General features: G+C 42.9%; 1 protein-coding gene across 1 annotated transcript; it reads right to left on the reverse strand.

Moving 5' to 3' along the window:
* Positions 1–11,882: 11,882 nt before the first annotated feature.
* On the reverse strand, positions 11,883–39,884 carry LOC106601038 (C1q-related factor). Its single transcript, XM_014192909.2, has 2 exons — positions 38,774–39,884; positions 11,883–13,750 (listed from the first exon to the last, which is right to left on the reverse strand). The coding sequence occupies exons 1-2, from the start codon at positions 39,374–39,376 to the stop codon at positions 13,571–13,573; spliced, it is 783 nt and encodes a 260-aa protein (XP_014048384.1). The 5' UTR covers positions 39,377–39,884; the 3' UTR covers positions 11,883–13,570.
* Positions 39,885–72,089: the final 32,205 nt, after the last annotated feature.

Here is a 72,089-nt window from a genome sequence, read left to right on the forward strand (position 1 = left end):
TCAGAAAGTGTTCACACCCCTTGACTTTTTCCACATTTTGTTGTGTTACAAAGTGGGATTCAAATTGATTTAATTGTCATTTTTTGTCAACGATCTACACAAAATACTATCAAACTGTGAAAGAAAAATTTGAACATTTGTGATAAAATGTATGAAAAATAAAAAACACCAAATATCTTGATTAGATAAGTATTCAACCCCATGAGTCAATAGATGTTAGAGACACCTTTGGCAGTTATTACAGCAGTGAGTCGTTCTGGGTAAGTTTCTAAGAGTTTCCACACCTGGATTGTGCAGCATTTGCCCATTATTCTTTTCAAAATTGTTCAAGCTCTGTCAAATTGGTTGTTGACCATTGCTAGACAACCATTTTCAGGTTTTGCCATATATTTTAAGTAGATTTAAGTCAAAACTGTAAATAGCCACTCAGAAACATTCACTGTCTTGGTAAGCAACTCCAGTGTAGATTTGGCATTATGTTTTAGGTTATTGTCCTGCTGAAAGGTTAATTCATTTCCCAGTGTTGGTGGAAAGCAGACAATACCAGGATTTCCTCTATGCTTTTTCCTGTGCTTAGCTCCATTCCATTTATTTTTTATCCTGGAAATACTCTCCAGTCCTTAACGATTACAAGCATACCCATAACACGATGCAGCCACCACTATGATCAAACATAAAAGTATTCAGGACAAAAAGTTAAATGCTTTTCCACATTTTTTGCAGTATTACTTTTGTGCCTTGTTGAAAACAGGATGCATGTTTTGCAGTGGCGACCCGTCATTAAGGGCAGGTGGGGCAAAATAAAAAATAAAAAGTGTATATATACATTAACATTCAAAAGTTTGGGGTCACTTAGAAATGTCCTTGTTTTTGAAAGAAAATCACTTTTTTATCCATTAAAATAACATCAAATATATCAGAAATACAGTGTAGACATTGTTAATGTTGTAAATGTCTACTGTAGCTGAAAACGGCAGATTTTTGTTATGGAATATCTACATAGGTGTACAGAGGCCCTTTATCAGCAACCATAACTCCTGTGTTCCAATGGCACATTGTGTTAGCTAATCCAAGTTGATTATTTTAAAAGGCTAATTGATCATTAGAAAACCATTTTGCAATTATGTTAGCACAGCTGAAAACTGTTGTTCTGATTAAATAAGCAATAAAACTGGCCTTCTTTAGACTAGTTGAGTATCTGGAGCATCAGCATTTGTGGGTTCAATTACAGGCTCAAAATGGCTAGAAGCAAAGAACTTCCTTCTGAAACTCGTCAGTCTATTCTTGTTCTGAGAAATGAAGATCTCATACAACGCTGTGTACTACTCCCTTCACAGAACAGCGCAAATTGGCTCTAACCAGAATAGAAAGAGGAGTAGGATGCCCCGGTGCACAACTGAGCAAGAGGACAAGTACATTAGAGTGTCTAGTTTGAGAAACAGACACCTCACAAGTCCCTAACTGGCAGCTTCATTAAAGTACCCGCAAAACACCAGTCTCAACGTCAACAATGAAGAGACGACTCCGGGATGCTGACCACAAGCATTGCAACTGGGAAGTCAGACTGGGAAAATACGTTTTCAACTTGATATTGTAAATATTTTTCTTTGATGACAGAATTTTCCAACCAAGGACCACCATGCACAACAAGGTGAGTCCAGAAATGTCTTGTATGCTGCTGCATAAATGATGTAATATGCCAGGGAGATATGGTCAGTTTATCAACTATGTTTTTTAAAAAGGCAGGAAATGAGGCTGAATGAATTGTTTCGCTGCCAGACAAGTGTAGCCAGGTGTATCAGTGGTAAGGATTCACTCCAATTTGCTGGAAAGAAAGCTTTGCTGTTGGGACAGCTTTATGTAAGCCCTAACAGTTTGTCAGCACCTGTCACGAGTGCTATCTTCAAATTCCCTGTCATAGATCAGCCAAGGCGCAGCGTGCCGGTAGTTCCACATCTTTATTTAGAGAACCTGAACAAAAACAAGAAACAGGTGAAAACTGAAACAAACGTGACGTTCTGGGGCTGCACACACACAGCTGCACAAAAACAAGATCCCATGAAAACAAAGGGAAAAACAGGCTGCCTAAGTATGGCTTCCAATCAGAGACAAGGATAGACAGCTGCCTCTGATTGGAAACCATTCCCGGCTAAAACATAGAAAACAAAACATAGAACGCCCACCCACCTATCACACCCTGACCTAACTAAACACAGCTCTCCTAGGTCAGAGCATGACTGTACCCCCCCCCCCCCCCAAAGGTGCGGACTCCCGGTCGCAAACCTGAACCTATTGGGGAGGGACTGGGTGGGCATCTATAATTGGCGGTGGCTCTGGTTCTGGGCGTAGCACCCCCCCCCGCCCACTGATCCCCCCGCTCCTGTGTGTCCGGAGGAACCAGACCGTGGATCATCGCCGGAGGCTCTGGAACGGCAACCGCCGCTAAAGACTCTGGGCTGAAGGCCGCCGCTGAAGACTCTGGGCTGCAGACCGCCGCTGAAGACTCTGGGCTGCAGACCGCCGTTGAAGACTCTGGGCTGCAGACCGCCATTGAAGACTCTGGGCTGCAGACCGCCATTGAAGACTCTGGGCTGCAGACCGCCGTTGAAGACTCTGGGGTGCAGACCGTCGCTGAAGACTCGGGGCTGCAGACCGTCGCTGGAGGCTCCGGACTGGGGAGCGTCGCTGGAGGCTCCGGACTGGGGAGCGTCGCTGGAGGCTCCGGACTGGGGAGCGTCGAGCGTCGCTGGAGGCTCCGGACTGGGGAGTGTCGCTGGAGGCTCCGGACTGGAGAGAGTCGCTGGAGGCTCCGGGCTGAGGAGCGTCGCTGGAGGTTGCGGGCTGAGGAGTGTCACTGGAGTCTGCGGGCTGAGGAGCGTCGCTGGAGTCTGCGGGCTGAGGAGCGTCGCTGGAGTCTGCGGGCTGAGGAGCGTCGCTGGAGTCTGCGGGCTGAGGAGCGTCGCTGGAGGCTGCGGGCTGAGGAGCGTCGCCGGAGGCTCCGGACTGGAGAGCGTTGTTGTAGGTTCCGGACTAGGGACCGTTGTTGCAGGCTCCATGCCTTGGATCTTCAATACAGGTTCCGTGCCCTGGATTATCACTGGAGGCTTCGTGCCATGGATCATCTCTACAGGTGCCGGGCCATGGATTATCCCTACAGGCTTCTTGCCATGGATTATCTCTACAGGCTCCGGGCCATGGATTACCTCTGGAGGTTTCGTGCCATGGAACATTCCTACAGGCTCCGGGCCATGGATCATCTCTACAGGCTTCGGACCATAGATTATCACTGGAGGCTTTATTCGTGGAGCTGGAACAGGTTTCACCGGACTGGGGAGACGCACTGAGGACCGAGTGGTCAAAGCAGGCACCGGCCATACTGGGCTATGGAGGCGTACTGGAAGAAGAGTGCGAGGAGCAGGCACAGGACGTACTGGGCTATGGTGGCGCACTGGAGGGAGAGTGCGTGGAGCAGGCACAGGATGTACTGGGCTATGGAGGCGCACTGGAGGAAGAGTGCGAGGAGCAGGCACAGGATGTACTGGGCTATGGTGGCGCACTGGAGGGAGAGTGCGCGGAGCAGGCACAGGACGTACTGGGCTCTGGAGGCGCACTGAAGGGCAGGAATGCTGAGCGGGCATAGTCCAAGCTGGCTGAGTGCCAACCTTAGCACGACAGCAGTGAGGAGCTTGCACCGAGCGCACCGGGCTGTAAGTGCGCATGGGCAACACCGTGTGCACCACCGCATAACACGGTGCTTGTACAGTCACTCGCTCCCCACGGTAAGCACGGGGAGTTGGCTCAGGTCTTAAACACACCTCAGCCAATCTACCCGTGTGCCCCCCCAAAACATTTTTTGCCGCTGCCTCTCAGGCTCCTGTAGCTCTCCTAGCCGTCCTTCCCAGTATCGCGGTTCCGCCTTCGCTGCCTCTATCTCCTCCGGCGGGCGGCGATATTCTCCCGGCCTTGTCCAAGGTCGTGCCCCATCCAGGATCTCTTCCCAGGTCCAGTCCGCTGATCCACACTGCTTGGTCCCGCTTGGTCCCGCTTGGCTTTCCTGTTATGCAGGGGGGGGTTCCCACCAAGATTTACATGCTAAAATCACCACTGGTGTTTTGGAATAATTGCATTCTCTAAAGGCTTCCTTCTTTTCACTCTGTCGATTAGGTTAGTATTGTAGAGTAACTACAATGTTGCTGATCCATCCTCCATTTTCTCCTATCACAGCCATTAAACTCTGTAACTGTTTTAAAGTCACCATTGGCCTCATTGTGAAATCCCTGAGTGGTTTCCTTCCTCTCCGGCAACTGAGTTAGGAAGGACGCCTGTATTTTAGTAGAAACTGAGTGTATTGATACACAATCCAAAGTGTAATTAACAACTTCACCATACTCAAATGGATATTCAATGTCTGCTTTTTTTTTGTTTTACCGAACTACTAATAGGTGCCCTTCCATTTCCAATGCAAGGCATTGGAAAACCTCTCTGGTCTTTGTGGTTCAGTCTGTGTTTGAATGTCAGTGCTCGACTGAGGGACCTTACAAATGTGTGGGTACAGAGATGAGGTAGTCTTTCAAAAATCATGTTAAAAATAATTATTGTACACATGTCCATGCAACTTATTATGTGAATTGTTAATTTTACTCCTAAACTTATTTCAGGTTACCATATCAAAGGGGTTGAATACTTATTGACTCAAGACATTTCAGCTTTTAATTTTTTATTAATTTGTAGTTGTTTTGAAAAACATTATGGGGTATTGTGTGTAGGCCAGTGCCAAAAAAAATCTACATTTAATACATTTTTAATTCCGTCTGTAACACAACAAATGTAAAAAAAAGTCAAGGGGTGTGAATACTTTCTGAAGGCACTGTACCAAAGTCTATTCTATTATTTTCAGCTTCAAAGCTAAACAGATCTGAGAGAATGCTCTGTGTGTGTTGACATGTCTACCCAAACGTTAGTGTAATCGCAATATTAGGACAGATAGCTTGATCTCTGTTTAAAGTGTGTCATTGTTTTTCTGAGGGGCTTGTGCATAACACTAGGGGAAACTAAGCTTTGAAAGGTCACAGACACATTCAGCTTGCTGAAAGGGAAAAAAGGAATGTCGGATGTTTGTTTGTTTGTCTTTTTATGTTGGTTCTCAGTAAGTTCTCTGGAGACATGGTGGTAGCTATGTGAGAATACTGTAGTTTGTTCACTCAAAGGGAGATAAAAACTCTGCGACGCCGTGCACCATGACCTTCTGTGATCTGCGCTGCGTATCTCAGGCTGCAGCCATAAAGGAGCATTATGAATGTGACAATGCATTTACCAAGAGGAAGGTGTCTGTAGGAAAAGAAAGGGATAGTTAGTGAAGAATAGGTCTGCAATATAAAGGCTAGAGTGATCGTGAATAAGGTTCTGAGAAAGCAGAGACAGAGAAATGGAACAACAAGGCAGGGTAGAAACCTTGGCCCTGGAGTCCGCAACCTGCTAGCTCTCTGTCACGACTTCCGCCGAAGTCGGCCCCTCTCCTTGTTCGGGCGGCTTACGATCTATGTTTCTTGTTTTGTGGTTGTTGGAGGTGTTTCTCCCAACCATGTATTATTGCTGTGGGAGAAGTTTTATTATGGTTTTGAGTAAACACGTTTTTGTTTGCACTCATCCCTGTGTCCTGCGCCTGACTCCGCTACTTCTCTAAACGAAATCATTACAGAATCACGGACCATTATAATGGAGTCAGCAGGAGCAGCCAGCCGTCCTCTCTCAGTAGAGGAGCGCGTCCAGCAGCACACGAATATGTTACATAGTCTCGGGACAGCCATGGATCGCATACTGCAGACTATGGAGAGATTTGAGAGAAGAGGATTTGCCTTCGACCCAGCCATTCCACCGCCACCCGCACCTCTACATACACCCATGCCCACCCATCCGTCGTCAGTATCCAGTGGGATTCGGCTCTCGCTCCCGGGAGCGTATGACGGAACAGCTGCCGGGTGCCAGGGATTCCTACTCCAGCTGGAGCTCTACCTGGCGGCTGTCCAGCCGGCACCTTCGGGATGCGAGAGTGAGTGCCCTCATCTCCTGTCTGACTGGTAAAGCCCTGGAGTGGGCCAACACCATCTGGGGAAGGGAAGGCCTGACTCTGGATAACTACGAGAACTTCTCCTGCCGCTTTCGGGCAGTATTTGATCATCCACCGGAAGGGAGAGCGGCGGGGGAGAGCGGCGGGGGAGCGCTTGTTTAATTTAAGACAGGGGATGAGGAGCGCTCAGGAGTTTGCGCAGGACTTTAGAACTCTGCCGGCGGGCACGGGATGGAATGAGCGGGCCCTGATCGACCACTACAGGTGTAGTTTGCGAGAGGACGTTCGTAGGGATCTAGCCTGCAGGGACACCACCCTCAACCTGGACCAGCTGGTGGACTTATCTATCCGGCTGGATAACCTGTTGGCCTCCCGCGGACGTCCGGATCGGGGTCCGTTGGTTCCATCCCCCGGCCCCTTAGACCCAACACCTATGGAGTTGGGAGGGGCTGCAACGAGGGAGACCGGAGGGGGGACCATTCCATGCACTAGCGGTGGCCGCAGAGGGCACACTGCTGGTCGGTGCTGGGGAGGTTCTCCAGGAAGTCGAGGTGGTAGGCGGAACACTGGTGGTTCATCTCAGGTGAGTAGGCACACGACTCACCCAGACCCCCCTGTTGCTCACATGTGGTGGTCTATAGGATTTCCGGGGGTTTCCCCGCATTCCCAGCATAAGGCGCTAGTAGATTCAGGCGCAGCTGGGAACTTTATTGATCGGTCCTTGGCCTATAGATTAGGGATTCCTATTGTTCCCGTTGATGTTCCCTTCCCTGTACATGCCCTAGATAGTCGTCCTTTGGGGTCGGGGCTAATTAGGGAGGTCACAGCTCCCATTGTTATGGTAACGCAGGGGAGTCATGAGGAGAGAATTAGTCTCTTTCTGATCGACTCTCCTGCGTTTCCCGTTGTGTTGTGTCTTCCCTGGTTGGCTTCTCATGATCCTACTATTTTGTGGCAACAGAGGGCTCTCAAGGGATGGTCCTGTCAGTGTTCAGGGAGGTGTGTAGGTGTTTCCTTAGGTGCCACTACGGTGGAAAGTCCAAACCAGGTTTCCACCATGCACATTCCCCCCGAATATGCCGATTTGGCAATCGCCTTCTGTAAAAAGAAGGCGACTCAATTACCACCCCATCGACCGGGGGATTGTGCGATAAATCTCCGGGTGGGCGCTGCACTTCCCAGGAGTCACGTGTATCCTCTGTCACAGGAGGAGACGGCGGCTATGGAGACATATATCACCGAATCTCTGAGACAGGGATACATTCGGCCCTCCACTTCACCTGTGTCCTCGAGTTTCTTTTTTGTGAAGAAGGATGGAGGTTTACGCCCGTGCATTGACTATCGAGGTTTGAACCAGATTACTGTAAAATACAGTTACCTGCTGCCTCTCATCGCTAGTATGACAGAGTCATTACACAGTGCGTGCTTCTTCACAAAATTGGACCTCAGGAGCGCGTACAACCTGGTGCGTATCCGGGGAGGGTATGAGTGGAAGACGGCATTTAGCACCACTTCTGGGCACTATGAGTACATCTGTCTTCCAATCCTTTGTGGATGAGATCTTCAGGGACCTGCACGGGTGGGGTGTAGTGGTGTATATAGATGACATTCTAATATACTCCACTACCCACGCTGAGCATGTGTCCCTTGTACGCATGGTGCTTGGTCGACTGTTGGAGCATGACCTTTACGTCAAGGCGGAGAAATGTCTGTTCTTTCAACAATCCGTCTTCTTCCTAGGGTACCGTTTGTCCGCATCAGGGGTGGAGATGGAGACTGACCGCATTTCAGCCGTGTGTAATTGGCCGACTCCAACCACGGTAAAGGAGGTGCAGCGGTTTTTAGGGTTTGCCAACTACTACCGGAGGTTTATCCGGGGTTTTGGCCAGGTGGCGGCTCCCATTACCTCCTTGCTGAAGGGGGGACCGGTGCGACTGTGGTGGTCGGCTGAGGCGGACAGGGCTTTTGGTAACCTGAAGGATCTGTTTACCACGGCTCCAGTGCTGGCGCATCCTGATCCCTATTTAGCGTTCATAGTTGAGGTGGACGCGTCCGAGGCTGGAATAGGGGCTGTGCTATCTCAGCGCTCAGGTAAGCCACCAAAGCTCCGCCCCTGTGCTTTCTTTTCAAAGAAGCTCAGCCCAGAGGAGCGAAACTATGATGTGGGGGATAGGGAGTTGTTGGCTGTTGTCGGGGCTCTGAAGGCGTGGAGACATTGGCTTGAGGGGGCTAGACACCCTTTCCTCATTTGGACTGACCACTAAAATCTGGAGTACATTCGGGCAGCGAGGAGACTGAACCCTCGCCAGGCAAGGTGGGCCATGTTTTTCACACGCTTTGTTTTCACCCTTTCCTACAAACCAGGTTCCCAGAACGTGAAGGCAGACTCACTGTCCCGGCTGTATGATACAGAGGAGCGGTCCACGGAGCCCACTCCCATAATTCCAGCTTCTTGCCTGGTGGCACCGGTGGTATGGGAGGTGGACGCGAACATCGAACGGGCGTCATGTGCAGAACCCACTCCCCCCCAGTGTCCTGTTGGGCACATGTACATTCAGTTTGATGTTCGCGATCGTTTGATCTGTTGGGCCCACACATCACCCTCCTCTGGCCATCCTGGTATCGGTCGGACGGTGCGCTGTCTTGTGGGGAAGTACTGGTGGCCCACGTTAGCTAAGGACGTGAGGGTTTATGTCTCTTCCTGTTCAGTATGCGCACAGTGCAAGGCACCTAGACATCTGCCCAGAGGCAACGACCGTGGTCACACCTATCGGTGGATTTCGTGACGGATCTTCCCCCGTCACGGGGTAACACCACGATCCTGGTCGTTGTGGATCGGTTTTCTAAGTCCTGCCGTCTCCTTCCTTTGTCTCTCTACGGCTCTACAGACTGCGGAGGCTCTGTTCACCCATGTATTCCGGCACTACGGGGTGCCTGAGGACATAGTGTCTGATCGGGGTCCCCAATTTACGTCTAGAGTCTGGAGGGTGTTTATGGAACGCCTGGGGGTCTCGGTCAGCCTTACCTCGGGTTTCCACCCCGAGAGTAACGGGCAGGTGGAAAGAGTCAACCAAGAGGTGGGTAGGTTTCTGCGGTCCTATTGCCAGGACCGGCCGGGGGAGTGGGCGTCGTTTATCCCCTGGGCGGAGATGGCCCAAAATTCCCTACGCCACTCGTCTACTAATCTTACCCCTTTTCAGTGTGTGCTAGGTTATCCGCCGGTCCTGGCACCATGGCATCAGAGCCAGATCGAGGTTCCTGCGGTGGATGAATGGTTTCGGCACTCGGAGGAGACATGGAACGCTGCCCATGTAAGATTACAACGAGCCATCAGGCGGCAAAAGGCGAGTGCCGACAGCCACCGCAGTGAGGCCCCGGTTTATGCACCGGGGGATCGGGTCTGGCTCTCGACCCGAAACCTGCCCCTTCACCTGCCCTGCCGGAAGCTGGGTCCGCGGTTTGTGGGGCCATTCAAAGTCCTGAGGAGACTGAACGAGGTTTGTTATAGGTTACAACTCCCCCCTGATTATCATATTAACCCCTCGTTCCATGTGTGTCTCCTCAGGCCGGTGGTGGCTGGTCCGCTCCAGCAGTCTGAGGTGCGGGAGGTTCCTCCGCCCCCTCTGGACATCGAGGGGGCCTCGGCATATACAGTACGAGCCATTATGGACTCCAGACGTTGGGCGAGGGGCCTTCAGTACCTCATGGAGTGGGAGGGGTACGGTCTGGAGGAGCGAAGCTGGGTACCGGCGGATGACATCCTGGACCCATCGTTAATCTAGGAGTTTCACCGCTTCCATCCGGATCGCCCTGCTCCCCGTCCTCCGGGTCGTCCCCGAGGCCAGTGTCGGCGCGCTGCTGGAGCCGCGCATCAAGGGGGGGGCACTGTCACGGCCCCTCTCCTTGTTCGGGCGGCGTTCGGCGGTCGACGTCACCGGCTTACTAGTCACCACCGATCTATGTTTCCTGTTTTGTGGTTGTTGGAGGTGTTTCTCCCAACCATGTTTTATTGCTGTGGGAGAAGTTTTATTATGGTTTTGAGTAAACACGTTTTTGTTTGCACTCATCCCTGTGTCCTGTGCCTGACTCCGCTACTTCCCTAAATGAAATCATTACACACTCATTTCTCTCTCTCTCTTTCTCACTATTGCGTATTCTGTTTCTTTCTTTCTTTCTCCTACTCTCTTTCTCTTTCTCTCTCTCTTTCTCACCCTTGCGCATTCTCTCTCTTTCTTTCTTTTTCTCTCCTACTCTCTCTCTCTCTCTCTCTCTCTCTCTCTCTCTCTCTCACGTATAAAGGGGACTGACTGGATAGTACACCTGTGTTGGCGGCCTCAGCCCATCCAGGGAAAACTGGAAAAGGCTTCTTTGTCGGCTGTGGCCTAAAGTGACGGTCCACCCCTTCCACCCCTTCCACTCTACCCCTAAAAGCAATCCACTTCCCTCTCTCTGTACAGACCCAATCTATATTAGTCCCCCCATCCCTATCCTTCTGTCTAGTCCTCTCTTTATCTCTCTCCCTCCCATCCTCGTTCCCCTTTTCATGTCTTCCTCATCCCCCTCTGCCTTTTCTCTCTATCTCTCCGTCATTCATTCTTCCACCCTCCTCTACATTTGTCTCTGTCACAGCACCTTCTGCTCCTATTCTATCTCCCTCTGTCTCTCCATCATCTTCTCTCTCTCTCTGTCTTTCCATCCTCTTCTCTCCCCCTCTCAGTCTCTCCATCCTCTTCTCTCTCTATCTCTCTCTCTCTCTCTGTCTCCCCCTCTAACCTTCTTCGGTGGATAAATGGTTCCGCTGTTGATGAGTATCTGTGAGTATAGGCTGAGATCTCAGACTGTGGTGTTCCTTCAGGAGTCATTCGCTTTTTAACTGAGCATTATATTTAGTAGATTTATTCCACTGCTGCGCTGGCGGACTTCGCTGGAGTCAGATGGACTTTATCTTGCAGCCCACCTTTTCAGATCCATAGCATCTCCACAGGAGAGGAGAGGAGTGGAGGATATTAGGAGGGGTGCACCCTTCCTACCCCCCTGCTTGCCGCCCTGATACCTATCATCCCAAATAACCTCTGGTTAGACTGATATGAAGGGGAGAGAGAGGAGAAGGCATTTATAACAGGATCTGTTTCACGTTTGCTTAAACAGACAATTGGTTCTCTGGTGCTTGGTTGGTAGAGCATGGTGCTTGGCATTGGCCAATATTGTGGGTTCGATTCCCCGGGGCCACCTATATGTAAAATGTATGCATGGATTATTATAGAATTTTTTGAAAAAGTTTAAACGATACTGAACAAAAATATAAACGCAACATGTAAAGTGTTGGTCCCATGTTTCATGAGCTGAAATAAAAGATCCCTGAAATGTTCCGTTCACATAAAAAGCTTATTTCTCTCAAATGTTGTGCACAAATTTGTTTACATCCCTGTTAGTGAGCATTTCTCCTTTGCCAAGATAATCCATCCATCTGACAGGTGTGGCATATCAAGAAGCTGATTAAACAGCATGATCATTACACAGGTGCACCTTGTGCAGATGACCTTAAAACGCTAAAATGTTCAGTTTTGTCTCAGAACACAATGCTACAGATGTCTCAAGTTTTGAGGGAGCGTGCAATTGGAATGCTGACTGCAGGAATGTCCACCAGAGCTGTTGCCAGATCATTTCATGTTAATTTCTCTACCATAAGCCGCCTCCAACGTTGTTTTAGAGAATTTGGCACTACATCCATCCGGCCTCACAACCATGCTGTCTGCACTCTAAATAGTTCAACACAATAAGAGTATTTGGGAAAAAAGAGTTATCTTGAGACAAGTGACTCTGAAAATCCCATTTATTATTTAAATGTATTCAACAATTCAAAAAGATAAAATTAGATAGACAAACATATCATAGATTTCATTTACAAGCTGTTTGTTCTTATCATCATCTCTACAGAGGCTCCCCTCCCTACGCAATGCAATCTCATTGTCTGCTGAGTAAAATATCTGTCATTGGCTGTAGCACAGAATAACAGAAAAACAACAATGTAGCAATGGCACGGCGCATGCTCTGATGCAAACACTCAAATACACCAACACACACATTCACCCACACACACGCACACACACACACATGCACACACACCCACACACACTCAAACACACACACACATACACACAATGCTAAGAAGCCAAGTCACTCACACACTCACCCAATCAATGTCATTCTAAAGCAAGCTGTCAGCCCGCCATGTTGAGTAAATATTACCATAATGCTTGTATGTATCAGTGAATATGCAGCTAATGAACGGATGACATCCAGTAAAGCCTCAGACACTGAAACAGAAAATCTGCCTCGCCATAAAAACTTCCCACCTCTCTCTCTCTCTCTCTCTCTCTCTCTCTCTCTCTCTCTCTCTCTCTCTCTCTCCCTCCTTGCTCTCCCTCCTTGCTCTGCTTGATATGTTTTACTTCACCACAGCAGAGTGCTCGAGGACGAAGCTGAAGTAATGGACACTGTTTTTTATAAAATAGGTTGCTTCAGAATCCGAATATGTGGCTTCATTGATGGTGGAGGATATCTACTTAACTAGAACGTCTAATATACATTTGAGTCTATTTTCAACCCACTTTGGCCCTGTATAGACAAATAGGATCGGGGTACAGAGACGGGACAAGGGGCAAGGATAGAGACTGTAGATATGTTGGATGGGACAAGGGAAAATGTAATGTTGTATCTGTATAACATGCTTTGCATGAATAACATTCAGCCACATACCAGGTCTGTGTTCCCACAGCATCACACATAAACAAACACCATGTGATAGCCAGCTGTCAAATGCAAGAAATCATATATCGTTAGAAACCATAATGACAACTTTCATTTCCATTTCTCAACTAAAAGCTTCTGAATCACAATCAACATCTCACAAAACCATTCTCTCAAAATCAAGTTTTTTTTCCTCACAAGGGACAAACATATTTTTAATATCCTCTTTTGTGTAAATATACGATGTAGTAGTATCTTTTACAAAAGTAAAATACTGACATTCTAAGGAAAAGCACACAACGACAAGATAGGACAATTTCAGTCAACAGAGTCCATACAGCCAACTGTTATGGAGAGGAGATGATGAGGCCGGATCCACTTGGCGTTAGTTGGTTTAGTTTCCAGTTTGAGGAAAAGGAAAGCGAGGAGCAGCTGACAGGTTAGAATTCTGATGAGGAGGGCACCGCTCTCTACCAAGCTTCACCCCCCACTACTCCCTCCCCTATCATCGTGTTCTCCCTCCCTCCCTCCCTCCATCACAGCAAGGCAGACAGGCAGGCAGGCCGAGCTGAGCTGGAGAACCTTGATTTGGGGCTGATGTGTTTTATAAGCAGAGGTTGGTGTGATGATGGAGAGAACCAGGAAACTAGAAAGCATTCTGGCTTTTAACCCCTTCCTTCCCTCATTACAACTCTTTCTCTCAATCTCTTACTTTCTTGTCTTTCTCTCTCTGGACGTGCCACCTGCGTGGGTTCAGTCGGCGTAGAGGATGAACCCAGAGAAGGTGCTGTATTTGTTGTTGTTGCCGCCGTGAGCCTTGCCCCCGTCCAGCTTGATGTAGACCTCGTCGCCTGCGTCTAGGTGGAGGATGACGCTGTTGGAGGCGTAGTCATAGTTCTGGTCAGCGTCCTGGGCGATGGCACTGGCTCGCACCTGGAACAGAGAGGAGAGGAAAGAGAGGATGTATGGGTTAGAGAAACATTCTGCACTTATTTGATCTGAAATGGAAGTCATTTCTGTTGTCATGCTTTGATTTTGCCTTGTTCACGAAAAGAACAAGCGAAGGGTCAGTAGCCTTCTGGCGCATCACACACCACAACATGATTTTAATTAGGCTGTCATTGGTTCATCGTTGAACGTTCGGAAATGAATTGAAGGCGGAGAACCGGGGTGTCGGGTCAGATGGTTGTTGTCTCTGCTCAAAGCGCTGCTCAGTGTTCTCCACCTGAGTAGACATTCTAAGAAACCCAACAACGGGTCTCACTCTCCTGGTGACCTGGCTCTAATATACACTTAGAAATAAAAAATGTACCATCTAGAACCTTAAAAGCTTTTACTGCAGTGGGCGAAATCAGGGTCACACGGAGTGTTTCTTGGTGGTCTTAAACAAATCTACTTTGAAACAAAGTATACACCTCACTCACTTGGTTATGGGCTTGGAAAAAGAAGACCCCTGTACCATGTCAGATATAGAGTTGAAATGTATTACATTTTTGAGTTTGTATCCACAATATTACACGTTATATACATCACAGAAGACTGAAATATAACAAAACCTTTGATATAGAAATAACGGATTTTCTTTTGTTTTTTTCTATATAATGTTTATAAATTATGAAAAATATGAATAACATTCCACCCATGAGGCCACTAGGTAATTTGACTGCAGGAAAGGGCTACAGGGTAATTTGTCTGTCCCCATAGGGGAACCCTTTGTTGGTCCCAGGTAGAACCCATTTTGTTCCACCTCTGTGGAAAGGGTTCTACATGGAACCCAAAATGCTTCTACCTGGAACCAAAACGTTTTTTTTTTTACCTCAAGCCAAAAAGGCTTACCCTTTTATCTAAGAGTGTAGAGGGAACTACTGAGGAGTTACAGTGAAATACATCAAGGACACCCACCTCACATCAACTTATAAAAAGTGAAAAATAAATCCCTATTCTTTAGTGAATGAGAAAATACTGTGAAAGTAAGATATGTTGTAAGTGTGATTGAATTAATAAATGACTGTAAATCTACCATAGCAATTGCATTTATGTTGACTGTAGCCTATGTGGTGAGTATGGTACTGCCAGCCTGGCAGTCTGAGAATTTGGAGCTGGGTCTTCCTGACCTATGGTCCTGGCTAATTAAGCTCCATCTGAAACGTTCTCTTCTCTCCTGGGAGAACGGTGTGGGCTGTAGTGAGAAACGGGTGCCCTGACAGTAATAACTGTGTGTGTGTGCGTGTGTGTGTGTGTGTGTGCGCGCGTGCGCGTGTGTGTGTGCATGCGACACAAATAAATACTTTTAAAGTTAACCATTGACCATTCATGTAGAGTTTAACGAAAAGAAACTGAAGTGCAGCAGATTGTACTGCACTGAGACATCACATAACCAGTACACAAGCACAGAAAGATAAGGGCCTAAATAAATAGCATCAGCACCATACATTTTGGAAGACCAAAGCATCTGAGATATACATTTAGTTGCCATAAACCCTGATATTGTCTGTAGCTAAGAATCTTTTATAATCTGTCCAATGTAAAACACAGCTGTCATAAACTCAATCAAACTACTCTTTTCCCCATGCATTTCTTCTCTAAAAAGCATTGGATCTGAATCTGAAGTATGGGCAGGGTCCCAGATCTGGTGTGCTGCCTGGCTGCCTGGTTGAGCAGGTGGCAGGGATAAGATGGGACAATTAATTGGCCCGTTTAACCAGGGGCCACACACAATGGATTTATTGACACATCTGAGGGCCAGGGGGCTGGCACAGACCTCCTGCAACAACACACTGATGGGGTTTAACCCTGTAGACCTGTCAGTGATTGTCTGTGTGCCAGAGTTAGGGGAGAGCGGGAGAACAGAGGGATGGGTGTAGGAGTAGAGAGAGACAGGGAGGGAGACTTGCTGTCTAATGAATCTATGTATTTCACTTCCCTCCCTCTACTACTGCTGTAATTATGAGGCTTCCATGTGCCTCAATTGGTAGAGCATGGTGCTTGCAACGCCAGGGTTGTGGGTTCGATTCCCATGGGGGACCAGTACAGGAAAAGTATAAACATGAATCTAGTGAATGTTGTTCTGGATAAGTGTCACTTAATATGTCTTTGTTTTTATCTTTTCCAAGTTGTGAGAGCAGATAGCAAACCATATGCATTATGTCCTGTAATGTCAATCTTTAAATGTTTTACTAGAAGGTAGTCTATATAAAGATAAAGTCATCAAAAACATACATTATCTGACAATTTCACTGACATTTTAATTGGAGAAACATAATATGCACATTGTGAAAATGCAGTGAAAGCTAATTCAATGAAAGCTAATTCAATGAAAGCAAAGTGATCTAATGCCCAATAGCTGTGATGGGTTGTGAGTCACTACAAGCAACAGGCAGGGACATTGAAGCTGTCTATTCAATTTAATCAAATAACAGAGTTTGAGTCAGTCCCTAGTCAGTGCTGAACAAAGTGTTTTGAGAGATACATGTATTGATTTGACACATTGTGTTTAAAAACCTGTCCAAGCTAAGCCATGATGTGAGGGACAATGCATGATCAATAAATCATGAAATTTACTGAAAACTTCCCATCATCGCGGGCATAATGGCAACTGTCAGAGGAAGGATATTTTGTCCTCTAAAGGCTTTAAGAAATCAACCAATATGAAAAAGATGGCCATATTTTTACTCCTTCTAAGCTGGGAAAACTTTTGTCCAGTCTTCCAAAGGAGTTCGATGAAAGTCTTTAGAAACTATGAAAGACTAGAACTGAGTGAGAGAGAAATGGAAAGCTTCTCAAAGGGCATGTGAAGAAGACTTGAGAATACCTCAACTACCTCAATTACCTCAACTACCTCGTTCCCCTGCCCATTGACTCAGTACTGGTACTCCTTGTATATAGCCTTGTTATTGCTATTTTATTGTGTTACTATTTCCTTTTTTATTTAGAAAATATTTGTCTTACTTTTTAACTCTACATAACTCTGAATGGCTTTGTAAGTAAGCATTCCACGGTAAAGTATACACCCGTTATGTTTGGCGCATGTGACCAATAAAATATGATTTGATTTTTAGAAGAATGCCAACTGCAAGATCATTTTCAACATTGATAGGGCACACATCCACTGCTAACACCTCATGTGCCTGTCATCCCCTCTCGTTAGCAGGTCTTGTGACAGACGGAAAAGCTTCACTTCTTCACCATGGAGACAATACGATAATACAATATTTCTCATGGAGCAGCATTTTATCTACTGACATCAGTGCTTCATCGCATTCATCACATTCAGGCATCTTGGAAGCCTTGCCAGTCCTTTGGAATCGGCCTACTTCTTTGACAGCTGGGTTTGAAGCACCCTGCTGACCATCAGACAGTCACGATAATGAGAATCTGTGAAATCTCAGTGATTTCATGAAGCCTTCTCTTTAGTTTATCTCCCTCTTGTCTGTTCCACTCGTCTCACAACAGAGGAAGAAAGTAATTGTGGCTGTTGAGACACAATCATGCCAGACACCTTAGATTATTCTCAGCCAGAATAAGAGGAATGTTCAGTAGCAGTTGTCTGTAGCTAAGACATTCCAGCTTGCATGGAGATCTTTGCCATATCGGAGAGTACTTTCAAGGTGAAGTACTCTGAGTAATGCTATGAAGGTCTATGCCAAACAGTTATGCTGAAGCCAGCCTTAAAAGTGTAGGTTTATATATGGCACATTGTACTACAGGCATATATGAGTCTTTTTTCATTGTTTACCATCCTGATTAAATCTTAAGGCTCATATCGATGTGCAAACAAAGCTCTCTCTCCTGATCCGTAGCAGCAGTCGTCCACTGCATATTAATATGAGATGATTCGCCCTGAGCACACAAAGTCAACACGTTCTTATTAGAAGGTTGCTGCTTTGTGCCAGATGTGGGCGGCGGATAGGGACTTGGTTGGATCTGTCTATGGGGATTTTGATGAAACTTCTTCAAATATTTCCGTTATTGCATTCACATTGAACTCTGGGACCTCTGATATCAGAGGTGTGTGATATGACTCGCTTCAACTCCTTGTGTTAGAAAGTTAAGGAAGTCAACTTGCCAAGGACTATCCATAAGCTAGTAGAAAACCAATGTATTTGTTCTCAGCAACCATGGATTACAAAGAATCTGACCACGCTGTAGTGATATTAAATAATTGAGATTGAAACTGTCATTCATTGCTCAATTCATTGTTCATTCTCTATTTGTTTCACTCAGTCACTGTTGTACACAATGACAGAGAAGCCACATCATTTACCCTCACACTGTACTCGGAACAACTCACAAGCTGGAAGCGCAAGCCATAGGTTAGCCTTTAGAAAGCGAGCGAGAAAGAGAGAGAAAGAGGGAGTGAGCAAAAGAAGCAGCGAGATGGAAAGAGAGAACAAAACGGCAACTGGCAGAGCATGGCCTCAAAATAGAATACGACGTGGAACTTTTGACACAACAAACAAAGTGTGAGCGCCCAGCCCAGCCTAGTCTATTCCAGCGAATGCAAATGGCCCCAGAGTCGTCTGACGTTGTCTCGTCTCGTCTCCCCCTGCCGTGGCTGCTGAAGCATGTTAGCATCCGTCACATTGTCGCTGTGATGTCTCTGATTGAATAATGCTCTGCGTGGTACTGGAACACTAGAGAGAGATGGGAGCTGAGGGCTGAGGCTGGGCTGCCTCAGCTTAATAGATAATGCCCCCCCCCCCAGACTCCACAGTGAATACCACTCCACTCGACTTTGCTCGCATTCTGAATTCATTTGAATATGAATGTGGAGTTTATCAATAATGACAGCACTCGTACCTATAATAGGCCTCTGAGATGAAGGGATGACAGCTTTTTGCATATTCACTGTCCTCTGCTAAAGCTGATTAGTTCTACGGAGTTGGGAATCATGTTGAGTTGAGATGGCATTTTGCATTATCCTATAGCTAACAGGCTGAAATGCCTAGTGTTGTGTTGTTGTCTTGAGTGCCAATACAAAAGATCCAAACAACCCATTGAAATATTGTGCTGGAATAGTACCTTGTTGGCCTAGCTGTTTGCTGGTGTCAGTAACAGTCCCTCTCTTGGACGCTCTTGAACACTGATATGTTCTCTCCCGTAGTAGTGACAAGGACATGTCTGGATGGAGGACAGCTTCTGACGTTTCTCTGGCAGGGACTTGTTGACTCACCATTAAGCTTCCATTCTTTAAACTTCGCTCGCCTCTTTCTAAATCCAAGTGTACCGCCACCTAATTGGGTTTGAACACCCAACCATGAGCCGCATGCCTGATGGCAGCTTAGCCACCTTGTCACAACCCTGTCACATCTCCTAACCCACTCCACCAACTCACACTCACGCACACAGACATTTGCGCAAAGACACACACACACACACACACACACACACACACACACACACACACACACACACACACACACACACACACACACACACACACACACACACACACACACACACACACACACACACACACACACACACACACACACACACACACACACATACAAACCTAGTCAAAAGACCGTTGCCCCACACATTTTTGGTGTCAGCTGTTGTTCTGAGCAAGGTTGTCATGGTGTGAAAAACTTCCATTCCTCTTTTGTGTTATTGGTGTTTTTGTGGTAGAAACATGATTAAATACATGATAAGTTGTTGAGAGAAGGAGATACGAGAGAGCCACCATCTGTCAAGGAGAAGGAGAGAAAGGCTTTGTGCATTAATCACCGCATCTGTACTGTTTGTACCTTCAGGGCTTTTTTCCCTGGTAACGTGAATGCCTTTCATTGCATGAACCTCTCCACAGTTTATACAATTGTTTATATAATGCCAAAGTGTCCCTCCCACTGGGTGTCAAGGCAAATCAAAATGCATTATGTATTACAACAACCACTCGGGATGATAATGACACAACAAAACACATAGGCAATGGATGGGGCAACAGTGATAACAATGGGGCTGTAAAATCCTCTGGCTTGTTGATGATGCTGATGTATTGGCACAGACTTATCACTGGGAAAGGGGAGGAGAGGGGAAACAGAGAGAGGTAGAGGGGGAAGGGTAAACTCTGACCTGTGTGTGGCCCAGCCACTCTTGCCTGTTTGTGACTCACTCTTGTCAGTCAAATACTGTGAGAAATGCTCAACTTTCAACACTGCTTAGTCTCAATCCCCTCTCACTCCCTGCATCTTGGTAACACAGTGTTTTTAGGGTAGAATCTGGTGACACGTTGAACCCTTGCACAACATAAAGCAAGTTATTTTAGTCGCTATGAATTTTAAGAAACAGTTATTGTTTGAAATGCAACACAAAGTATTATGGGGTATTGAGAGGAGCATTTTGCAGTGTGAGAAACCTCCCTAACGAGGCAAAGCTTAGGCAGAAAGTGCTAATAGTCTTGAAGGAGAGACAGGTTCAGACGTTTTGCTGCCGCATGCATTTTTCATGAAGTGTCCTATTCATCATTTCTGTCTGGATGGATTGTTGATATCTCACTGTTGATATCGCCCATATTCATGTTTAGAGGGGAGAGCCACCTTGTTAAGCACACACAGTAACTTAGAGTGAGTCACTTTGGACCCATTAACATGAGGGTTCCCTGTGCTGTGAGAGAGGGGGTTGGGGGTCATCAGAATGGATTGAATTGGGTGATGGCGAGATGTCAGGGCTTAGAGAGAGATGTTTACATAAGAACAGGCCCATGGGCCCTTTCCCGTCCCCCCGTATGTGCTCTCATTATAATGAAGGAGCCTTGTGAGTCAACACCAAATGTCATGCAGGAGTCAGTCATCCCCAGATGGAAACCCAGAGGCTATTTTAGACCATACACTCCTGTGTTTCAATGTATGGGGATGTTACAGCACTTATTCATAAACAATTCAATCTGAGATGACAGTGGAGAGGAAGTCCTAGCGAGGTCTGGCTGCTGCTCTGCTGTTTAAAGGGACAAGACCGCAGAGAGGCTGAAGAAGAGACGGCATTGGAGAGAAGTAGTAGTATGGGGATTGTGTTTGCTTTCCTTTGGGAAACTTTTACGATAAATGATAGATTTTCTTCCGTTTGGTTGGCGATGACAGCCGGGTGTCATCTTGACATTTCCAATGTGTGTGGTATTTCTTAACAACATGGGCAAATCTTCATTTAATAGTCCTACCGCACCTAATTAGGCTGCTTCTAATGTTCCACTCGGCAGAGTGTCAAATCCGATGTCCAATTACACAGCAAATCAAGGCCTCTGCTACCTCTCCAGCTGATTATAGAGTGAGGGTCATAGACTACATCCAGGGTCTGTCAGAGTGGGAACGGGTTACACACATGCAGGCACATGCATGAATGCACGCACACAGACAGAAACACACGCACGCACATGGTGGGATCAATACTCAGCTCGCCTTTCCCTACCCCAGACACCTCCGTCTACTCTAGACAGAGGCTCTCTGTTCCTGAAGACATACAGAGACGAACAGCGGCCCCTCAGTCTCAGTGCTAAAAAACCTAAACCTAGCCCATATTCTCTGGCTTTATTTTAGCTCCAGTGTTAAGTAGACTGTTTAGCTGATGAGACAGATATACCGATATGGTAACTTTATTTTAAGGTACACATATTAGCCACTAATTTGTAGTTTATAAGTGTGTATATAAGTAGCTTATAAGGCCGTAATTAGGTCTTACTAGCCATATATTAGGCCTTTATTAAGTATTTTCTTACTCAAACATAAGTCATGTATTACTGGACAATCCTTAATAACATGATTATTAGCAATAATAAAGGCATATTAACATTTAATAAAGAGCAAGTAACACAAGAAACAGACTCTTAATGAGCTGTCTTAATGTGGGACTGGTAAGGGGATTGTACCTCAATATGTGTTCCCTATTTTAACTGTCCATAAATTACCTCATTGGACAGAAAGGGGCACTCCGTTCATATATGCCATACAGCCAACATTCTAGTCAAAATTCTTATGTAAGCAACTACATTTCTATACAGTATATACAGTGTGTGTATATATATATATGGAAATACTGTGAATATTTATTCATGTGTATATATATATATATGAACTTCAGCTGGATAAGGACATATTATGAATTACAAAGGGTCACACCTCCCCACACCCTTGAGCAAAAACATATCATGTTTGCCTGAAACTGAGGATTTGTGTAGTTTGATTACATAATAAATTGATTGATATATGTCATATAACCAACATTCAAGTCTGATTTTAACAATTGATGTAAACAATTTGTTTCAGGCAATCATTATTATGGTTTTGCTCATGGGTGTGGGGAGGTGCGCCCCCCTTTTGCGATTCACATTATATCATGCCATACAGTCAACATCCATATATGGAAGTATATATTGAAGTTTAGTGGCTCATTTTTTAAAATCATTTTTTTACATCAAATGACTTCATTGTTGGCTGTATGGCATATATGAGGGGAGGTGTGCCCCTTTCTGTCCAATGAAGTCATTTATAGAGAAAACAATTCTGCAAGTAAAAATATGGTCACACTTATAATAGGGAACATATATTGAGGTACAATCCCCTTACCAGTCCCACATTGAGACAGCTCATTAAGAGTCTGTTTCTTGCTCTTTATTAAATGTTAATATGCCTTTATTATTGCTAATAATGATGTTATTAAGGATTGGCCAGTAATACATGACTTTGAATAATATATCGCTAAATTAAGGTCCAATATATGGCTAATAGGACATAATAAAGGCCTTATAACATCATTATATACATACTTGTAAACTACAAATAAGTGGCTAATATGTGTACTGATGTCTAGACTATTCTGAAATAATAGATGCTACAAAGTAAATGAATGCAATGCATATATGTGTATTTTAACACCCAACATAGCCTGAACTTTCTTTCAGTCGCCCTCTTTTTTTGTGAATTGAATTTAATGATAATTACGGGAAAAAGCAAATTTTTTTCCCTCCAAATTTTCAAACAGGTTTCATTAATCAAGACAGACACTAATATAACATGCCAGATTCGGATCCAGGTGGTTCATGTTTGTTCAATTTGCTGTGTATAGATTGCCATGCTAAACACACTGCATGGGTCACACCTGGATACACAGCAATAGGCTAAACAGTATTGTGTTGATGTGTACCAGAGCTTAAGAAACCCCCAGAGACATGAAGAAAGAACCACTGAGATGCATGGTGATAGGTTGGGAAACGACACGCAGATAACAGCTTCATTCACGCAGTATTGTATCTCCAACAGCCCTCTAGGCGGAAATACAAAGACTTTTTCTAAATGTTGCTTTGGATAATACTTTACACACATAATAGTGTTGGATCTGTGACATCCACTTGTACTGATCTTCACTAATGCTGCAGAGCTTTGATGCAATACTGTATCAGTTCCCATTGGCTGTAGTGACCATAACATTGTGGCAATAACAAGGAAAGCCAAATTGCCTAAGGTTGGGCCTAAAGTAATTTATATATTACATTTCTGTCATTTTATTTTGTATTTTTCACACCAAATACAAACAACAACTACATCTCATCTGCCCAGACCCACACCCCCTTTCCTAGTGCCTGAATTATTGTTTGCCTTAAATTGTACAAATTTACACATTCTTATTTTCAATGACGGCCTAGGAACAGTGGCAGAACGACAAATGTTTAGCTTGTCAGTTCGGCGATTCGATCTTGCAACCTTTCGGTTACTAGTCCAACGCTCTAACCACTAGGCTACCTCTTACCCATTCTATTTCAATATTTCAATAATAAATAATACGATGTTTCCATTATGTCAATTGACAGATTGATTTCCAAGTTTTTTGTATTTGTTTTTTCAAGATGAGTGATGAGAAGAGAATCGTCCAGCCCATTGGGTATCTCAATACTTCTGACAGCCAACGTTTTATCTCACCCATAACTTTTGGGACTTTATAGCATTCCCAGAGAGCATGGATTATTGAGTCATTGTTACTTTTACACTGAAGACATGACTCTGCCGTTGTGCTGTAATTTTTTTAACATTTTGTCTCTTCCATAATACATTCTATACATTAGTTTATACTGGATTAAACATACATTTTATGCTCCAACATTCCCTCCATCTTGTGCCAACATCAGTTCTTTTTAAGTCTTGGTTCCAATAGTTTATATTTTCTTCTAAGAGATTGTCAGTTGGATATGCTCCCTGCAAGGTTTTGTATATATCTTACCTATCATATAAACATCCTTTTCTGACTCAAATAAGCAGTGTGGACTCGAGTCACATGACTTGGACTCGAGTCAGCCTCGAGTCACAAATATGATGACTTGCAACTCGACTTTGACTTTAACACCAATGACTCATGACTTAACTTGGACTTGAGCCTTTTGACTCAAACTGACTTGATACCCTCCCCAAGCCCAATATTAAAAATGATGCTATTAAAAAAAAGAATCAACTCTTCATTTAACGAATTACAGTTTGAATCGGACAGCAGCCAATCAAATTGTGCCAGCTGGGAAAAAGTTGTGCGTGGCAGTGCAGAGGAATGTCGGCAGGTGAATTCAGATGGAGCCCTTGGAAAAGTGATACCCAAAATTATTATTTTTGGTTATAAAGACTAGCTGTATCAACAGAAAACGGACTGCAACTTGCAAAACATGCGGGAAGAAAATTACAGACGGAGGCGCAACAACTTCCAACTTTGTTCGACATTTGAAGCTGCACAAAGAATGGTAAGTCGTGGCTATTATAGCCGACAGCTAACGTTATGTAATTTATAACTTTGCTAGTGTAGCATGTAGGTTAACGTAACGTTAAATCAATGAGCCTCCACACAGTCAGTCAGCATGGGAACGTGATCATTGCACCCAAGATTGAGCTACTACTGGCTAGGCAGTTCGTAGCCTAAATCCTGCCTGATGTTACTGCTGTTCCTAAAACCATTGACATACGTTAGCCTACTATAACCACACACAGAGAGGGGTGTGTGTGTATGTGTGTTAAGGTTGGGCGATTGTGTACAAGCCTACATTGCCCAATTGCGCCCCATAGCAATCCTTGATAGTTGTATGTCGCAAGTAAAAGCCTTGGGTATTGAGTTAATACAATTCCCAGTCTGGAAGGGTTAGGGTTAGGGCTAGGGGGCAGTAATGACATGGCTGGATAAAAAACGTACCCGATTTAATCTGGTTACTACTCCTGCCCAGTAACTAGAATATGCATATAATTATTGGCTTTGGATAGAAAACACTCCAAAGTTTCTAAAACTGTTTGAATGGTGTCTGTGAGTATAACAGAACTCAAATGGCAGGTCAAAACCTGAGAGATTCCTTTACAGGAAGTGGCCTGTCTGACCATTTATTGGCTTTCTTTGACATCTCTTTCCAAAACTTAGGATCTCTGCGGTAACGTGACACTTCCCACGGCTCCAATAGGCTCTCAGAGCCCGGGAAAAACCTGAATGTCGTCATTCCAGCCCCAGGCTGAAACACATTATCGCCTTTCTCAAGTGGCCGATCAAGGGACAGTGGGCTTAGGCGCGTGCACTGGCCGCCCCCGTCTTTCTGTTTTTTCCTCTGTTTACCGAAAAGGAGATTCCCGGTCGGAATATTATCGCTTTTTTACGAGATAAATTGCATAAAAATTTATTTTAAACAGCGGTTGACATGCTTCGAAGTACGGTAATGGAATATTTAGAATTTTTTGTCACGAATTGCGCCATGCTCGTAACCCTGATTTACCATTTCGGATAGTGTCTGGAACGCACGAACAAAACGCCGCTATTTGGATATAACGATGGATTATTTGGGACCAAACCAACATTTGTTATTGAAGTAGAAGTCCTGGGAGTGCATTCTGACGAAGACAACAAAGGTAATAACATTTTTGTTATAGTAAATCTGATTTTGGTGAAGGCTAAACTTGCCGGGTGTCTAAATAGCTAGCCCGTGATGGCTGGGCTATGTACTTAGAATATTGCAAAATGTGCTTTCACCAAAAAGCTATTTTAAAATCGGACATATCGAGTGCATAGAGGAGTTCTGTATCTATAATTCTTTAAATAATTGTTATGCTTTTTGTGAACGTTTATCGTGAGTAATTTAGTAAATTGTTAGTAAATTCCCCTGAAGTTTGCGTGGGTATGCTAGTTCTGAACGTCACATGCTAATGTAAAAAGCTGGTTTTTGATATAAATATGAACTTGATTGAAAAAAACATGCATGTATTGTATAACATAATGTCCTAGGGTTGTCATCTGATGAAGATCATCAAAGGTTAGTGCTGCATTTAGCTTTCTTCTGGGTTTTTGTGACATTATATGCTAGCTTGAAAAATGGGTGTCTGATTATTTCTGGCTGGGTACTCTGCTGACATAATCTAATGTTTTGCTTTCGTTGTAAAGCCTTTTTGAAATCGGACAGTGTGGTTAGATTAACGAGAGTCTTGTCTTTAAATAGCTGTAAAATAGTCATATGTTTGAGAAATTGAAGTAATAGGATTTTTAAGGTATTTGAAAATCGCGCCACTGGATTACACTGGCTGTTGCGTAGGTGGGACGAATTCGTCCCGCCTAGCCCAGAGAGGTTATTAAACCCCCCTCAGACTAAGATGTAAAACTTTCCTTTTTATTCTAAGTATTTTTTTCCCCATGTAAAGTCTATAAAGACTAAGTATACTTTTTTAAAGAATGTCTTCAGTGGTGTAATTGGTATTACCGAAAATAAATACAAGAACTTTGGGATCCATGTAATTTATAAGAGATCATACAAAATGTTTTCTCAGGACTCCGTTATTGAAGATGTGGATGAAGAAATGAATCCAGATGCAGCACTGAAAGTATTTGTTAAAGTATTCATGCCAATTGCTGATCAGCATGCATCTGTTAAGAAATTAACTGTGATAACTGTTAGAGCCCTCTGGCTTTAACGAGGAATTTAAAAAGTGTATGGCTCAAATAAATTATGCAAAAGCAGTGGCAAACAAGTCAGTCTGCTCAGCTGATTGGTTGACATACTGTAAATTGAGAAATGTGGTGTCTAAACAAAAAGAAGAAATTATATTACCAAACCAAAATAAATGACATAAAACACAATGGAAAAAGACTCTGTGTCACGACCTGACCTTAGATTGCCGTTTATTTTCCCTTTTTTGGGGTTAGGTCAGGGTGTGATGTGGGGTGGGCATTCTATGCCAGTCTATGTGTTCTATTTCTTTGTGTTGAGCCGAGTATGGTTCCTAATCAGAGGCAGCTGTCTATCGTTGTCTCTGATTAGGAATCATACTTAGGCAGCCCTTTTCCCTCCTTCTGTGTGTGATCTTGTTTTTGCACAGCTCTGTAAAGCATGCAGAACGTGACGTTTGTGTTTCTTTGTTTATTGTTTGCCTTAGTGTTCTGAGTTAAATTAAATATTTTTTCATGAGCACTGAACACGCTGCACCTTGGTCTACTTTCTACGACGATCGTTACACTCTGGAGTACCTTAAATTATATCATGGGCAATAACTATTGTTATCCATCAATAACCACCAGGTATAGACAACCTTGATGGGACACAATTGAGAATGGTAGCAGAATGTATTGACACCCCCATTTGCTTTATCTTGAACCAAAGCCTAAAGAGGTGTTTCTCCACAGGCGTGGAAGGAAGCTAAAGTAATTCCACTGCCTAAAAACAGTAAAGCACCCTTTGCTGGCTCTAACAGCCACCCAATCAGTTTGCTGCCTGTTCTTAGTAAACTGATGGGGAATATTGTGTTTGACCCAAGGCAATTCAACTAGTACTGTACTGACTCAGATGACAGATGATTGGTTAAAATAAATGGATAATAAAATGATAGTTCGAGATTTATTGTTAGATTTCAGTGCAGTCTATGATGTAATTGATCATAAATTGTTATTGAATTAACTCACTTGCTATGGCTTTATATCACTTGCCATCACATCGTTGGAGAGTTATATAGCCATTTGAACCCAGAGAGTGTGCTTCTCTAACATCAGATACAGTTGAAGTCGGAAGTTCACATACACCTTAGCCAAATAAATTTAAACTCAGTTTTTCACAATTCCTGACATTTAATCCCAGTAAAAATTCCCTGTCTTAGGTCAGTTAGGATCACCACTGTATAGTAAGAATGTGAAATGTCAGAATAATAATAGAGAGAATGATGTATTTCAGCCTTTATTTCTTTCATCACATTCCCAGTGGGTCAGAAGTTTACATACAACCAATTAGTATTTGGTAGCATTGCCTTTACATTGTTTAACTTGGGTCAAATGTTTCGAGTAGCCTTCCAAAAGCTTCCCACAATAAGTTGGGTGAATTTTGGCCCATTCCTCCTGACAGAGCTGATGTAACTGAGTCAGGTTTGTAGGCCTCCTTGCTCGCACACACTTTTTCAGTTTTGCCCACACATTTTCTACAGGATTGAGGTCAGGGCTTTGTGATGGCCACTCCAATACCTTGACTTTGTTGTCCTTAAGCCATTTTGCCACAATTTTGGAAGTATGCTTGGGGTCATTGTCCATTTGGAAGACCCATTTGCAACCAAGCTTTAACTTCCTGACTGATGTCTTAAGATGTTGCTTCAATATATCCACGTAATTTTCTTCCCTCATCATGCCATCTATTTTGTGAAGTGCACCAGTCCCTCCTGCAGCAATGCACCCCCACAACATGATGCCGCCACCCCCGTGCTTCACGGTTGGGATGGTGTTCTTCGGCTTGCAAGCCTCCCCCTTTTTCCTCCAAACATAACGATGGTCATTATGGCCAAATAGTTCTATTTCTGTTTCATCAGACCAGAGGACATTTCTCAGTTTTGGCAGTTTTGGAGCAGTGGCTTCTTCCTTGCTGAGCGGCCTTTCAGGTTATGTCGATATAGGACTCGTTTTACTGTGGATATAGATACTTTTTTACCTGTTTCCTCCAGCATCTTCACAAGGTCCTTTGCTGTTGTTCTGGTATTGATTTGCACTTTTAGCACCAAAGTACGTTCATCTCTAGGAGACAGAACGCATCTCCTTCCTGAGCGGTATGATGGCTGCGTGGTCCCATGGTGTTTATACTTGGGTACTATTGTTTGTACAGATGAACGTGGTACCTTCAGGCGTTTGGAAATTGCTCCAAAAGGATAAACCAGACTTGTGGATTTCTCCCAAAAAAATTGAGGTCTTGGCTGATTTCTTTTGATTTTCCCATGATGTCAAGCAAAGAGGCGGTGAGTTTGAAGGTAGGCCTTGAAATGCATCCAAAGGTACACCTCCAATTGACTCAAATGATGTCAATTAGCCTATCAGAAGCTTCTAAAGCCGTGACATAATTTTCTGGAATTTTCCAAGCTGTTTAAAGGCACAGTCAACTTAGTGTATTTAAACTTTTGACCCACTGGAATTGTGATACAGTGAATTATAAGTGAAATAATCCGTCTGTAAACAATTGCTGGAAAAATGACTTGTGTCATGCACAAAGTAGATGTCCTAACCGACTTGCCAAAACTATAGTTTGTTAACAAGGAATTTGTGGAGGGGTTGAAAAATGGGTTTTAATGACTCCAACCTAAGTTTATGTAAACTTCCGACTTCAACTGTATATACAGCGTGGTGTCCCTCAGGACAGTTGCCTTGGGCCGTTACTCTCCTCAATTTTTTCAAATGATATGCCACTGGTCTTACACAAAGCTAGAATGACTATGTCTGCGGACCATTCCACACTAAACATATCAGCACCAAAAGCCAGTGAGCGCACTGAATTCTAAATAAGGAGTAACAGTATCAGAATGGGTGATTAGTAATAAACAGGTTTTAAGTACATCTAAAACTAAAAGTATTGTATTTGGTTCAAAACATTCTCTAAGACCTCAACTGGAGTTGTGTATAAAGGTAGTGACCATTGAGCAAGTTGAGGAAGCTAAACTCCTAGATATAACATTAGATGGTCAATTATCATGGTCAAGTCATATTGACAAGTTATTGTGAAGATGGGGAGGGGTATGTCTGTTATTAACAAAAATCAACTGTACTAGTTGTTCAGGCTCTGGTCTTGTCTTATCTTGTTTACTGTCTGGTAATGTGGTCAAATGCAGCAAAGAAAGACATAACAAAGCTGCAGCTGGCACAAAACAGAGCAGCGCGCCTTGCCATGAAAAGATAAGTAAAAAAATTTTGCAACCAAATCAAACATTTTGATGTAAATGGCATGCTATAGAAGGGTCCAGACACCTTTCATGTGATTTCACATGTTTTTGAGAAACTTACCCCAAACACTAAATCACTTCCTCGTCCTTGTTGTGTAGTATGGGGGCACCGAAAAAACATGAACAAAGGTTCCAAAAACACCCAAATACGTCCTTTTACAAACGGCAACACTCATTATAGTGATACAGGTTGTTAGATGTGGTACACATGAAATTGTATCATTCCATCATTTATCTGTAACATTATACAAAAAAACCCCATGTGAAATCTAAATTAATCTGTTCCCTTCTATATCATGTCATTTTAAATCAAAAATAGAGATTTGGTTGTAAAAAATAAAACTTCGCCATTAATTACACACACAGAACTAACATCAACAACATGCATTCCAGTCTTTCCTGGTTGAGGGTTCACGAGACATTAACTGCTTCTCTTCTAGTTTTTATGAGAAATATTATTGTGATGAAAATTCCTGATTGTCTGCATAATCAAATAACGTTCAGCTCAGGCACCCATATGTACCCCACAAGACATAATACCAAGGGTCTCTTCACAGTCCCCAAGTCCAAAATGAATTCACGGCAAAGCACAGTACTATACAGCACCATGATCGCATGGAACTCCCTTTCAATTACTCAAGCAAACAACAAAATGACCTTAAAAAAAACTACATCTCGTTGAATGGTGGGGACTGTTGTTTAAAAAATAAAAAAATTATTTATTACAAAAACAACACAAGGAAGCTGTAACATTAAAGTATTAGAACATAAAGGACAAACAATACAGCATCAAGACACTATCAAACATGTATCAGTCATTCCGCAACAGAGCCATCCTTATGTGTGAGGCTGCGTGTGCCTGATAGTTATATAAAATATATGTCATAGTTTCCTTTTCCATGATCACAATCTTGTGATACCCGAACCCTCCAAGATCCCCCCACAGTTCCCCAATAGCTGTCCCTCAACCATCCGAGACCCCTCCCACAGCCCCCCCCGGAATAAAAAAAATAAAAATACAATTAATTCCATTCCATTCCCCACCCCCAAGAACCCCACAATGCACCAACAACCAACAGAGTGAACTAAAGAGAAAAAAGGAAAAGACAGAAGAAAACAGCAAACAACAATGCAAGAAAAATAAAACAAAATAATACATTTAAAACAAAGGACATCAAGGACAACTGAAATCATAACAGCAATGCCAGCTGTATATGTTTGTGTGCATGTCTGGCACTCTTACATGTATGTGTGTGTTCTTGTATGTGTTTATATGAATGAGTGTGTGTATATGCATGTGTACTAACACCTGCATCAGCCTCAGGCAAACCGGCATTAGCTGTAAAAACACTGCCACTTAGTGTCATTCAAACGTACTTTTATTATGTTTTATCTTTACTTTTTTTTCCTTTATCTTTTGTTTTTGTTGTTGTATTGTTTGTATTTCTTTGTGTTAAAAATGTGTGTGACTGTCCTATGCTATCCATGTATCAGTGTTTTGTTATTTAGCATGTTCTGTGTTTTTTGTGGACCCCCTGGAAGAATAACTGTTGTCTCTGCAAAAGCTAATGGGGATCCAAATAAACAAATAAATAAACTGGTCTGTGAAGATGATCGCAGTACTTCACTTCACAGCACCGTGTGTCTACTTGGATACATCAATTCAAAGGAGCCAGTGACAGACTGTGCCAAGATTTCCCCTAATTTCTATACTACAGGCCAGAATCTTTCCAGTGTGTTTTGCTTTCTAAGCGAAACAGTATTCCTGAAGTTAACCTCCAAGAGCAAAACTTTGTCTCCAATAATAATCAAGACATATATTGATATTAAATTGTCAATAAAGGGATGGGCATAAACTGTGTACTTCTGGAGGTCACCTTGGATGGCTAGAACAGAGCAGAGGAGTTGTAGAGGGCAGTGCACAGTGAGGGGGGGGGCAGGTGTGTGTTTCTGCATGTGCGCCTGCGTGGTGGGAAGCAGGGAGCAGTAATTGTTGGGGAAGAGCCATATGCGCTGCTCGGAGGACGCTGGAGCTTATTAAAGAAGGAGACAGAGTGATTATTCACACAGGGCCCTCCTGAGAGAGTGACGCTCACATCATTGCTTTTAATTAACTCTGAAACGGTTCTGCGGATTAATAACAATATTAAGACGAGAACCGAGGAGGAGCACAAACACATCCTGGATCTGGTTCAAGGTTCTAAACTACCATTAAAAAGGCTCTTTGGCATGACAAAACTCTTTTCTCCGCCTCCTTATTTTTATATATTTTTTCTCTCTATTTGTAGTAGCGTGGCAATGGATTTGTCTTTGTCATTGCCTCGTCTCCCAGGGTGTCTCCAACTCAGGGAATCGAGACTCTGACACATCCGTCTGAGAAGATTGGGATTGGTTGGAGATAATTGTCAAGCGAGTAAAAGAACGTCAGGAAAAAGAAGCCAAGGAGAGAGGAGAGGAGTGGAGAGGGAACTTGGAGAGCAGATGAAGTGCACCGGGCTGAAAATAGAATCGTATTTGCCTGCTTACCAAGAGCAGCTAACTCTTTGGTGTAGCTTGAAATGTGTCAAGGTGCTGGGGACAATGTTGACACTCTCCTAATGCAGCCCACAGAACCAAAAGAGGGAGAGGGAAGAAGGAGAGGGAGATAAAAACAGCAAGGCTCCGGGGTGGAGATGATACAGGGTGCAGAACAACTGCAGTGCTAGAGCCTGAGAACCTGCAGTTTCATGATGCACCAAGGCCAAAGGATGATAAAATACTGGCATTGTGTGCTATTCCCAGTCCTCCCCAGCCTCCTAGTCCCTACACAGCTTCTCTCGGCCTTAAATGAGCAGAGGAATGCTCCGGCCCAGACAGCCCTGCTCTAGGACCATCAGCCTTCCTATGGACACTTCTTCAATGACACAGCACGAGTTACCCCACATTTATAACCCTTCACAGTAATTTACACAGACAGACACACTGGGGTCTCACCTCCACACCAGACCCACAGACAGACCCACAGACAGACAGAAAGATACAACCAAATCTCTATTTTTGATGTAAAATGACATGAAGATTCTCTGGTTATAGTGAGTGTAAGCTACATCCCCCTCTAAGCTATGCTCAGAGAGAGAGAGACAGAGACAGAGACAGAGACAGAGAGAGAGACAGAGAGAGAGACAGAGAGAGCGAGACAGAGAGAGCGAGACAGAGAGAGAGAGAGACAGAGACAGAGAGACAGAGAAAGAGAGAGAGAGAGAGGGAGAGAGAGACAGAGAGCGAGACAGAGAGAGAGAGAGAGCGTGAGAAAAGACATGTTTCATTAGCCAGGCAGTTACCACTTTATAAACATTGCCCCAGTCTCTGGAGATGTGCGTTGCCTGTGTCTAACTTAAGTGCCTCCCCTCCCTCCTCTTAGGAACACAATGAAGCGGGAACAGAAGGTGCATTATAGGAACATATGTTCGCCTTCGCCTATTATGTATCAACACTTTTACACCCCCCCCCCCATAAACATTATGGTGGACTGAGACATTATATATAGAGGAGAGGCCCTTCATGTAGCCGCCACCTCCCCTCTCCTTGGGTTTGCTGGGTGAGAAGTTTGTCAGCTTGGATAGGTCAAAGGAGTTGAACTCAGGGAACCATAGTGAGACTTGCAAAATGACTGCAAAGAGCTGTGTCAGTAGCAAGCAAACGGACACTTTTTCTAGTCTATTTGATTTCGTGCCCTCCATGCTTATCATGTCGACATTCTAACACGCCAGAGATGGATTTCACTTAATTCATCTCTTTTTATTCCAGTCCAGTGATCTTATCACGTTTTCATTCAAATGAATATATCACCAGCACACCAAAACACAAATTTGGATGAAAATAGAAAGTAGCCTAGTCTATAAAAGATATTACACAAAATGTACAGTACATCAGATAGATTGTTACTGACATTTACCCCAACCTTTATGTTGAACCCCTCACATGCATTATCTTCCTACAAGGTTACATTAGTATTCCATGGCATGGCTGAAGCCTCCAGGTGCATCAGGGGTGATATGTAAAAAGCAGCCATGGACAATAGGCCTTCCCCACGAGGACACACTCTCAGTATCTGTCCAACAGACACAAGATCAAAAACACCACACTGAACCACCAACAGATATGCCTCGGAAATGGTATTTATCTTTATGAATAATTGCCCATCTCCAGAAGGGCCCGTTGCTCTGGTAACACTGCCTTCATGTCATAATGTTAGTGGATGATGGAGAGCTCTGACCTCACTGGTCACAGAGACCAGACCCAGCACTCTTTACATTTTACATACTCAGTGTACAAAACATTATGGACACCTTGCTAATATAGAATCATTTGCCCTCAGAACAGCCTCAATTTATTGGGTCATGGACTCTACAAGGTGTCGATAACGTTCCACAAGGATGCTGGCCCATGTTGACTCCAATGCTTCCCACAGTTGTGTCAAGTTGGCTGGATGTCCTTTGGGTGGAAGACGATTCCTGATACACATGGGAAACTGTTGAGCGTGAAAACATAGCAGCGTTGCAGTTCTTGACACAAACTGGTGCACCTGGCACCTACTACCATGCCCTGTTCAAAGGCACTTTAACTTTTTTAGGATAGGGGGCAGCATTTGGAATTTTGGATGAAAAGTGTGCCCAAAGTAAACTGCCTGCTACTCAGGCCCAGAAGCTAGGATATGCATATAATTGGTAGATTTGGTTAGAAAACACTCTAAACCTGTTAAAATTATGTCTGTGAGTATAACAGAACTTATTTGGCAGGCAAAACCCAGAGGACAAACCATCCAGAAATTTTATTTTTGAGGTGACAGTGTTTTCAATGGGTTTTCTATGTGGATCTAGATTTCTAAGGCACTTGCTTGCAGTTCCTATCGCTTCCACTGGATGTCAACAGTCTTTAGAAATTGGTTGATGTTTTTTTCTTTTGAGTAATGAAGAAGTATGGCTGTTCAGAACGAGGGTCGAGTCTAGTGTACTGTTGTGGTTGGGGCGCGCGACCTGAAAGCTCGCTCCACTTTGTTTTTGTCCTGTATTGAACACAATTTATCCCGTCTTAAATTTGATCGATTATTTACGTTAAAAAATACCTAAAGTTGTATTAGGAAAGTTGTTTGAAATGTTTGGATCAAGATTACAGGTAACTTATTACATATTTTGTAGTCATCTTGCACGAGTTGGAACCGATGTTTTTCTGAATAAAACACGCCAAATAAATGGACATTTTGGAGATATAACGATGGAATTTATCGAACAAAAGGACCATTTATGATGTTTATGGGACATATTGGAGTGCCAACAGAAGAAGATCTTCAAAGGTAAGGCATGAATTATATCGTTATTTCTAAGTTTTGTGTCGCGCCTGGCGTGTTGAATTATGATTGTCATGTGTTTGTTTGATGGGGTGCTGTCCTCAGATAATAGCATGGTTTGCTTTCGCCATAAAGCCTTTTTGAAATCTGACACGGTGGCTAGATTAACAATAAATTAGGCTTTAATTTGGTGTATTGCACTTGTGAATGTATGAAAGTTAAATATTTGTAATAATTTGTTTTGAATTTCGCTCTCTGCAGTTTCACCGGATGTTGTTGAAACATTTCGCTAGCGGAACCCCTATCCCTTAATTACACCACTTTAATAATGTTTACATATATTTCATTACTCATCTCATATGCATTTGTGTGTATTAGGTAGTTATTGTGGAATTATTAGATTACATTTTAGATATTGCTGCACTGTCAGAACTAGAAGCACAAGCATTTTGCTACGCTGGCAATAACATCTGCTAACCATGTGTGTGTGACCAATAAAATTTGATTTGATTTAATACTTTACCTTGCCAATTCACCCTCTGAATGGCACACATACACAAGCCATGTCTCAATTTTCTCAAGGCTTTAAAATCCTTCTTTAACCTGTCTCCTCCACCTACACTGATTGAAGTGGATTTAACAAGTAACTTCAATAAGGGATCATAACTTTCATCTGGATTCACCTGGTCAGTCTTTGTTGTGGAAAGAGCAGATGTCCTTAATGATTTGTACACTCAGTGTACCTGTATCCTTTCTTTCCATTTCAGTCATATTTTCTCTGTAATTGTAAAAGTAAGCAATGGCCAATTCAAGTGGTTTCACAATAGAATTAATCAATTAAAACAACCCTTCTGTGACCATGGGATGGATATTTCTCTATAGCAACATATGAAGAACATTGCACACAAAAAATAAAGACTTGATAAACATATCTGTTTCCTATATTTGACAACAAGTTTTACATTAGATGAATAACCTGGAGGCTGTAAGATATGCTGCCAGACATACCCTTAGGCCTACATAGATTTAAATTGAGATTGTGTTTTATAGTTGCTAGAAATCTATATGCTTTTATGAAAGAAAGTGTTCCCGCTCTCTTTTTTTAAAGAATGAGGGTGTTCTCTCTCTGACCTATACTGACAACAGATGACTCTTTGGAGATCCCCATCTAAATGTAAAATATAGCTACAATCAAGTCCACATAAGTCTTGAGTCGGGGGCGGGAGCTGCCTGCTCACGAATCAGATTGCAACCAACTGAAAATGGTGAAATAATTGATTATATTATGTGTACAACTGTTAGGCAAAACACCCGTTAAAGCATAAAACATAGCAGGGAAGCATGTGCTCAACAGAAATGGCATGATGTTGCATTGCTCTCAACCCCCAAACCCTAACCTCTGCGTTAGCATTAAGCCTACAAGGTAACCTTACAGATGAAGTCCACCTTAAACATTTTTAAACTGGCCGACTAGGACAAGTTGTATTCAGTCATTATGACAAATTCATTTGCAGTACCCTGTGTGAACTACATATTAAGGTTTTATTCCATTATAAAATATAATTTAAACCACTTAAGTGCTGTAATATCAGGGTAATAAGTAAAACATATACTTTGCGTTTATAATAAAATGTTCTGCGGAAACACTGTGAGCAAAAGTTTTGACCTCCTTCAATTTTATTTTTACGTAGCCTAATTAACATTAAACAAATTAACTCAAAAGTCTAATTGACAAAGCAATATGTTGGGAGATGAAAGATAATTGTGAGGATTGTAATTATACACTATAGGCTAATGTAGCTGTAATATGTCATGTAAAAGGGGGATGTGACCTATCCTATACGCAAGTGGTCGTGAACAGATAATAAGAGGATATTCAATCACAAAATATTTGATGCGCGCTAAAGCTGTAGTTTAATTTATGATTGCCTCGATGCATATTGCCCATGACTTGATGGTAAAAAATATATATATATATTTCTCTTATACTCTCCTGCGCTTTAGATGTTGCCGCCTTTGCCGGACGAGAAAGTTCTAGAGTCTCACACACTCGAGTACCTGAGAGCACCCCCAGGGCGCAATAAATCAATTTCCAGACCCGTCAAGTGATGCGTAAAAATAAAAACGGAGAATACATCATGCAAATTATATTTATTTCAAGCGATTGTCACGCAACTATTCCCTTGTTTTATCAACCATATACACCCGACATAATAAGCAACACTTACATTTTCCAGTATGTTCACACTGTGACGGATAAGTAGGCTTGCTGTCATCCTCTTGTTTTACGCACGAGACGTTTGGCTAATTGAGGTCTTGTTGAGTCTCTCCAGGAGTACGACGTTAGATTACATGTAATTAAATAAGTGAACTCGACAGTTAAATGTAGCACAATGTAATTTGTGTCTGAACGCATCACTTGCTGACTTGCTGCAGTTCACAGATGTATCGAGCACAGAGAAGCAGACCGTTCTTGGTTCACAATTTAAACTTTTCGCAATAATAATAATAATAATGATAGGCACTGTCTGGGATTTTTTTTTAATTCTTAAAATATCTGTCGGCTGACTAAAAGCTGCATCTGCTATAGTGCGCACTCCTTTGACTCCACTTACTTAATGTATTTTCCCCGTCTAATCAATTTAGTCTACACAAGCAGAAATGCGAAAGTAATACGATCCGAAATTACAGGTTAATATCTTATTTCTGAAAAGATAAATGATTTGTTACAAATGCGTAAAAATCTGAGTCAATTATTAAATAGCGCTAGTCCTAACTGACAAATAGATGCTTCCATAAGTCAGGCACATACACCTTTCTCACCTTCTTCTACATTCCAAGTTAAATAAACAATTACACCAGAATTATATGGCAAACTTCTCAAATTTGAAACAAGTAGGAAAGTGACATGGACTTCGGGGGAAACTGTCTGTCCTTTGATTTGAGGGATGCGGGCAATGTCAGTGTGTATTTATGCAATGAGGGGACGCGCGCCAGATTACACATCCTTCTCTCTGGGCGCGTTTGGTGCCACAGCTGTGTGTGTGACCGTCATCTGCTCGCTCAGGGGGGGGTTTGGGAGAGCACGACAGATGCTTCCGCTACCCACCAGCCTTCCGTTTCCTCGGAAATAGAGCCTCTGTATTATAAAGCGGTTTCAGGGCAATTTGATTGTGAAGCTCCGATTAAATTTCCACCAACAAAGTTACCACAGTGACATCAGGTGACACCCAGCGATAGGAAGAGAGAGGGGGAGGGAGAGCGAGCACAACAGAGTATCAAGGGATAAGGTGAGATATCTGTCATTTAGAAGGGACCTGAGTCTGTAGCAGAGAAACCATTGGAGTGCTAATTACAAAGAGCAGTAAGCAATGAGTGGTAGAACGTATAAGATCCCTCTATGCTGAGTGACTGAGCAGTATAAGACAGACAGAAACTTGGAGAAGTGAATTGACTCACCTGTTCGTTTTTGCAGAGGTCTGCCCACATACTGGTCCCATCCCCTCCTCTCATCAGCACATGGTAGATGAAGAAGTAGGTGCCAGGAATGCTGCAGATGAACTTGCCCGAGATGCCGTCGTAGTTGTTTCCCAAATTGGTGACCACGTCGTCAAACTTGAGGATCTCATAGCCTTCATGGGGGTTCTTAAGCCCTGCGTAAAAGGCCACCCGGGGCACTGTGCTGTAGGTGGCCGTGCTGATAGCTCCGTTCCCCCCCAACCCCAAAATCCCAGTCCTCCCTCCAGACCCTCGGTCTCCAGGGGGTCCCACTGGCCCCGGTGGCCCTGGCTCTCCAGGCGGTCCCGGGAGTCCAGGTTTACCTGGCCTGCCTTGCTTGCCCTGGGGGCCCTGCACCAGCGTGGAGGGCATGTTGCTGTTGTCGCTGAGGGCCTCGGCCTCTGCCTGGAAGCCACTGGAGCTGGTGCTGCTGGCCGTGGTGCCCTTGTTCAGGTAGGGGTCGCACACCATGCGGCAGGTACCCAGCATTTCAAAGTGGCTGGTGTCGGTGCCCACGGAGCTGACCAGGACGGGGATGAGGACCACCAGCACCAGGACCAGCATGACCCCGACGGCAGCCGCCACCAGGGTCTTCCTCCCGATGCTGAGTCGGGGAAGGGGCTGTGCTGCCAGCGTGGCTCTCCCTGGGGCGGAAATGGTGACTGCTGGGTGTGGGGAGCCTGCCACCGAGGAAAGGGACACGGGGATCCCAAGAAGAGTAGGAGGAGGAGCGGCGAGTGTGTGATGGTAAGAGAGAGACCCACATACACTCACTGATATGCCTCACTGCTTTCACTCACACGGAGGTAGTTCCCGTACACTCTCGCTCACCAGCGTGCACACTGACGCACATAGGGAGCACACACATACACGAGCCGACATACAGAATTTAGTCCCAAACTCTTGGCATGAAAAAGGAGAAAGAAAGAGGATGCAAAGAAAGGAACACTCAGGAGGAGGAGTGTTAGAGAGAAACAAGAGGAATGGTAAGAGGACGAAACAGAGAGAGAGAGTGTGAGAAAGAGAGACGGAGAGAGTAGTCATAGAGTCCGTGTGCGTGCGTGTGGTGTGTTTGTGGTGACGGATTCTCAGGCTTGGCTTTTTATATGGCTGTAGCAGTGGAGCCCCACCCCCCACCCCCCCCCCACACCCCCCACTCCTCCTCCCCTCTCCTCCTCCCCTCCTCTGGTTGGCGTGGTTACGAGTAGGGGGAGGAGGGAGCCCCACACTGTCCCCTCTCCCTCTCTGTCTCACTCAGAATGGCTCTCATCACATCACATTACTTTCTACCATACTACACTCCCTCTGAGCCAGTGAAGAGCCAACACACACTCCCTCCCTCTCCCTTTCAGCTCTCTTACCCTGACTCCTCACTCCTTCCTTCCACTTTTGATGCTTTCTCTCTCCCCCTCTTCCCCCCTCTCTCTCCCCCTCTCTGTCTCTCTCTCTCTCTCTCTCTCTGCTTTCCTCTCTCTCTCTCTCTCTGCTTTCCTCTCTCTCTCTCTCTCTCTGCTTTCCTCTCTCTCTCTCTCTCTGCTTTCCTCTCTCTCTCTCTCTCTCTCTCTCTCTCTCTCTCTCTCTCTCTCTCTCACTCCTCACTTCTTCCTTCCACTTTTGATACTGTTTCTCTCTCCTCTCTCTCCTTCTCTCTCTCATCAGCCTCCAGCCTCTAAAAATAAAGATGGAGCACAGGGAAAGGGTTCTGCACTTTCCTGGAGGTGCCAGATATATATATGATTTCTATACTTTCTATCTGGCGTATCCACACACACACACACACCAAAACAAAACGTAATTATTACCCAGTTTTTTACACATAATGCTCAAATACACTAACAGCTTTTTACACCCTAGAGTAGATTGATGCAAAAAAAATTGGCATTAGAATCCGTCAGTTTAGGCATTGGATGCATCTCAAACCACCACATCCGCCGCTGTTGCACTTCCGCATCTGCGATGGAAGGTGACAGAGCTAGAGCGGTGTTTGTCAGACCATGAAACATCCCAAAAATCGGTCTTCTCAATAAAACATCTGTAGCGTTCGAACGGTTTGACCTACAAAACTATTATGACCAATCTGTGGAAAGGAGAGACTCTCGCGAACAAGTGTCACGGGACTCGTCTGAAGGTAACCAGTACTGGATTAAAAAAAAACGAATGGAAGTATGATGGTAGTTTTGTGCCTACCCCAATAAAGGGGGTGGGCACAAATATTGGCACAAATATCTCCTAGATTTAGGACAGACACTTCAAAACCTTGTTTCTTATGATTTCAATTTTGACTGTACTTTTTGCCATTTATGAATGTGTTATTCAATGCATTTCTATGGGATTTAGTAGTAAAGACCAAAATCAGTATTTTATCAAATAATTTGTTATAATTATATATTGTTTTATTCTGTACCTAAAGGGGTCCTAAAATTCTAAATCAAATAGATAAATGATCCATAGTATGACAACTTAAAACGATTCAATGTCAGCTTAGCACCCCTCCTCCCTCCCCCAGCATCTTAGACTCTAAAGAATTAAAATGTGTATGGTGTTTATTAAGAAGGCTAATGCTAAATACCAACACATGAGCCAACAGTACATACTGTACATACTAGTAACACAAATCCTAAATCTACTGTTGGATGGATTGGGGGTTGTGCCATCACTTTCTTGTATTTCCTGGCAGACAGCCTCCTCCTGGGGGAGATTTTATTCTGGGAACATGACAGGGTTAAAGGACAGTGGGGAGGTGCCATCCATGGTTAATGTGCCATTGACATTGACTCCATTTTACTGTTATTGTACTCCACTTTTTGCCCTCTCTCAGTGTCAATAACCGCACTTCTGCACCTCAATGTGCTGACATCGTTTCTTATTGGTATCTTTTTTAGCTATTGATTTCCTGGTTTTATTCAATTAAGGGTCCCGTTTGATGGGGGAAATATCTCTGAGCTGCAGTGATGTCATATTTTTTACATTTTCATCTTTCAGAGTGATGAATGATAAATATGGAGGGAAATGACAACATTAGAAAATAGTCAACATACACAGTTCTCCTATGGACTGTCTTTGTAGAGGAGGTCAATTCAATTATGTCTGGATTTATTTAGCATAACACATAAGGCTGAATGAGTCTATATCTTATACAAATCCACTAGGCTTTTACCAGGGATGTGCATTACAATTCGTCATAGCAAACAATTGAGGCTAATATCCTTGAGTGCTGTTATTCAGCTTTTATTGAAGTTGTTGTTGTTGTTGTCGTGTAGCGATGAGGGCCAGGCCAGCATTGTGAAACATGATGTAAACCTCCACCAGATGGAGGGCTTTGGCGTTGTTTGCACTAGGTTTAGACAGGGCTCTCATGGAAGATTGAGATGGATCAATGCTCACCAGGATGCCTGAACATTTGTCACCACTAGGCTTGACTGGTCACCAATTAGAACATTCCACTTCTGTCTCTTTATCATCATTAAACAGCAATTGCAGTGTTATGGCATAACCGGTTGGCTGTCAAATTCATCTTACAGGGTGAGTCCATCCACAGACTCAACACACAACCCAGATAACTCACAAAAGACCAGGTGTGTGTCTGACTCGGTTGGGGGTATATTTGACCACTATGTGTTAAGCCTTATAATTGTCATGGAGTTTGTCCATATGAAGAAGCAAACAATACTTAAATTGATTTCTGGGTTTGCTTAGTCGGATTGTTTGTTTTAGGCACCTGCCGGCAGTACCTGCCAGTGAGTCTGTCGTCAGTGCACCAAATCTCTACATCCTTTAACCACTGAGAGATCAGTTCACAGCACAGAGGACAAACACAGGGGTAGAGATGCGAAAGAGATGAGAGCGAGAGAGGAAGACGGGCCGGAGAGAGGAAACAGAAGGAATTTAAAGAACAGGAGAGAAGTAGTTGGAAGCTGTGGGAGTTGAGGCATCTCAGTTGAGTAGGTTGGCGTTGGTTGGTTGGTTGGTTAGTTGGTTGGTTGGGAAGTAAGTAGGGCGGAGGGAGTAGGGCTGTTGTGGTGAGAAAAAAAACGGAATAAAAATGATGATTGAGCTGTTATTCAATACATACATAATAATAAAAAATGGCAGATCATTTTTTATTATTTTTTTAATGATTTAAGATGTCTTTGGTACATAATTGGTCTAGCCCACTGTATACTCACTTGATGAGAGATCATCTATGCAGCCTGAAGCAAGGAACAGCTTTTTTGCTACTTTCTTCTATATAGGACCTGTTTCAGATGATCACTTTTACTCTCATACTGTATGTGTACTCGCGCCAAAAGGGAAAAATATCCTTTCTATTTTATTCAGCTAAGTTCAATTATATTCTTCTTACGATAAAATCATATAATAAAAAATAATTGCACGGGACTTATAAGCATATATTGTCAACTAAATAAACAAGCCTACAGTGCATCCTATAGCATGGAGCATAACCACATAACATACAGTAGGTCAACTCACATTCTGTTCTTCTGAAATACATTTTCTACATCTCATGTTTCTTTAGACCTGACTAAACTAAATCATGGATTATTGTGATGGTGTAGATTAAATTGATTCATTCCTTTTTTTTAAATGTAGATGTTCCAAAGGCGCGCAACAGTGGTTTGTATACAGCTTGTATTCATGGAGGCCTGGAGATGCTAGATGTGTTTATGTTAATTACCGTTCAGTTACCGTGAGACCGGCACTCTTTTGCATGACAATAACCGGCTGACAAAATGTTATGGCCAGTGAAAATCGGTGTCACCGTTTTATGGGGATTGATTTGTCATTGAATGGAAGGAAATGTCTTGTATTGAAGTGACAGAACATTGAGGGTTAAGCAGTAATAAAACTCTCTAGGACTTTGGAACAAACACTTAAAAGGTTACACCTTCTCCTCCCCCTTGTAATACAATGAGGATAATTCACTTAGCTCTGTGTCCAAGTTTTTATTATCCTTAAACATAGATGTCAATCTCAATGTGACTTCCCAGGTTAAAAAGGAGAAATACAATACAATTGAAAAAACTGACAATCCTCAAAGAGACATTGTTTCAGCAATCAGACCATGTTGGTTTCGAAAAGATAATTAGGAAAAACATTGCGGGAGGCTCACAGCTCAGTTCAGCCTTGCCCCAATCCTATGGAGCTGTTCAGTGAAAGGGGGTGCTGAAATCCCCCCCACTGCTCTGCAATTAGCACCATGTGAGGGAGAAGTTAAACCTGATATTTAACTGATGGTGGTTATAAACAAGGTTATTTAGTGAGTGAGAGGCTGATTAGTGGTTTCTTATGTTGATCAGGTGTCAATCGTCAAAATAGCGGACAAAAACAAGTATCAAGGTTGAAATAGACAATGGACTTTTTCAGGGAGAGTTTGAAACATGCTTTCCGGTTTGTTTCTGTGAAAGGGGGGTTTGGAGGGGGGAGGAGAAGGTGCAGAAAGCTTTTAAAATTGAATGAGTGAAATTCTGGTCATGGCCTTAGCCCTGTGGCCTGCATTTCCTCAGAGATGTTTTAACTCGTGGCTGGGGTCAGGAGAGGAGGCCGTCTCCTCTGAGGCATCAGACACAACCAACCAAACACAGCTCAATGCACTACAGCTTTGTAGTTTTTTCACCTCAAGAAAAACAAAGATCTCAAAATGTGTTTCAGAGAGAAAGAGCTTCAGAGGTCCACAGGGAGGACAGACTGAACATACCGGAGTAAGAAAATAAGTAAATAAAAAAGGACTAAGAAAGAGAAGATGTTAAGGGTCGCATTCTTTTAAGAGAAAACTGGACCAGGTCGAAGAAAGAGTAAAACAATCAAATAAAAACACAAATAAACAGTGCATAGACACAGTCACAGTCCTCCTGTCTATCCAGTTGGGGCTGGCTCTCTGATTGACTCTCCTGTGCTGTGTGGGTCTTGTCAGGGCTTTATCAATGGGCTCCTTTCATACACAGCTGAAACAAGTCACCGCTGTCTGTGCATGATCACTTGGCTCCCACTGAGAGGACTCACAACACAGAGGAGAGAGAGAGACAAAGTCAAAGTGCAGTGAGCTGGCGTGGTAGGAGGGGAGGGGTGGGAGGGAGGGAGGAAGGAAGGAGGAAGAGAGGGGGTGCATTTAAGGGAGCTGGGTGGATGGGGTATGATAGGGTCGGAATATCGGAAAACAGTTGGCACAGAGATGACATGGAAAGTTGTAAAGGAAGTGCATGCGTGTGTGTTTGAACTAAGCCTGCTCTGTCTCACTGCTTTACTTGCTGATGAGGCACTTTAACACACTGCACATCCAGGTAAATGAAGAAACAGAGCGAGGGGCATGACTTCAGTGAAAACAAAAAACACTAACACTGTACCCTCGGGGTGTGTGCTCCACTAGAGCAGCCATGACACAGTAAACAACTGCATTGTTTACTAATGTGACAGCATTGATGACGGCCAGAGCTTTCCCATGATGTTGCACTATGATTTAAGTCAATAAGTCATCATTTTAGTCAAACAATTATATATTTGGGCTTGACGTGACAAATCTGAACTGCCCACTTCGTGCAAATTAGTGTGGATGCGGTATCTTTTCCTATGATATGCATAAATTATTTTCTTCAGCCTAGGTATCATTTCAGGGCTGGTTTGAATTGTTTATGTTACCGCCCACCAGCATGGCAAAGTTATTCCTCTTTGCGAGTGAGATGAGCCAAACAGTCTTGTATTCAGCCGCCGGAACCATATAGCAAATTATTTAAAAAATGATCATAATCCATTGGCTAGTTGGTCAATTTTCACTTATTTTCTTAGCTAGTCTGTATTAAAAATATACACTGCTCAAAAAAATAAAGGGAACACTTAAACAACACAATGTAACTCAAAGTCAATCACACTTCTGTGAAATCAAACTGTCCACTTAGGAAGCAACACTGATTGACAATACATTTCACATGCTGTTGTGCAAATGGAATAGACAACAGGTGGAAATTATAGGCAATTAGCAAGACACCCCCAATAAAGGAGTGGTTCTGCAGGTGGTAACCACAGACCACTTCTCAGTTCCTATGCTTCCTGGCTGATGTTTTGGTCACTTTTGAATGCTGGCGGTGCTTTCACTCTAGTGGTAGCATGAGACGGAGTCTACAACCCACACAAGTGGCTCAGGTAGTGCAGCTCATCCAGGATGGCACATCAATGCGAGCTGTGGCAAGAAGGTTTGCTGTGTCTGTCAGCGTAGTGTCCAGAGCATGGAGGCGCTACCAGGAGACAGGCCAGTACATCAGGAGACGTGGAGGAGGCCGTAGGAGGGCAACAACCCAGCAGCAGGACCGCTACCTCCGCCTTTGTGCAAGGAGGAGCAGGAGAAGCACTGCCAGAGCCCTGCAAAATGACCTCCAGCAGGCCACAAATGTGCATGTGTCTGCTCAAACGGTCAGAAACAGACTCCATGAGGGTGGTATGAGGGCCCGACGTCCACAGGTGGGGGTTGTGCTTACAGCCCAACACCGTGCAGGACGTTTGGCATTTGCCAGAGAACAACAAGATTGGCAAATTCGCCACTGGCGCCCTGTTCTCTTCACAGATGAAAGCAGGTTCACACTGAGCACGTGACAGACGTGACAGAGTCTGGAGACGCCGTGGAGAACGTTCTGCTGCCTGCAACATCCTCCAGCATGACCGGTTTGGCGGTGGGTCAGTCATGGTGTGGGGTGGCATTTCTTTGGGGGGTCGCACAGCCCTCCATGTGCTCGCCAGAGGTAGCCTGACTGCCATTAGGTACCGAGATTAGATCCTCAGACCCCTTGTGAGACCATATGCTGGTGCGGTTGGCCCTGGGTTCCTCCTAATGCAAGACAATGCTAGACCTCATGTGGCTGGAGTGTGTCAGCAGTTCCTGCAAGAGGAAGGCATTGATGCTATGGACTGGCCCGCCCGTTCCCCAGACCTGAATCCAATTGAGCACATCTGGGACATCATGTCTCGCTCCATCCACCAACGCCACGTTGCACCACAGACTGTCCAGGAGTTGGCGGATGCTTTAGTCCAGGTCTGGGAGGAGATCCCTCAGGAGACCATCCGCCACCTCATCAGGAGCATGCCCAGGCGTTGTAGGGAGGTCATACAGGCACGTGGAGGCCACACACTACTGAGCCTCATTTTGACTTGTTTTAAGGACATTACATCAAAGTTGGATCAGCCTGTAGTGTGGTTTTCCACTTTAATTTTGAGTGTGACTCCAAATCCAGACCTCCATGGGTTGATAAATTGGATTTCCATTGATTATTTTTGTGTGATTTTGTTGTCAGCACATTCAACTATGTAAAGAAAAAAGTATTTAATAAGATTATTTCTTTCATTCAGATCTAGGATGTGTTGTTTAAGTGTTCCCTTTATTTTTTTGAGCAGTATATATATGTAACCATTTTGTAAATGGTATAATTGGTTGATATGATAGCATTTTGCAACCACCTCCCCCCGTCGCCCTAAGATGAATGCTTTTGACCACAAAAATGTTGCTTCACTACATGCACCACTGCTTTGATTAGTGTAACGTTAACTAGAAACCTCAAGTGTCTATCCAGATATTGAAAAGTCACCCGCAAAAGAAAATTCAAGTAACTTATAGAGTTACGTTTCGTTTGCGACGTGCATGATCATGAGCAAGGTCATTGTAGTCTATCGTTTCACTTCCCCTGTGAGAACCTTGAGCACGGGCTGACTTGGCTTTGCTGAACCGCAGCCGAAGCCTGCCAGCAGCTTACCCACCAAAGGTTGCACCTTGTCTATTATAATGTAGAAAAATGCATATCATCGATCGTTCAATAGTTATCCATATTACCGGTGCTTCATCTTATTCTTTCTAACTATTTCTGCGGCGGAAGATGCCAAAACGTTAGAGATAACAATAGATGGTGAAGACAAAGATAGGCCAGTGGTTTCCGTCAGTGACAAAGTTTTCCCAAAATCAATGCTTGATGACAAGTCCAGCTCCAGAATCAGCCATAGAGCCAGCTGGCTAATCTTTTTAGTATGGTGTTGTAAAAGAAAAGCAATAACAGATACCATTAGCTAGCTAGATAAGATTAGCCAGATGTCAGTGGCCTATTTGTTGATGTTTTTCAACTCAGCGTGGAAATTCCCACACCCATTTTGTGAATATGTATAGGTAGCCTTCGTCATTCTTCCGAGGTGGAACCTAAAGTGCATTTCCTCTCAGGAAATTACGTCAAAATAGTGGTGGCAACTTCCTCCGGGGGGAGGTCCTTTAAGTTGGACGTGTTGAATGTCTGTGAATAGAATCATTATGCTCAATGAGGTCTTTAGAGAAACATGCTCTTAGGAACAGACGAGCAATGACTAATCCGGATGTTTAGTCAAGGTAAACAACCAAAGATCAGTACTTCTGTGGATGGTTCTTTTCTGTCAATGGTTATTTCTCAGGAGAGCGAAATAGAAACTACAGTGCACAATAATAACTCAAAGGTTCTGCAAAACCAGCCCAAATACTCTACCACTGTCTAGACACCTGCCTGGTGCTTTAGTTTAATAAACTGTACAGTTTCTTTAAATACACACTGCAGTCACTAAAGCTAACTGTCAAATATGAGATGATTTACCTGCTCAACAAACCCTCATTGCAGCCCGCTCTGTAAGGCAGTAATAAGAAAAACAATCATTTGACATTCTTCATTCCCTAAATCCCGTTCCCCATGGCCATGGCTCAGTGTGTGTTTGTTTATTGTCTAGTCCATTTTCCCTGACAGAGACATACAGAGACATACAGAGACCCAGGGTAGACAGGGTAGGTCCCTATGATGTAACTTATTTTCATGCAGTGTGCTGACACTCACGGGGCTGTGACATGCTGTTGAGTGAAGAAGAGTGTGAGATCATGAAGAGGCCTTGCTGTCTGTCCCAGGGGTTCTGCTCTGTGTGACATACTGTGACTTACTCTACTGTACATGTGGCGAATCACATGGCACGTATGGCTACACAGTTTTGATCATGATTGAGTAATCATTGATAGTACCCTTAATCAATAATATTATTCCATCTATCTCTGTATTCGTCTTATATATCATTTCTCGATGAAGGCTTCTCTGTCTAAAAATAGGGAGATTCACTGTTAGTCCTCCCACTCCGCCAGACACTTCTGAATATCAGTATTACTGACTACATTTAAATACATATTCAAAGAGGTGCTGCTAGTGCTTCATCCAGACAAAAGAGGTGGTCAGTCTGTAGAATATAAACTTGTTAAGAGTTCTGGACAGTCAGTTCAGAACTGTCCCTCATGCACCTTCTAACCCACAGGGAAAACAACAGACAGACAATGTGCACTACTGCAGCATCCAAGAACATAGATGTTTTCCGGCGCAGCATAGTCCTCTATAGTGATGCATATTTGATTAAAAACCTTGCTGCTTTTAAACAACTGCTAGAGCTATTGCTCCAGGTAAATGGCAATATGTATTGAAAGAAAACGACGCTAGGGAGTAATAACACTCATAAGTGGAAACATCTCACAACTGCAAGTGATTCAGCTGCAATTTAATGCCTTTTTGGCTTTTTAGTATCTCCATTTCGCTCCTCAGTCATGCCTAGGGCTTGACTGGCTACCCAAAATCTTTGCTCCGGCCAAACGCTACACCACGACTACGGACGCTGGTTTCTTCTCCGCAATGAGTCTGGATTTGAGTAACTCCACAACGATTTCGAGAATGGATATTCATTCTAGACCGTCTGATTGGTGCCAGAAACCGATGGGTTGGGCCAGAGCCAATACACACATGGGTGTAGCAGCATATTCGTCATTGGCTTTGATACTCTTATTGGTTAGAGAATATCCAATCACTGATTGTTTTGTAGAACACCCCTTATGTTGATGTCTCTACAAATGACTTCAGTGACGGCGGTCTCAGACTGAAGTATGTAGTGAACGATAGAGCAGCGGAAGACTTCCGTTTGAGTCATCAGGCAAGCCAAGGTCATTGCAGTCAGAAATCCTTAGTGAATCAGACCCTTTGGCCTGAGTTTAACGGATAGACGGATTCAGTTTTACAAACTCTCTCTCTACCCTACCCCCCTGCACACGCACAAACACACACACACACACACACACACACACACACACACACACACACACACACACACACACACACACACACACACACACACACACACACACACACACACACACACACACACACACACACACACACACACACACAGTCATATTCGTGTATGTAGGTGGCAAGGAAGTCAGGCGCAGGAGAAACCAAGTTGGTTAAATATGGAGTATTTCATTAAAAAACAAACTCCAAAAGCAAAATACAAAATAAAATGGGTAAAGGATACCCGTCGCACACCTATACACAAACCCACGTAACATAACATTCAAACAATCACCGACAAGGACATGAGGGGAAACAGAGGGTTAAATACACAAGTAATTAATGGGATTGGAAACAGGTGTGATGGAAGACAAGACAAAACCAATGGATAATGAAAAACTGATCAATGATGGCTAGAAGACCGGTGACGTCGACCGCCGAGCACCACCCGCGCAAGGAGGGGCATCGACTTCGGCAGAAGTCGTGACACACACACTGTCCCCAAGCCATAGGTTCTCTCCCTGGCTGGACTGTCACTCACATTGTTGTCATTGGCCACGCCCAGAGGTTGCTGCCATGGAGGATGCCTCTGTTGACAGTCTCCAAGCAGTGAAAGGTTGCATAGAATGGGACAGTGCAATAATATATAGGATAAGTTAGTGATTGGAAAGGATTAGGGTGAGACAGGGCTTGACTTCCTGCGAAGCACAATTGTGGGAAATGATTTGCAATCTACCAGGAAAGTTTTAATATCATAATAATAACTTTATTTGTATAGCGCTTTTCAAGTAACAAAGTGCTTCACATCATAAAATAAATAAAACTTCTAACAAAGAAACAAAAACAGGAGGAAGGAGAATGAAACAAGATAGCTCATTAAAATCATACATTGAAATCATACATTAAAAGCATATGTAGCACTTTAGAATAAAGCATTTATAATGGATTTGTAAATAGTTTATTCATCATTTATGAATCATTACTCCCACGGATTTATAAACAACTTTTAAAGTGTTTAATAATGATTCATAAGTTCATTCATAAGATGTTTAATATAGTTCCTTATAAACCATTTACTATTAGTTACATTTTTTTGTGTGGCCTGATCTAAAGGGTGGGCTATTTATACTTTATAAATACTTTATAAATGTTTTGAGTGACCAGTGTAATTTCTCACAAAAAGATGGACATGCCATTAGTAAACATTCCAACAGTACCTGATGCTCCTTAAGGTCTCAAAATGGCCCCTAGATTATACTGTATCAATGGTTACAGGGTCAGCCCGCTCATTAGGTAGGATTATGCGGACGCCTATGGTGACAGATTGATGAGGGCGGCATTTTAAGAGCTAAACTGACCAAGACACACCCCCAAAACACAAAACCTCACATAAATCTGCCCCAAAAACAATTTCTCTCAACGAGTGGCATATGGGCATTTTATGTGAGGGCTGATTCCGCCATGTGATAAGCAGCGCCCACTTTGTCAAAGGCAGGGGCGCAAAATATTTTGTTTGTCCATTCCCAGCATGCCTCCCTGTTGGAGAGATGCATAGCTGTGGCACTCCACCAACATTCCGTCAAAAAAATGATCTAACATAAATCATGTAGCAGATATAGCCAGGGTAACACATTCACAATGATTCAGACAAAAATGTCAAGAAAACTACAGGCTATTACACCACTTTTGATCAATACCGCATGTCATAGGCATGACTCCTCTCCCCTGTAACTATTCTCCAGGTTGTTTACTGTAAATGAGAATGTGTTCTCAGTCAACTTACCTGGTAAAATAAAAAAATATATAAATGACAAATTGCCATTAATAGCCAAGTGTGTCATTACACCTTTTTGTGTCATTACACAGTAAGCACAGACCAACATCAACGTTGGTTTTTAGTATGTTCCGGACTAAATCTGAACCAATCATAGACGTCTATGTTTGGTTCAGATTTGGTCCGGCCAGGACCAGCCCTGAATGGTTAAACAATAAGGACACAATACAGAGGATGTTTAAGAAAATATATTGAAAATTGTATTCCAAAACAGTCACACTGTTGTAATAGCGTGATGTGTAACTTTAGACACACTATGCTGAGTGAAATAAAAACATGTATTCTGAAAATGTTTCTTGGCAGTGACTTTTCTACCAAAACCTACCATAATTTCACTTCACACGCGAAGCAGTCGAAGGTAAAGCCCTGCCTTCGCCCAATCCTGGTATGTTCATCTGTGACGAAAACACAAACTCCAAAACGACTCATTATCCTATGCATTATGTCATCGTTGCGACAGATTCTTCGCTTTACGCGCAGAATCTGTCCACGAGAGATTAAGAGCAGTCTATAGAACTGTTTACGAGGTAAGGAAACATATACCTGAATAGATTATTTTGCTGAACTATACGTTTAAAGAGTTACTACATTTAAAGACCCAGTAAAGGTGCCACCAAACAAAGCCACTTGGGAAAATAGTCTGAGGTTAAAAGACTGAAGCACTGGAAGCATGTCCGTCTTTTTGTGAGAAATAACGCTCGTCACTCAAAGCATTTATAAAGTATAAACAGCCCACACTTTAGATGAGGCCATGCTAAAAGTGTAACGGGCGTCGTAAGGATTAGACCAAGGTGCAGCGGGAACGTGTATACTCATCTTCTTTATTAAATTAAAAGAAGGGAAAAACAAACAAATCACGTATACAAAACAACAAACGACACTAAACAGTCCTGTCAGGTGCACAGACACAAAACAGGAAACAACTACCCACAAACCCCATAGCACAAATACCCCTATACATAGGACCTTCAATCAGAGGCAACGAGGAACAGCTGCCTCCAATTGAAGGTCAATCAACAAACCCTAAACATAGAAATAGAAAGACTAGACTGAACATAGAAATACACTAACATAGAACATAGACCAAAAACCCCAGCACACTCTAAACAAACACCCCTCTTACATAAGCACATAGACCAACAAACCCCGAGACACTCTAAACAAACACCCCCTGCCACGTCCTGACCAAACTACAAAAACAAAATACCCCTTTTCTGATCAGGACGTGACAAAAAGACAACTAAGTAAATGGTTTATAAGGACCTATATTCAACATCTGATGAATGGAATAATGATTCATAAATGATTTACTAATCCATTATAAATGCTTTATTACATAGAGTTATTATAAGGTTCTACCAAAGCATCTTTATAAAAGTGCCTTCAGCAGGGATTTAAAAAGAGGCACTGAATCTGCAAGCCTGGCCCCAGTGGCAGACTGTTCCAAAGTCTAGTGGCTATAATGGCAAATACCCAGCAAATGTGGGATAGTGGCAGGGAAAATGGAATTGGATTGTGAGTTGGGGTAAAGTATGGGAATTAGGCTTTGAGGGGAATGGCAGCTGACCAATAGATTTGATCAGAGCCATGGAAGGCATTGTGGACCTGGTACAGTGAAGCATCTTGTGAAGGTGATTGCTTGATTTGTCTGCCTGTGACATTATACACCACTTCCCTTCCCACAACAAATTTCAGTGAAGGAAACCATTCTGAAGATGGGAGAGGGAAAGGAAATACACCCAAGGTGTTGATCAATACCCCCACTCTTTGAGCAGACAATATCCCCAGTTTAGCCTTGTTTATACCTGGAACTATCATGCATCATGTGTCTTGATCTTATCCACATTCTTATTGTGACCACGTCTTCAGAAATGTTTCTTCACATGGTATTAAAGTGTGTCTGTTATCCGTCCACTGTGACTGCATTGTGTATGCAAATTCACCCATCGTATGCAAATTATTTGTAAGATATTCTTTCAAAATAGTATTTATGTTATCGGAAATAAAATAAAAAGAGACCAAAACAGACTGCGAAATTGCTAAATTACATTGAATTTCCATATTATGTAGAACGGACATTTGTCTCTTAATTTTTTTCTTCCAAAGTACATTCCATGTACAGTGACTTCAGAAAGTATTCACACCCCTTGATTTTTTTCCACATTTTGTGGTGTTAAAGCCTGAATTTAAAATGTATTAAATTGAGATTGTGTCATTGGCCTACATACATAATATCAAAGTGGAATTATGTTTTTAGAAATTTTTCAAATTAATAAAAAATGGACAGCTGAAATGTCTTGAGTCAATCAGTGTTCAACCCCTTTGTCATGGCAAACCTAAATAAGTTCAGTAGTAAAACTATGCTTAACAAGTCACACGAAAGGTTGCATGGACTCACTCTTTGTGCCATAATAGTGTTTAACATTATTTTTTAATGACTACCTCATCTCTTTATCCCACACATACAATTATCTGTACGGTCCCTCAGTCAAACACAGATTCAACCACAAAGACCAGGGAGGTTTTCCAATGCCTCGCAAAGAAGGGCACCTATTGGTAGATGGGTCAAAATAAAAAAAGCAGACATTGAATATCCCTTTGAGCATGGTGAAGTTATTCATTACACTTTGGATGGTGTATCAATACACCCAGTCACTACAAAGATGCAGGCGACCTTCCTAACTCAGTTGCTGGAGAGGAGGGAAACCGCTCAGAGATTTCACCATGAGCCCAATGGCGACATTAAAACAGTTACTGAGTTTAATGGCTGTGATAGGAGAAAACTGAGGATGGATCAAAAACATTGTAGTTACTCCACAATACTAACCTAAATAACAGAAGGAAAAGAATATTCCAAAACATGCATCCTGTTTGCAATAAGGCACTAAAGTAAAACTGCAAACAATGTCCTGAATACAAAGTGTTATGTTTGGGGCAAATCCAACACAACACTTCACTGAGTACCACTTCATATGTTCAAGCATGGTGGTGACTGCATCATGTTATGAGTATGCTTGTCATTGGCAAGGACTAGAGAGTCTTTTAGGATAAAAAATAAATGGAATAGAGTTAAGCACAGGCAAAATCCTGGAGGAAAGCCTGCTTCAGTCTACTTTCCAACAGACACTGGGAAACAAATTCACCTTTCAGTTGGACAATAACCTAAAACACAAGGCCAAATATACACTGGAGAGTTGCTTACCAAGACAACATTGATTGTTCTTGAGTTGCCTAGTTACAGTTTTGACTTAAATCGGCTTGACAATCTATGGCAAGACTTGAAAATGGCTATCTAGCAATGATCAACAACCAACTTGACAGAGCTTGAAGAATTTAAAAGAAGAATAATGTCCAAATATTGTACAATCCAGGTGTGCAATGCACTTGGAGACTTACCCAGAAAGACTCACAGCTGTAAAAGCTGCCAAAAAATGGGTTTCTAACATGCATTGAATCAGGAGTGTGAATACTTATGTAAATGAGATATTTCTGTATTTAATTGGCAATACATTTGCAAAAATTTAATTTAATTATATTTGTCACATGAATAATTGCTGAAGGCACTGTACGTACTAAAAAGCCAATTTACCATAATTTGATTTTAGTATCATTTGTTTTTAGAAGTTTTAAGTAAATACACATTTACTCATATTTATGTGGTAAAACGAGAGGCGGCACACCCACATTTTAAATTTACTTAATTTTATTGACAAAAAGTGAATCATCCATTTATCCTGAGAGACAATGACCAAAAATATGGCTTAGTTTTCTTTATTTACCTACCCCACAGCCAGCATTAGCATCGCTGCTAGTGAAACAATGGGAGTGGTAGGGCCAATGGCAGGATGCTTCAAAATGCATACCAAAATTTTCAGTCACTTCAAACCAAATGTTATAGCAACCTAAATGCCATAACAAGTTTCACATATAGAATATGTAATAGATCATCCACGAGGGGCTATGCATTCTCTGGAAAATAATGGAACACATAGAGCCCCAAGTTGATTATCCCTTACATACAATGGCTATAATTTAACACATTTGCCACTAGAAATGTGTTAATTTGCCAGGAGAAATATGTTCAACATCCACTGAAGTAGCTTGTAAGTTTACTAGATAGCAACAGTAGTTGCCGCGTTGACCAAACTGTCTTCCTAGCTTAGCTAACCAAACCATCAGTCCAATTCAACAATGCCAATAATGTTTTCAATTCAACTTTAGCTTTCAAAAGCAGCTCAAACATAGAACATCAAATAATGAACTATAGCTATTAATTCTACTGTGCAAATATACCGTGTTTTATAGGGAAATAATGCATACTCTAGAATGTCCTTCACGCCAGTCAAAAAGTATTCAACAATGCTATGGTATAATTAAGCAATAAGATTTTGTGGTATATGGCCACTACGAAACGCATGCCTAGATACAGCCCTTAGCCGTGGTATATTGGCCATATACCACAAACACCTGAGGTGCCTTATTGCTATTATAAACTGACAATCAGCATTCAGGGCTCGAACCACCCAGTTTATAATAAAGGATGTTATAGCAATTCTGGGGGGGGGGGTTCTAAGCTGACATATGGAATTGTTTTAAAATGATCATACTATGTATCATTTAGCTGTTTGATTTGGAATTTTAGGACCCCTTTAGGTATAAAAAAGGTTTCAGACACCTTCACTTTTTCCACATTTTGTTACGTTACAGCCTTATTCTAAAATAGATTTAAATTGTCTTGGTTGTGTGCTTATGGTCGTTGTCCATTTGGAAGGTAAACTTTCGCAGCAGTCTGAGGACCTGAACGCTCTGGAGCAGGTTTTTATCAAGGATCTCTCTGTGCTTTGCTCCGTTCATCTTTCTCTTGATCCTGACTAGCCTCCCAGTCCCTGCCGCTGAAAAACATCCCCACAGCATATTGCTGCCACCACCATGCTTCACCGTAGGGATAGTGCAACGTTTCCTCCAGACATGACACTTGGCATTCAGGCCAAAGAGTTCAATCTTGGTTTCATCAGACCAGAGAATCTTGTTTCTGAGAGTCCTTTTGGTCTGAGTCCTTTAGGCGCCTTTTGGCAAACTCTAAGCGGGCTGTTTTACTGAAGAGGGGACCTTCAATGTTGCAGAAACGTTTTGATACCCTTCCCCAGATCTGTTTCTCGACACAATCCTGTCTCACACCTCTATGGACAATTCCTTCGACCTCGTGGCTTGGTTTATGCTCTAACATGCACTGTCAACTGTGGGACCTTATATAGACAGGTGTGTGCCTTTCCAAATCATGTTCAATCAATTTATCATCAAGTTGTTGAAACATCTCAAGAATGATCGATGGAAATAGGATGAACCTGAGCTCAATTTCGAGTCTCTTAGCGAAGGGTCTGAATACTTATGTAAATAAGTTAATGTATTTTAGTTTAAATACATTTTCAAAAATGTCTAAAAACCTGTTTTCGCTTTGTCATTATGAGGTATTGTGCATAGATTGATGATACAACAAAAAAATATATTTTAAAATAAGGCTGTAACGTAACAAAATGTGGAAAAAGGGAAGGGATCTGAATACTTTCCGATTGCACTGTATATATATTTTATTGGATTTGGAATTTGACCTTTACTACTATAGCCCAGAGAAGCGCATTGAATAACACATTCATTAATGACAAAAAATATTTTTAAAATTAATTATAAGATACAAGGTTTAGAAGTGTTTGTCCTATATCTAGAAGATATAAGAAAGAAAAAAAAATGTTAGTTTTTTTTACACGTATTTAACCCCTTTTTTGGGTAGGCACAAAACTACCTTCATACTTCCATTTTGTTTTTACCAGTACCGGTTATCTTCAGACGAGTCCGTGTTCATGAGAGTCTCCCCTTTCCATAGAGTGGTCATAATAGTTTCTAGGTCAAACCGTTCGGAAGCTACAGATGTTTTCGTGAGAAGACCAATTTTTGGGATGTCTCATGGTCTGACAAACATCACTCTAGATCTGCCACCTGTCACCGCAGATGCGGAAGGAAGTGCGGATGCGGTGGATTGAGATGCATCCAATGCAAAAACTTTAACTGAAGGATTTTGATGGGGATTTTCTTCATTGTGCTACTTAGATTCAAGCACCGGTGCGTCAATCGATTTTTTTGAAGAATACACACCAATACAGCACTATATGTACATTTAGTGGGTAGATGGTTTCTGTATTCCATTTCTACCAAGTAATTATACCCCTGACAGACTTTTATGATCTGTTCTGACTGCAACTAAGCATATATGTTAGGTCATTTTGTTTTTGTACATGGTCATACCTAGTTATAACCTGTTATAACCATAGGCGAGTATATAAGGTGCTTCATTTCTGTATGTGATCTGTCTATCTGGTCAAAATCACTTCAACAGGTCCCCCTCCACCCTGCGAGGATATGTATAACTTAATATTATATCTCCAGAGAAACCTGGAGTCAAAGAAATGTATTTATTGATTTGCCGTAGAATAACTACTTTTCGAACAATACACACCAATACATCGCTCTGTGTAGATTCAGACTGTATCTGAGTTCTGTATTGCAGTTGCATTAAGTATTTATACCATTGGCAGACTTTTTATACCATCGCACATTTTTAAATGCTCAAAAATAAGGTAATTTTGGTTTTGTACACAGTCAGACAATACGTGGTATAGAAAAGTACAATCTTAGGCGAGTACATGGGGAGTCAAAATCACTAATGCAGGTCCTCCTCCACCCTCTGGTGGTATGGATAACTTCTGTCTCCTGAGAAAATAAAGGTCCTATCTACAGTTTTACATTACTATAGAATAACTGTAGGTGTTTTTGGCTGGGGTCAAAATGACCCCAAAGGACTTCACATTTTTTTAAGTCTATGTTGATACAGAAACACTATAAACTATAAAAAAATAAAGAGAGTTGCACACTCCATATTTAAACTCTCAGTAATTACCCAATAAATTACTGGGATTTTAAATATGGAATGTGCGAGTTTATAGTTTATTTGCCGTTAGTCAGCACCTCCACACAAAATAATGTTTCTGGGTGTGCGCCAGCGCACGTTTGTTATGATACAGAAACACTAAACAATGATTTAGATTTATTAAAAACAAGTTGATTGAAAAAGTAATGAACATTTTCAAGAATTGAATGAACCACCTTTGGACCCCAGTCGGTATAATGAGGGCTAAGTCAGTAGTGCCACCTGTCAATGATTTTAGAGGACGGGATAGTGACGATTTTAACGGTTTCACTGTCCAGATCTGTCTACACTTGTAAGATATACAGATACAATGTGTGCCTGACTACCTCTGGAGGTGGCCAGGAAGATCAGATCACGGTACATCTTTTAATCGTTTACACCTTTCTGAAAATGTGGGCACAACCAGAATGTGGACAAGCGTCGAACGAATTATCCATGTTAGAACCAGATATAAATGGGGCTTTTTTTTGTCTTTATTGTGTAGTATCCATTGACTGAAATGTCTTTCAAAGTTTTTGGTAAAAAATAACTATATTATTTAGTTGAGTTTTTGAGTGCTCTCAAAAACCTATTTGTACTGACAAAATATATAAATAAATGGGAGACTTTGGAGTTGTCTGTTTTCCTCTCTTTTATGTGACCCAAGGGAGAAATCCCAGAGTGGTTCCCATCCTCCATGCGTTGGAGACAGGGGCCTGTCAAAGCCTCAGCAGGAGCGCAGCCTGGGTGCACTGTGACCTGGCTTCGCTCGCAGCATCGCTAGAGTGTTTTGGAAGAACCATGGAGGAATTGTGGTCTGGTGTGAAGTGGTGCTTCTCTAGAGACAGGATGGATGGATGGATGGTAGAAGAGGAGGGGAAAAGGTTACCTCCATCCTTTCAGCTCACCGAACGTTTGTCATTTATTACCTTTTTAACATGTTCTGTAGCTTGGTGTTCCCTTGTGAATATGAATTGAATTGAGAAAACCCCATAAAGACATGAATATACAGTAAGCTTATGTTTTAGCTCATGGCCTGGGGGTTATCACTGTATTTTAGAAGTGCGTTCATTTTGTCAGGGCCGTCTCAACCTAAATAGTTAAGTCCAGCAAACCATAGATTTCTTACCATAGATGTTAGACCTGTAGATTTCTTTACTTGAATGTTGAGAACGACTTATTGCTGTGTATTTCACTGAGGCAAGTCCAAGCTCTGTTTACTTCCAGACTTCAGATCTCCAACAGTCTGAGTCTGAGCACTCAAGTGCCCTCCACTGTCCTTAAGTACCTTAACAGCATGAATCTAAAATTTGTCCAAAATATTCAACAGCATGAAGTGCTTTGTGGCAATGTAAATATTGATATCAGTGAAGTATTATATAATGCGTGGCTCCTTATTACTGTTTAGCAGTAAGCTCATAAGTACACAAAAGGACGAGGACACTCACAGGGGAAATAGATGCGTAATGACTACATACAGTTTGGCCTGAGGAGCTGAGGGAGGAAGTAGGGGGAAGACTTTGAGATAATTGTATGTGCTGAAAAAGCACATCTCCAGCTAGAAAGCTCTCAGCTAATATCAGAGCAAAACACACACACCAATAAACATGCACAAAGGCACACGCCACGGTAACACACAGACACAATAATAACACAAACTAGCACACACACACTCACTCAAATAATTATACACGTCTTGGACTGCCTATGCATAGTATATTCATATCATTATAGTGTTTTTGAAGAGCAGTTCCTCAGTAGGCTGTGAGGCAGACGCCCCATGTCACCTAGAGTGAGCCTTAGCCTCCTCTCTCACGCAGTGTTGCACCTTGGGACTCTGGCCCAGCCAATCACCAAAGACTACCCAGCCGGAGAAGGGAGAACCCACAAGCTTTGTCTCCTTAAGTATTTATGGTAATGAAGTGGTCTAGATTAATCATGAGCAATGTGGAAAGAATTCTGATGAACTTGGAGTGCATGGCTGTGAGTCACACTCATCATCAGCGATCTGAGTTCCACTCCAGGCATGGACGTCTCCTCTCTCAATTATACATCATCTAGCTGTCAGGGAGGAGTGTATGCTACAGAACATCATTAATATGGATCTGAGAGGGGGGAAAAGACACAGCTTGATATGATGAGAGGTGCTATGATTACTATCACAGTCACTATGTCCTATACACTGGTACAGCAAGCAGAGGCACGTTTATTATTTATACTTATAGGACTATGTAATATGTTGATGTTTATGCTTGATCATACAGTATTAGTGGCAAGTGTATGGTGCTGATACTCAGAAAACCATTAACTGAGATACTCAGTAAACATTAAGTTCTGATTCTCAGAACACTTTTAACTACTTAACCCTTACTGTCTGTCCTGAACTGCTCTCCCATTCCTTTCGTCTTTAGCACACTTAAACAACTTTGAACTTAAAGGGGAAGTGTGTTGTGATCAATAATCTGCAATGTAATGGTGGCCTCAGTACTTCGTCTAAGGCCTTTTACTGCAGACTTGGCTTATTATTGTACTGTCTGATTTGCTATTTGTTTTTGGCTCCTTTTTGTCTCTAAAAGAGAATCAGTCCAATCTCACTGTACATTTCTACTGCTTAGTCATCTGAAAGACTCATGAGAGATGAACAACTGACTGGCACTCCTGGAGCCAGAAAGTGGTCCTAATTCTCCCATGAGAGAGAGCGAGAGAGAGAGAGAGAGTCAGATTGAGTGAGCGATAGAGCAAAAATGGGAACAACTGAAAAGCACTGTGTTGCTCCCTCCCCCTACTTCCCTCACCCTGTCTCCCCCCTGTGTCCCTGCCTCCCCTGTACAGCAGCACAGTTAATTTAAATTCTGCAAGGAGACAACCAATAAATCACCTGCATTCTGACTAATGGTTCCTGCACTGAGGGGAAAACTCTCTCTCTTTCTCTCTCACCTCTGTACCTGGAGACACTTCGCACTGCAAAGAAATATAGGGTGGTGCTATTAGCTAAATGTACACTACTTGTACACACACACACACACACACACACACACACACACACACACACACACACACACACACACACACACACACACACACACACACACAAACACACGTTATTGCATAAACATTCACACTCTCACAGAAACACACGTACCGTAATATCCACTGACAGGCCGCAGTTGTAAGAGTCAGCAGAAACACAACTCCCCTGCCAGGTTTGCACTTCCTCCAGAGGCAAACATCCCCCAAAGTGATGGTCCATAATTATCTTCTTCAACTCCACCTCAGCTTTCACCGTTGACGTCTGAGACACAGAACTTAACCTTGAACCGTCATGCAGAAGCACAGCAATGGTGTTATTCCAAAAATATACTGCAGCAGCTGTGAGCTTTACAAACCCTGATCTTTAAGAAACCTGAACCTTCTCACCCCAAATCAACTTCCACTGTTGTTATCACCACCAGCACTGATAACGTTTACTAACTATAGGCATTGACTGCAGGGATATTAGGTTAGTAAAAATACTGAAAATCCACAGTTTGGGGGGAATAGTACAAAACAAATGCACTCATTAAAATGGGACTAAAATGACTGTGACTAAAACTAAACTAAAATGGTCCAGAGTTTTAGTCAACTGATAATCACTAAAACTAACAAGGAAGAAATGACTAAAACTATATTGAAAATAGCTGCCAAAATGAACACTGTATTGTACAGAACCACATAGTTTTACTTACGCATTTTGATTAAAAAATATATTTTTTACGTTCTAATTCGCCCTCCTGTGAAGTCGTGACTTGCGACTCCCCTGAATTGTGTTACATATAATAGCATATTATAAACATTACTGTAACAAAAACACACCACCTCATTTCTTAATAGATTTTAGGATGCTTGTGCAAATGCTCAAATGTTTCTCTCACGTGGCCACAACACAACAGCACACCCCACTAAGCAAAATATGTATTTGATTGAAACAAAACACAGTTGTGCTATAGTTTGTTAACACCATCTGCTCTGAAATTCGCTCACAGTCAGTGACGGTTCTAGCTTGTATGGTTCCCTGGGTCAAACCCCCCTTGGTTGGCATGCAGATGCAGATGCTGCATGGACATAATTCACGATTGACAGTGAGAAATGTGAAGGGAGGGTGGCACCAAAAATCTGTGCGTTAGGTAGCGGCAAAGAAACACGTGCGGAACATGACACGGATCTTTCCAGCGGGATCAAGGAGGCGGGACAGCGGCGGGACTGGGCGGTTGCCTACAGATCCGCAGCCTCGGCCTATTGTAAAGGAGGGTGGGCTAGGGACAGACAAACTGTATGCCCTTATTGGCACCAGAAGGCTTGTTCTCTCTGCTCTCTGCTGTTCTCTGTTTTATGCCAGTGAGGCCCAGCGCTGAGGGATGAGAGATGGCACCTCTGGCCCCCCTCTGCTTCTTCCCAGCCCTCTCGTGACCTGTCACTATCAGTTTGTTAATATTCTACTGAGTCCACTATGCTAGAAAACATGCATACTCTCATTACCACTCTCTTTCTCTCACTGACTCTCTGTCTCTCTCACACACGTGGACTCACACAAACACACACAAGCACAGGAAAGGCTCACACTTTCACACATACATTTGACTTCCTGTGAGCGAGCTAATGTGATGCCATGGACAAGGGACCATTATGGGGGGATGGTGTATGCACTCTATAATCTGTTCTACTCTCTAGGCCTTTAAACTGTTCACTCTTTGATGAAAAGGGGCTATCACTTATGCAGTGACCTGGGGTAACCCACTGCAGCAAGCCTGGGCTCCCATTCCCCCCAACACATATGTCTGACTGCCAGCTGTGATTGGGGCCTCTGATCCCCCTGCGGGTCCTACATGTGTTTTTACACAGGACTGGACTATGTTCTCCGTCCCTCTCTCCCCCGCCATCCTCCTCTATTCTCCTCCCTTCTCTTCTCCCCCATCCTCCTCCCCTCTCCTCTTTCCTCGCTTCCCTTCTCCTCACTCCTCTCTGTCCTCCCTTCTCCTCCCCAATCCCTCCCCCACCCTCTTCCACCTTTCTCTCTCCCCTCTCCTCCCCCATCTCTCCCCCTCCCCCTGTGACTGGGAGCTGCAGACATGTCAGTCCTGTTGACTTCTGACAGAAGATGATAGAGGTTGTACGCTGTGGGGTGTGACACAGATGGACAGAGCAGTGTGCAGGGAGTACACTCCACTGGACCATACCATCCACAGTTCCCAGTCCCCAGTCCCCCTTCCCACGCCCAGCTGCAGCGAGAGAGAAGCTCCCCTGCAGTCCTCTCCTCCGGCCTCCTCCAACCCCGTTCCTCCAGACCTGCCAAAACCAGCCAGAGCACTGTAATGTATGTGGGACACTGACATGTCTGCAGCTGCTGCCACGTCTCAGACCCAGTAAAGTTCAGCTGTCACTCTCTATCTATCCCTCATAGTATTGTGCCCACAACCAACATTTTTGCTGATATGCCTCCTGACAAAGTCAATTGGACATGTAAAGGGATACATGCTAAATGGACAGGCATCATCACCAGCTGAAATACTGTCAACAGCCTAAAGGGGTCTTAGTTCAATGACAGATCCAAGGATTTTGGGAGGGGTTGTCATGGCACGAGCAATGACTCATGGGTGTGAGACGAGGTGAGGTGCACACTGGGATACTATACAAGGTTGGATGTTATGGCAAGAGAGAATACCCTTAATCAGCCATCTACACCAAAGCTCCTGAGGGCCCTCTTCAGATTAGATAAATCCCACATACAGCTATACTGCCTTGCCTCTCTTACTCTAATCATCTCTCTGTCTCTCCCATTATCATTAAACAGATATTTAGCAGCTAAGCGCTCTGATCCTGATGGACGTGAGTTACCCCCCACATACAGTATAGTAGCACTGTCCCACTCGCCTCTGCTCTATAACCACATCTCATTAGCTGTATAAATGGTGGGGTCTCACTGTGAATCCATTACAGGGGGATTCTGTCAGGCTCTTTGTATAGCCACTGTGGGATTAATCATCCCAGAGAGAGCAGAAATCAATCAAAGAGAGAGCACTGACAAAACACCGTAAGAGAGGGAAACGCTGGGAGATTCTTATTGGGAAATTGAAATGCATGAGAGGAAAGAGGGAGAGAGCAAGAGAGAGATGAAGAGAATGAGAATGCCAATTAAAGAGTTTTTAAAACATTATTTTCATGGAATATCACGTTCTTCCACATAAATACACAATTCATGAATTTTTGTATTTCATATTTAGTATTTATTAGGATCCCCATTTAGTTGTTGCCAAGGCAGCAGCTACTTTTCCTGGGGTCTAAGCAGGGTTTATATTATTACACTGTTATTCATTCCCCCTCCTCTCCCCTGTAGCTATTCCCCGGGTCGTTGCTGTAAATGAGAATGTGTTCTCAGTCAACTTACCTTGTAAAATAAGAGTTAAATACAAATTTATAAAAATTACAAATGACGGGAAAAACTGCAAAGAAAATGACATTCTGCCGCTAAATGGTTCCAATAATCTGTGCCATCTATTTGGGAAATCACTGGGGTTTGGATGTACTGAGGAGAACACTGGAGTTGTGCAGATTATTAGAGGTTAGTTGTGTGTGATGAGACTGCACATATTAACAAGCCACTTCCTGCACAATTCATTACAGCAAATGAGCCAATGATTGAAGAATATTCGTTTTTTAAATTGAGTCTGAACTAAATTGAGTCTGAAACGCTCTACTAAAACGTGTTTATGTATGAACATTTAACAGTTATAGGTGTTTCAGAATGTAAAGTAAAAAAAAAAAATGTTTAACAGTATGTGCCTTTGGTGTTGCGCTGTGTGTAGGAGTTTGGGCCTGGTGTTGTGCTGTGTGTAGGAGTTTGGGCCTGGTGTTGCGCTGTGTGTAGGAGTTTGGGCCTGGTGTTGTGCTGTGTGTAGGAGTTTGGGCCTGGTGTTGCGCTGTGTGTAGGAGTTTGGGCCTGGTGTTGCGCTGTGTGTAGGAGTTTGGGCCTGGTGTTGCACTGTGTGTAGGAGTTTGGGCCTGGTGTTGTGCTGTGTGTAGGAGTGTGGGCCTGGTGTTGTGCTGTGTGTAGGAGTTTGGGCCTGGTGTTGTGCTGTGTGTCTGAGTTTGGGCCTGGTGTTGTGCTGTGTGTCTGAGTTTGGGCCTGGTGTTGTGCTGTGTGTCTGAGTTTGGGCCTGGTGTTGTGCTGTGTGTCTGAGTTTGGGCCTGGTGTTGTGCTGTGTGTAGGAGTTTGGACCTGGTGTTGTGCTGTGTGTCTGAGTTTGGGCCTGGTGTTGTGCTGTGTGTAGGAGTTTGGGCCTGGTGTTGTGCTGTGTGTAGGAGTTTGGGCCTGGTGTTGTGCTGTGTGTAGGAGTTTGGGCCTGGTGTTGCGCTGTGTGTAGGAGTTTGGGCCTGGTGATGCACTGTGTGTCTGAGTTTGGGCCTGGTGTTGTGCTGTGTGTAGGAGTTTGGGCCTGGTGTTGTGCTGTGTGTAGGAGTTTGGGCCTGGTGTTGTGCTGTGTGTAGGAGTTTGGGCATGTTCTGTAAGTGTGTGTTTGTGGGAAATTAGGCCAGGGTTCCTAGGGTAGCCATGCAACATTTCAGGCTTGATGATACCTCTGTGTGTGTAATGAGAAGAAATTAGGGTCGACTGGTGATGTTAACCCACTTATAAAATCTGCCTCCCTTTAAAGGGTGCTAGAAAACCACAATTACCCCCCTGACATTTTTTTCTGCATGATTTATGAAGTGAACATTGCTTCCCCCTCCTTTAGGCCCACCTCCCATTCCCCTAGGTAGAGCAATAAAGGGAAGTTAAGGGACGGTATTGATCAAGAAAAAATTGTCTTTGATTTGCCTGGGAGAGAGGAGGGCTACTGGTGAGTTTCTCTCCATCCTCCCCACCTAACCACCACCCAGGGCCGTGTCTAGCCTTTTGGGGGCCCTAAGCAGGCAAACATTTTAGTGACCCTCTTGACAGTGGAGAGAAATGCACATTTTAAAGTGCATTTCTTGCTATACACATTTTGCCTTGACTTATGCCATGTTAATGATATTAAAGTGAGAGTGACTAACAAATCAGTGGTGGTCCCCTGGAGGTCAGGGCCCCTGGGCACGTTCCCCTGTATTGCATAACCGGTCAGTATTAGGCCATGATAGCTGGCTAGACTAATTTACCAATCTAAAAATTGTTCGCTGACATGGCTAATTGAGTGACTGACATAACAAGAGAAATTGCTGATGCGCAACCAAATGTTGAACTTTAACCTTGTGTATTCTACTATTCAAACTCAAATTTTATTTTTTATTTCACCTTTATTTAACCAGGTAGGCCAGTTGAGAACAAGTTCTCATTTACAATTGCGACCTGGCCAAGATAAAGCAAAGCAGTGCGACAAAAACAACACTGAGTTACACATTGGATAAACAAATGTACAGTCAATAACACAATAGAAAAATATATATACAGCGTGTGCAGATGTAGTAAGATTAGGGAGGTAAGGCAATAAATAGGCCATAGTGGCAAAATAATTACCATTTAAAATGTAAACAGTAAGTTGAGACCCTGACTGAGTACCTAAAAAAAACGAATGAAACATTGTTTGGGGTTGAGGGCCTGCTAGCGGCATGGGGCCCTAAGCGACAGCTTATTTCACTTATGCCTGGAGCCGGCCCTGCCACCACCACCCACCCCTTCTCCCCACTCCACCTCCTCCCTCTGGCTGTCTGGCCACCCGCCACGTGTGAAGAAGCTTTCAACTCAGATCATCGTCTCCACTTCCACCTTTAATTGGCCATATGTGTCACCACCACCCTGCTGTTATTGGTGGAGAGGGAAAGGGGTGGGAGGGCAGAAGGATCTGACAGGGTGTGTGTGCAGACTTATTTGGTTATTACAAATGCCTGTCTGCATCCCAAATGGCACCCTGTTCGTAGCCACAGGAAGTAGGGGTGCTGAGGGTGCTGCAGCACCCCCTGAAATGTTTTTTCTTCTTCACAAAAGTAATGCACTATGACACTATTTTCTTACATATTGCACTAATTTTGACCATAGCCTTTGTGGAACCTATTCAAAAGTAGTGTGAAAGTATGCCATTGTGTGCAGACCTTGACTGTAAGAGGGGAGGTGTGTTATAGATGAATAAATGAATGAATAAAGGAGATGGGGATAGAGATGCTCTAACATTAAGTGGTCTCAGCAGACATGATCTAGAGCATCAGTATGAATGGCACATACTGGTACTACAGTACAATACCCACAGAAGCAGCAACACATTCCTCATGACATTCAGCAAGCATTCATTAACATGCATTAACCTTTACTCCCGATCACAGGAAGTGAAGCAGCAGTTACCTCTAAATTACAAGGCAGGCGTTTATTTTCCTCTGCAGTGAGGATACTGAGAAAGGGTATTTGAAAAACAAACACACGAGTAGGAACAATAGCTCCCATTCAGAACAACTAGCATGACGTGGTGAAGTGCATATTGATGACATCATCCGAGCTGGGTTTATTTTTACGCAATGTCAGTTATACTGTGTTGTCTCCAGACATGTCTGTAATGAAGGAGAGAGGGATGGAGGGAGGAAATGTCAGAGTTTTTTGGATAAGGGTCCACCCTCCTTCCATTTTCTAAATGGCAAATGTCACAGCCAGGAGATAGAGATGATGAGAGCGAGAGAGAGTGAGAGAGAGAGGGATGATTGGCTGATGGGAGTGTGGTGGAGCAGGAGCTTATAGAAGCCAATATCTCTCTGCAGTGGGGGTGATCAACCAAAGCCAAGCAGTGCGGCTGGCAGAGTTCACAGAGTTGGCAGTGCCAGGGTGCTGGAGGGGTAGCCTGCAGGGTCTAGGGACACATGGTGGAGAGCACATGCAAATACACATAAAGTATAGTGACCTCAGCTCATACACCCCCTCCCTTACCCACTAGTCATGCAGCTGACACACACCAAACCTGGTTGGTAGGGCTAACAAATATCTTGGAAATTATTACAATTAGAGAACATTTTCAACAGTGCTCTTACTGCAGAACGTTTAGTATGTCAAGATTAGTCTATAAAGGACTACAGACACACTTCTCCAAGCTGCACCTGAACTCTGTAGTCACTACATCATTACCCTAACAGAGAGGAGCATTTTTACATTAATGCTAAGGTAGAACCAAAAACACTTCGAGTGTTAGCTTTGAAATGGAGGGCCAGACAGAGACGATATAGGGTCGTCTGAGGTGGCAACCTGCCAGTACGAAAATACCACAGTAAAAGGGAAGGTGATATTTTGAAAGTGTAAAACGGATACACAGTTGTCAAAATGCACTTTAGAACATAACAGTTACACAGAGTTTAGAACATAACAGTTACACAGAGTTTAGAATGTAACAGTTACACAGAGTTTAGAATGTAACCGTTACACAGAGTTTAGAATGTAACAGTTAAACAGAGTTTAGAACATAACAGTTACACAGAGTTTAGAATGTAACAGTTACACAGAGTTTAGAACGTAACCGTTACACAGAGTTTAGAATGTAACAGTTACACAGAGTTTAGAACATAACAGTTACACAGAGTTTAGAACATAACAGTTACACAGAGTTTAGAATGTAACCGTTACACAGAGTTTAGAATGTAACAGTTACACAGAGTTTAGAACGTAACCGTTACACAGAGTTTAGAATGTAACAGTTACACAGAGTTTAGAACGAAAGAGTTACACAGAGTTTAGAACGTAACAGTTACACAGAGTTTAGAACATAACAGTTACACAGAGTTTAGAACGTAACAGTTACACAGAGTTTAGAACGTAACAGTTACACAGAGTTTAGAACGTAACAGTTACACAGAGTTTAGAATGTAACAGTTACACAGAGTTTAGAATGTAACAGTTAGACAGAGTTTAGAATGTAACAGTTACACAGAGTTTAGAATGTAACAGTTAAACAGAGTTTAGAATGTAACAGTTAAACAGAGTTTAGAACGTAACAGTTACACAGAGTTTAGAACGTAACAGTTACACAGAGTTTAGAATGTAACAGTTACACAGAGTTTAGAATGTAACAGTTACATAGAGTTTAGAATGTAACAGTTACACAGAGTTTAGAATGTAACAGTTACACAGAGTTTAGAATGTATCAGTTACACAGAGTTTAGAATGTAACAGTTAAACAGAGTTTAGAACGTAACAGTTACACAGAGTTTAGAACGTAACAGTTACACAGAGTTTAGAACGTAACAGTTATACAGAGTTTAGAACGTAACAGTTACACAGAGTTTAGAATGTAACAGTTACACAGAGTTTAGAATGCAACCGTTATACAGAGTTTAGAATGCAACAGTTACACAGAGTTTAGAATGTAACATTTACACAGAGTTTAGAATGTAACAGTTACACAGAGTTTAGAATGTAACAGTTACACAGAATTTAGAATGCAACCGTTACACAGAGTTTAGAATGCAACCGTTACACAGAGTTTAGAATGTAACAGTTACAGAGTTTAGAATGTAACAGTTACACAGAGTTTAGAATGCAACCGTTACACAGAGTTTAGAATGTAACAGTTACACAGAGTTTAGAACGTAACAGTTACACAGAGTTTAGAATGTAACAGTTACACAGAGTTTAGAATGTAACAGTTACACAGAGTTTAGGGTGCAACCGTTACACAGAGTTTAGAATGCAACAGTTACACAGAGTTTAGAATGTAACAGTTACACAGAGTTTAGAATGTAACAGTTACACAGAGTTTAGAATGCAACAGTTACACAGAGTTTAGAATGTAACATTTACACAGAGTTTAGAATGTAACAGTTACACAGAGTTTAGAATGTAACAGTTACACAGAATTTAGAATGCAACCGTTACACAGAGTTTAGAATGCAACCGTTACACAGAGTTTAGAATGCAACCGTTACACAGAGTTTAGAATGCAACCGTTACACAGAGTTTAGAATGTAACAGTTACTCAGAGTTTAGAATGTAACAGTTACACAGAGTTTAGAATGCAACCGTTACACAGAGTTTAGAATGTAACAGTTAAACAGAGTTTAGAATGTAACAGTTACACAGAGTTTAGAATGCAACCGTTACACTGTCGACTTAAGATCCATTAACTATAGATTGTCAAGTAGGCTCTGCATGTCCGAGTTAGATCCCTTATACCATGGCAACAACAGAAATGACTACACACGTCAATGCATCTTGCAGAGATCTGAATGTCCATTGGCTAGTAGAGACAAGACACAACGGAATGAAAATCAACAGTAGTCTAAAGATAATGCTACAAATGGCTGGAATTCCAGTAAGCTAGTTATTAAACATTTGACAAACAAAAGCAACTCACTCAATCAGTTTATAGCGCCAATGTGATAAATGTCTGGGGCTGTGATGTCAACAACCCCATTTTGTAAACAGATGACAGGAAAAAAAAATAGCTAAAAAATCAACACTGAAATGAGTCAATGTAGGTCGAACTGTGCCACCTCTTAGCTAACCCTCTTGACACCAGGTTCAGGGTTTAATCATATCCGCGGTAATCCACAGTAACTGACAAACGCATATCTTGTCATTGCTTTTGTTTAGGAGTTTTCGGAGGTCTAACTGCATTGGAGCTGTCTAATCCACAAGCGGCTCCCGTCGCTGTACCTGTTACAGACATCACCAAGTCACATGTACCGAGTCGCATTAGTAGAAATCCATTGCTGCCGTGTTACACGTCCTAACACTGGAATGTGGAATGTAATCTACACCTTGATTAGGCTGATAGGAATCCTTGTTATTTAGTTAAATGATTTTGAATTTGAGTGTCATTGTTTTTATATAGCCTTTCTCTTTCTGAATCTCTAACGCAGTTAGGATATAAGGACGGGTGTGGTTTCGTGGCCAAAAGAGCCCCCACTCACCGATTTGACAGCTCTAGCTCAGTTATACCTCCAACCCGCCTAAACTAAATCAATGAAAAGCAATGCGTTTGTCAGCTAACCAGGGTTAGCGCTGATCTGATTAAATCCAGGCCCGGATCCACAGGTCGTGAACCTAGACATGCACATTTCAGCCAACTGCTAACCTCTGCCTGTCTTTATGTACATCCAGGTACTGTGGAACCAACCCATCAATACCTGGAACTACCCAGTAGAAGTTTCTAGAACCAGGCAAAGGCTAACAGAGTCTGTCTGTGTGGTGGCACTGTTCTCCTGTGCAGGGGCTTATTGATACACAAAGGACCTTTGGAAAGACAGGGTACCATATGATGTCCATCTACCATGTAACGGTCTGTTCGTCTATCGTAAAATAACAGTGTTGAAATAACATTTACTGCTGGTTTGGTATGGATTTGCTGACACACTGTAAATGGTCAACTTTTCATTTTGTGAATGCAAAATTTTAATTTAAAAAATGTCTGTCTG

The sequence above is a fragment of the Salmo salar genome, chromosome ssa03 (assembly GCF_905237065.1).
Source record: "Salmo salar chromosome ssa03, Ssal_v3.1, whole genome shotgun sequence".
Lineage (NCBI taxonomy): Eukaryota > Metazoa > Chordata > Actinopteri > Salmoniformes > Salmonidae > Salmo > Salmo salar.

Coding starts and splice junctions, on each gene's coding strand:
- LOC106601038 (XM_014192909.2), bottom strand. CDS start 39,376: ATGCTGGTCCTGGTGCTGGTGGTCCTCATCCCCGTCCTGGTCAGCTCC. Junction 13,751..38,773: donor ACCTCTGCAAAAACGAACAG/GTGAGTCAATTC, acceptor TCTCTGTTCCAG/GTGCGAGCCAGTGCCATCGC.